At 34.6% G+C, this 64,416-nt stretch overlaps 3 protein-coding genes across 4 annotated transcripts; 1 reads left to right on the top strand and 2 right to left on the bottom strand.

The window, feature by feature from the left end:
• The first annotated feature begins 3,762 nt into the window (after positions 1-3,762).
• Positions 3,763-17,488, top strand: jtb (jumping translocation breakpoint). Its single transcript, XM_062990642.1, has 6 exons — positions 3,763-3,923; positions 10,844-10,944; positions 11,029-11,069; positions 11,790-11,875; positions 11,991-12,070; positions 14,959-17,488. Exons 2-6 carry the CDS (start codon positions 10,856-10,858, stop codon positions 15,113-15,115), a joined length of 453 nt encoding a protein of 150 aa, XP_062846712.1. The 5' UTR covers positions 3,763-3,923; positions 10,844-10,855; the 3' UTR covers positions 15,116-17,488.
• A 5,650-nt stretch (positions 17,489-23,138) lies between these two features.
• cart4 (cocaine- and amphetamine-regulated transcript 4) lies at positions 23,139-25,259 on the bottom strand. Its single transcript, XM_062990631.1, has 3 exons — positions 25,100-25,259; positions 24,853-24,930; positions 23,139-23,454 (listed from the first exon to the last, which is right to left on the bottom strand). Exons 1-3 carry the CDS (start codon positions 25,226-25,228, stop codon positions 23,347-23,349), a joined length of 315 nt encoding a protein of 104 aa, XP_062846701.1. The 5' UTR covers positions 25,229-25,259; the 3' UTR covers positions 23,139-23,346.
• Positions 25,260-40,062: 14,803 nt separating this feature from the next.
• si:ch211-191i18.2 (uncharacterized protein LOC564095 homolog) lies at positions 40,063-51,017 on the bottom strand. 2 transcript variants are annotated; one of them, XM_062990627.1, is made up of 5 exons: positions 50,962-51,017; positions 44,185-44,280; positions 43,941-44,044; positions 40,444-40,563; positions 40,063-40,151 (listed from the first exon to the last, which is right to left on the bottom strand). In XM_062990627.1, the coding sequence occupies exons 1-4, from the start codon at positions 50,975-50,977 to the stop codon at positions 40,489-40,491; spliced, it is 291 nt and encodes a 96-aa protein (XP_062846697.1). In that variant the 5' UTR covers positions 50,978-51,017; the 3' UTR covers positions 40,063-40,151; positions 40,444-40,488. The 2 variants fall into 2 exon arrangements, with proteins under 2 accessions (XP_062846697.1, XP_062846696.1); XM_062990626.1 differs by having other exon boundaries at positions 40,444-40,498.
• Between the last annotated feature and the right edge of the window lie 13,399 nt (positions 51,018-64,416).

The following is a 64,416-nucleotide window of genomic DNA, read 5'->3' as shown; positions in this document are numbered from 1 at the left end:
GGTGAATTGGAGATACAAAATTGACCATGACTGTGTTCGATATAACCTTGTGAACTGATGAACCTTGTGTAATGAGTAACTACCGTTCCTGTCATGAATGTAACCAAAGTGTAAAAACATGACGTTAAAATCCTAATAAACAAATAAACAAACAAACTGATAACATGCCCACAGAGGGAGGAACCAACCAAATCCATGTGTGATGTAGCACTCGTAGTATTATCACAGTTTTAAAATGTCATAGCTTGTAGTGACAGTTTCTACAAAGCACAGATTTGGGTACAACTTTCTGTCTTTGGCAGTTATCTCTAAAGAGGTGCACTGTGCAAAAATGAGGAAATAAAAGTAATTAAATTAGAAATGGAAATATAAATTCCTGTTTTAATAGGAGTGCATGTTAAAGGATAGCCAGGAAGACAATAAGAGAAAGCATACGCTTCTCTCATCTTCTCTGTAGATTCTTACATCTTCTCTCATCTTCTCTGTAGATTCTTACATTTTTGGATTGATACATATCCTGCATGTATTTTAAGCTTAATTAAATAGTTTAGTCTTGATAGGAATCTAATACAAAAACAACATATTCCTCTATATTACATGTATTTACTTTTCCCCAGTTTAAATGGCATGTAATAACATTAGTGAATTTAACACAAAATTATCTTTTTTTTTTTGCAAAGTGCTGACTAGGAATTCTGACATATCTTCCCTATATTGACTGTAAAGCTGTATTCAAACAAAAGTGAGCCTGAGAAATTGATTGATAAAAGACTTTGGTCTTTATGCATGAACTCCAAATCAGTATCTATGCATGTATTGTGGGGAGGGGGGTGTTCCAGCTTTATTTAAATAAAAGCTGCAATCATTTTGGTCAAACAACAGCATGGAAAAGTAGAGGAAACAGCACTACTATGCCTTATCTTTATAGTTAGAGCACACAGATGTGTTTACGATACAAATGTAGACCTAAGCAGTTGTTTGGGCTACTTATCATTGCATTAATTAATCATTTGAAATGGACTGAACTGGAGTACATCCAATCCAAAAGATGTTTTTTTACATAACCGTTTCTGCACCTGCACAGATGTATGAACAGTATATGCTCTTGGTAAAAGCAGTTCATCTTCCTCTCACAGCATACATTTTTCTTATCAGCATTTACTTTTTGTTCTGTTTTATAATTTTCTTTCTCTATACTTTCTATTTGATCTTTTTTTTTTTTGCTTGTTTTACGTTCTTTATCTCTTTATGTATCTCCTTTTTCTTTGTATTTTCCAGATTTGTACATATTTTTGTGTTAAACCAAGGTACCATTTATAATTTGTAATGATCATTCCTTTTTATTGAAATGATTAACTGCTGATGTGAGAGATGATTTGCTCTGCAATATGTATGTCTAATCTGGTATGACTGTAAAAAATAATAAAGCCAGTTTTTGTGTAAAAAAACACAGAACGACCAGTTTTTCTATGTGACAGAAGACTGTTCTACCTGCACTATATGGTCCAAAGTATGTGGACACCATCCTTATTATTACGTTTAGATTTTCGAATCATTTCCATTGCTAGGCATGTAAAATCAATTATATGAGTAATAAATGAGTTTGTGGCATTGGTTTGGAGAGGGATGTTTACTGTTTCAGCAAAATTACACAACACTTTGCACATCAAGTCATGGGTTGGCAAGTTCTGGTTTAGACTCTGTTGGCCTGCACACTGGTGAGCCCTGTCCACTCCATGATTAAAAATGTTTGAAATAAATTGGAATGTTGATTACAAGCCAGACCTTCTCATCTGACATTAACGTCTTACCTCTCAAATACTGTTTTGACTGAATGGACACAAATTTTCAGAGACACACTTCAAACTCTCATAAAAGAGGAAGGAGAGGCTTTAAAATGGAATGTCCAATAAGCTATTGTTCAGGTATCCACATACTTTTGGCTGTATATTGTTCATGGTAGGTACAACATTCTATTTATTAGGCTTTATTTTGTATCTTGTAGGACTTGTTTACACTTCACTTTTTAGTGTTAAGATGGGGAAAATTATTAGAAATAAAATGAGAATCCACCAAAGACCACTTGGACTTTGGAAAACCATTGTTACTTAACACAGTCTGCCACAGCAAAAATGCAAACTCTATTATACAAAGAGAAAGCTATACCTCAATTCTACGCATTCTCTAAGCCTAAGCTCATCTACAACAAAAAGACAGCAAAAACACATGCTGTGTCCAGATGAGTCCAGATTTCAGCTTGTTTTTTAGGAAAAATGGAGATTAAGTTCTCAGTGCTAAAAATGTAAAGCACCATTCAGACTGTAATCAGCAAAAGGTGCAAAAACAACATCTGTCGTGGTATGGGGGTTCAGCAGTGCCATGTGTAAAGGTACCATTGACACGGAGGCATTTATCAGGATTTTAAAGGCTTTTCTTTGTGTGTGCATCAGTTAAATAACAGTTTAATAGAACTAACAAGTCACAGATTCTTGTTTTTATTGCATTTGAATCCTTTTTTACCTTATTTTTTTACAGGATAATGTGCATGTTGAACTTTTTAAGTATAAACAAATAATCGATAGATGAAATACATACATTTCTCATTGATTATTTTTATTTTCAATTTATTTGAAAGATGTGCCTGTGATAAGTTTTAATTCCAACCAATTTAACAATGCTTCGATCTGATGCTTTTGTATCTGTATTAGTATGTGACCTGAAACATTGGTCATTACATGGTACAGCCACTAGGTGGAACTAAATGATTTCTTATCACACTGATGCGTCGCTGCATGGATGCACCACTAATGTAGCTAGCCTAGTATATTCGGTACTTTTGTAACTTTTACTGTATTGTAAAATGTAGAGTAATTCATTTAGATTCATTAAAAAGCAGGAAACACCCTGTACAGGTCACCAGTCTATCACAGGGCAGACACACACACAAACATCTATAACCTATAACAATACTTAATACTTAGTAATAATAACCGCTGAAAAACCAACGTGTTTCAGTCCATCAGCCCCTTCATTCATAGCCTTCTTTTTTGTGCCTCCTAATATTTACCCTGTGGAGAACCACCCCTACTGATGAACCATGTAAGAGAAAAAAGCTCATTTGCATGAACAGGTGGAGGCATGCTGAGGTCTGGAGGCCTCAACTTTAAATGCATTGGAAAACCAAACCTGAAGCACTGGGAGATCCCACTGGAGTGGACCTTTGGGACATTCTAGCCATTTGGCTGTCCAAGGCATGCCTCAGCTCAAGGTAGGATCAGCAGATATGGAGCTGCCCTGGGCTATGGTTCTTATACCAGAGCAAACTGCCTGCTGATAAACCCTGGTAAAGAAAACTCACCCCACACACACACAAAGAAGCCATTTGGGTACCACACCTAAACCTAGGGCAATATTAGTAGCTTTAATTGACCAAACTGCAAGTCTTTGAACTTGTGAGAGTAAAACAGAGCATGCAGGGGAAACACACACAAACACAGGGATAACTCCCCATAGAAAGAAACTAAACCCAGAAATTTATTATAACAGCACTACCCACAGTGCCACCCGACTTTTTGGCTATTAAATTTAATAAAATATTAAGTCTTTTTATTAAATATAATAACTTCTCCAAATCCTAGTATCACACCTAACGTTTGCGTGGAACACTCGGGAACTGATGTTGACGGTAAATGTGAGAGCACATAAAGGTAGCACAGCTCCACGTTGGAGTTGATGTGACGTCATATGAGGATTGATATTCAAGATGGCGGACAGTGGGGATTTCAGCTGTGTGTAAATAAAGCATCAGGTTTAAAATGAGTAGAACTATGAACTGTTAGACTGACTTATCGAAATGTTAGATGGATTTTTAGATGAAAATAAGTGATACTGCGAGTAATGACCGGCTATGAGAATACATTGAGGTGAGTGTACTGCTGCTCTTAACTTCTTCATGCTTCCTCTTCTGAATACAGGAATCTGTTTAGCTTTGTACAAAGCCCAGTCACAACAAACTCATAATAATTACATAACCAGCGAATTTGTAACAAATCGTTAAAAGTTGGCTTTCAAAGCTGTTTTGCCAGCTGGCTAAATGTCTTACGAAGCTACCTTAAGGTCACAGTGGTCCATACAGTTAAACTGTAATATTTCAGTGTATATCAAACAAATAAAAACACTGTCAAATGAGTCTCGTTGTATTAAAAAGAATAAAGACATCGCTTCTTTTCCTTTAAATTGTTCGTAAACCTTTAAATTGTTCGTTAACGTGCACGTTAGGGAGATTGTACGGAACACTGTGATTTACTGAATGTTGCCCTTATTATACAGTACGTTCTTAGCCAGAGTAAGGTAACGGTTTTCCGTACAACTCTCTTGCAACCCTTTAAATGTTAGTGTTAGTGTTTTTTAATCTTAGTGTTTTTTAATGTTAGTGTTTTTTTATTTTAGTGTTTTTTAATGTTAGTGTTTTTTTATGTTTGTTTTTTAATCTCAGTGTTTTTTAATCTTAGTGTTTTTTAATGTTAGTGTTTTTTAATGTTAGTGTTTTTTAATGTTAGTGTTTTTTAATCTTCGTGTTTTTTAATCTTAGTGTTTTTTAATGTTAGTGTTTTTTAATCTTAGTGTTTTTTAATGTTAGTGTTTTTTAATGTTAGTGTTTTTTAATCTTAGTGTTTTTTTATGTTAGTGTTTTTTAATCTTAGTGTTTTTTATGTTTGTTTTTTAATCTTAGTGTTTTTTTATGTTTGTTTTTTAATCTTAGTGTTTTTTAATGTTTGTTTTTTAATCTTAGTGTTTTTTTATGTTTGTTTTTTAATCTTAGTGTTTTTTATGTTTGTTTTTTAATCTTAGTGTTTTTTAATCTTAGTGTTTTTTTATGTTTGTTTTTTAATCTTAGTGTTTTTTTATGTTTGTTTTTTAATCTTAGTGTTTTTTTATGTTAGTGTTTTTTAATCTTAGTGTTTTTTTTATGTTAGTGTTTTTTATCTTAGTGTTTTTTAATGTTTGTTTTTTAATCTTAGTGTTTTTTTATGTTTGTTTTTTAATCTTAGTGTTTTTTTATGTTTGTTTTTTAATCTTAGTGTTTTTTTATGTTTGTTTTTTAATCTTAGTGTTTTTTTATGTTAGTGTTTTTTAATCTTAGTGTTTTTTAATCTTAGTGTTTTTTTATGTTTGTTTTTTAATCTTAGTGTTTTTTAATGTTTGTTTTTTAATCTTAGTGTTTTTTTATGTTTGTTTTTTAATCTTAGTGTTTTTTTATGTTTGTTTTTTAATCTTAGTGTTTTTTTATGTTAGTGTTTTTTTATGTTTGTTTTTTAATCTTAGTGTTTTTTTATGTTTGTTTTTTAATCTTAGTGTTTTTTAATGTTTGTTTTTTAATCTTAGTGTTTTTTTTATGTTAGTGTTTTTTAATCTTAGTGTTTTTTTATGTTTGTTTTTTAATCTTAGTGTTTTTTTATGTTTGTTTTTTAATCTTAGTGTTTTTATGTTTGTTTTTTATTCTTAGTGTTTTTTTATGTTAGTGTTTTTTAATCTTAGTGTTTTTTTATGTTTGTTTTTTAATCTTAGTGTTTTTTTATGTTTGTTTTTTTAATCTTAGTGTTTTTTTATGTTTGTTTTTTAATCTTAGTGTTTTTTTATGTTTGTGTTTTTTAATCTTAGTGTTTTTTAATCTTAGTGGTTTTTTATGTTTGTTTTTTAATGTTTGTTTTTTTATGTTTGTTTTTTAATCTTAGTGTTTTTTTATGTTAGTGTTTTTTAATCTTAGTGTTAAGATTAGTCTTAGTGTTTTTTTATGTTAGTGTTTTTTATGTTTGTTTTTTAATCTTAGTGTTTTTTAATCTTAGTGTTTTTTTATGTTAGTGTTTTTTAATCTTAGTGTTTTTTTATGTTTGTTTTTTAATCTTAGTGTTTTTTAATCTTAGTGTTTTTTAATCTTAGTGTTTTTTTATGTTAGTGTTTTTTAATCTTAGTGTTTTTTTATGTTTGTTTTTTAATCTTAGTGTTTTTTTATGTTTGTTTTTTAGTCTGTGTTTTTTTATGTTTGTTTTTTTATGTTAGTGTTTTTTAATCTTAGTGTTTTTTTATGTTAGTGTTTTTTAATCTGTGTTTTTTTATGTTTGTTTTTTAATCTTAGTGTTTTTTTATGTTAGTGTTTTTTAATCTTAGTGTTTTTTTATGTTTGTTTTTTAATCTTAGTGTTTTTTGGTCTTAGTGTTTTTTTATGTTTGTTTTTTAATCTGTGTTTTTTTATGTTTGTTTTTTAGTCTTAGTGTTTTTTTATGTTAGTGTTTTTTAATCTTAGTGTTTTTTTATGTTTGTTTTTTTATGTTTGTTTTTTAATCTTAGTGTTTTTTAATCTTAGTGTTTTTTTTATGTTAGTGTTTTTTAATCTTAGTGTTTTTTTATGTTTGTTTTTTAATCTTAGTGTTTTTTAATGTTTGTTTTTTAATCTTAGTGTTTTTTAATCTTAGTGTTTTTTTATGTTAGTGTTTTTTAATCTGTGTTTTTTTGTTTGTTTTTTAGTCTTAGTGTTTTTTTATGTTTGTTTTTTAATCTTAGTGTTTTTTTATGTTAGTGTTTTTTAATCTTAGTGTTTTTTAATCTTAGTGTTTATTAATCTTAGTGTTTTTTAATCTTAGTGTTTTTTTATGTTAGTGTTTTTTAATCTGTGTTTTTTTGTTTGTTTTTTAGTCTTAGTGTTTTTTTATGTTTGTTTTTTAATCTTAGTGTTTTTTTATGTTAGTGTTTTTTAATCTTAGTGTTTTTTAATCTTAGTGTTTTTTAATCTTAGTGTTTTTTTATGTTTGTTTTTTAATCTTAGTGTTTTTTTATGTTTGTTTTTTAATCTTAGTGTTTTTTTATGTTTGTTTTTTAGTCTTAGTGTTTTTTTATGTTTGTTTTTTAATCTTAGTGTTTTTTAATCTTAGTGTTTTTTTATGTTTGTTTTTTAATCTTAGTGTTTTTTTATGTTTGTGTTTTTTAATCTTAGTGTTTATTAATCTTAGTGTTTTTTTATGTTTGTTTTTTAATCTGTGTTTTTTTATGTTTGTTTTTTTTAATCTTAGTGTTTTTTTATGTTTGTTTTTTAGTCTTAGTGTTTTTTTATGTTAGTGTTTTTTAATCTTAGTGTTTTTTAATCTTAGTGTTTTTTTATGTTTGTTTTTTAGTCTTAGTGTTTTTTTATGTTAGTGTTTTTTAATCTTAGTGTTTTTTAATCTTAGTGTTTTTTTATGTTTGTTTTTTAGTCTTAGTGTTTTTTTATGTTAGTGTTTTTTAATCTTAGTGTTTTTTTATGTTTGTTTTTTAGTCTTAGTGTTTTTTAATCTTAGTGTTTTTTTATGTTTGTTTTTTAATCTTAGTGTTTTTTTATGTTTGTGTTTTTTAATCTTAGTGTTTTTTTATGTTTGTTTTTTAATCTTAGTGTTTTTTTATGTTTGTTTTTTAATCTTAGTGTTTTTTAATCTTAGTGTTTTTTTATGTTAGTGTTTTTTAATCTTAGTGTTTTTTTATGTTTGTGTTTTTTAATCTTAGTGTTTATTAATCTTAGTGTTTTTTTATGTTTGTTTTTTAATCTGTGTTTTTTTATGTTTGTTTTTTTTAATCTTAGTGTTTTTTTATGTTTGTTTTTTAGTCTTAGTGTTTTTTTATGTTAGTGTTTTTTAATCTTAGTGTTTTTTTATGTTTGTTTTTTAATCTTAGTGTTTTTTAATCTTAGTGTTTTTTTATGTTTGTTTTTTAATCTTAGTGTTTTTTTATGTTTGTGTTTTTTAATCTTAGTGTTTTTTTATGTTTGTTTTTTAATCTTAGTGTTTTTTTATGTTTGTTTTTTAATCTTAGTGTTTTTTAATCTTAGTGTTTTTTTATGTTAGTGTTTTTTAATCTTAGTGTTTTTTTATGTTTGTGTTTTTTAATCTTAGTGTTTTTTTATGTTTGTTTTTTAATCTTAGTGTTTTTTTATGTTTGTTTTTTAATCTTAGTGTTTTTTTATGTTTGTTTTTTAATCTTAGTGTTTTTTTATGTTTGTTTTTTAATCTTAGTGTTTTTTTATGTTTGTGTTTTTTAATCTTAGTGTTTATTAATCTTAGTGTTTTTTTATGTTTGTTTTTTAATCTGTGTTTTTTTATGTTTGTTTTTTTTAATCTTAGTGTTTTTTTATGTTTGTTTTTTAGTCTTAGTGTTTTTTTATGTTAGTGTTTTTTAATCTTAGTGTTTTTTAATCTTAGTGTTTTTTTATGTTTGTTTTTTAGTCTTAGTGTTTTTTAATCTTAGTGTTTTTTTATGTTTGTTTTTTAATCTTAGTGTTTTTTTATGTTTGTTTTTTAATCTTAGTGTTTTTTTGTTAGTTTTTTAGTCTTAGTGTTTTTTTATGTTAGTGTTTTTTAATCTTAGTGTTTTTTTATGTTTGTTTTTTAATCTTAGTGTTTTTTTTATGTTTGTGTTTTTTAATCTTAGTGTTTTTTTATGTTTGTTTTTTAATCTTAGTGTTTTTTAATCTTAGTGTTTTTTTATGTTTGTTTTTTAATCTTAGTGTTTTTTTATGTTAGTGTTTTTTAATCTTAGTGTTTTTTAATCTTAGTGTTTTTTTATGTTTGTTTTTTAATCTTAGTGTTTTTTTATGTTAGTGTTTTTTAATCTTAGTGTTTTTTTATGTTTGTTTTTTAATCTTAGTGTTTTTTTATGTTTGTTTTTTAATCTTAGTGTTTTTTTATGTTAGTGTTTTTTAATCTTAGTGTTTTTTTATGTTTTTTTATGTTTGTGTTTTTTAATCTTAGTGTTTTTTAGTCTTAGTGTTTTTTTATGTTAGTGTTTTTTAATCTGTGTTTTTTAATCTTAGTGTTTTTTTATGTTTGTTTTTTAGTCTTAGTGTTTTTTTATGTTAGTGTTTTTTAATCTTAGTGTTTTTTTATGTTTGTTTTTTAGTCTTAGTGTTTTTTTATGTTAGTGTTTTTTAATCTTAGTGTTTTTTTATGTTTGTTTTTTAATCTTAGTTTTTTTATGTTTGTGTTTTTTAATCTTAGTGTTTTTTTATGTTTGTTTTTTAATCTTAGTGTTTTTTAATCTTAGTGTTTTTTTATGTTTGTTTTTTAATCTTAGTGTTTTTTTATGTTTGTTTTTTAATCTTAGTGTTTTTTTATGTTTGTTTTTTAATCTTAGTGTTTTTTAATCTTAGTGTTTTTTTATGTTAGTGTTTTTTAATCTTAGTGTTTTTTTATGTTTTTTTATGTTTGTGTTTTTTAATCTTAGTGTTTTTTAATCTTAGTGTTTTTTTATGTTTGTTTTTTAATCTTAGTGTTTTTTTATGTTTGTTTTTTAATCTTAGTGTTTTTTAATCTTAGTGTTAAGATTAGTCTTAGTGTTTTTTTATGTTAGCGTTTTTTATGTTTGTTTTTTAATCTTAGTGTTTTTTTATGTTAGTTTTTTAATCTTAGTGTTTTTTTATGTTTTTTTATGTTTGTGTTTTTTAATCTTAGTGTTTTTTAATTTTAGTGTTTTTTTATGTTTGTTTTGTAATCTGTGTTTTTTTATGTTTGTTTTTTAATCTTAGTGTTTTTTTATGTTTTTTAGTCTTAGTGTTTTTTTATGTTAGTGTTTTTTAATCTTAGTGTTTTTTAATCTTAGTGTTTTTTAATCTTAGTGTTTTTTAATCTTAGTGTTTTTTTATGTTTGTTTTTTAGTCTTAGTGTTTTTTTATGTTAGTGTTTTTTAATCTTAGTGTTTTTTTTATGTTTGTTTTTTAATCTTAGTGTTTTTTTATGTTAGTGTTTTTTAATCTTAGTGTTTTTTTATGTTAGTGTTTTTTAATCTTAGTGTTTTTTTATGTTTGTTTTTTAATCTTAGTGTTTTTTAATCTTAGTGTTTTTTTATGTTAGTGTTTTTTAATCTTTGTTTTTTAATGTTTGTTTTTTAATGTTTGTTTTTTAATCTTAGTGTTTTTTAATCTTAGTGTTTTTTAATGTTAGTGTTTTTTTTAGTGTTAGTGTTTTTTTATGTTAGTGTTTTTTAATCTTAGTGTTTTTTTATGTTTGTTTTTTAATCTTAGTGTTTTTTTATGTTAGTGTTTTTTAATCTTAGTGTTTTTTTATGTTTGTTTTTTAATCTTAGTGTTTTTTAATCTTAGTGTTTTTTTATGTTAGTGTTTTTTAATCTTTGTTTTTTAATGTTTGTTTTTTAATGTTTGTTTTTTAATCTTAGTGTTTTTTAATCTTAGTGTTTTTTAATGTTAGTGTTTTTTTTAGTGTTAGTGTTTTTTTAATGTTAGTGTTTTTTTAATGTTAGTGTTTTTTTTATTGTTATACCAACACACTCATACCAACACAACACACACTAACACACCACCACCATGTCAGTGTCACTGCAGTGCTGAGAATGATCCACCACTCAAATAATACCTGCTCTGTAGTGGTCCTGGGAGAGTCCTGACCATTGAAGAACAGCATGAAAGGGGGCTAACAAAGCATGCAGAGAAACAGATGGACTACAGTCAGTAATTGTAGAACTACAAAGCTGTGGTAGCAGCACAACTGTCAAGTAAACATTCAAAGTAGGGAGATGTTAAAACCTGCGCATGGTTAATATGATTATACCTCACCTAAAAGATTCTGGACTTTCTAATTCTGTACACCTTAACATGAACTACTTAATATAACCTGTAACCTTTGTTGCAGATTTTTTTTTTTTTGTGCTGTAAACATGTGAATGCCATGTATATGTTAAGGTGGCAATAAACGACTTGAAGTGACTGGTTAATCTGAATAATAATGTTTTCTCTGTGCACAGTACACAGTACCTCAGACTGTTAGGTTATATTAACATATGTATTGGTACTTTTTTTCTCCTACAGCTAAGCTGAGGGATGGAGAGTGACTGCAGGATTCCCATGTCATGTTTAAGACCCAGAGTCCTGGTTCTGCATGCACTGTTTTGGGGCTTGGTGTCTCTCAGGTATGATGATGAGTCAGATTAATCACAAAGTTCCAGAGAAATACAGAATAAGCTAAATTTAAATGTTCCGAAATGTATTTTCAGAGTGTTTGGGGCAGCATTTCTTGGTGAAGAGAAAACCCCAGGTATGCATATTTATATTCATGATACTTTCTGTGCATCATAAATATTTATTTTTGATGAAAGATGATCTACTGTATAGTAAAAACTACAGCCAGTATTTTTAGTTGACTGGTGTTAATAAACCTTTGTTTACACTGGCATCAATGTTTGTCAGATATTCTTACTGTTGGGTACTGGTTCTTATGGACTAATTGAAACACATTTGGGATTTATGCTGCTTTAAAAGTGTTTTCTTATGCAATATTTTGTGTGTTATGGTGTATTTAAAGCAGTCGCTAGTAATCTATTTCTAATCCATTGGAATGTGAATAAATGATAGGAACCAAAAATACAGACAATGCTTCATAGTGTGGGAAAACAAAGCAGCTTCAAAACAAAGCTGTGCTCAATTCCCCCTGTTTTTCACCACATTATCTCTAGTTTGCTTACAATTGAACTAGCTTTTTTGCATCGCTTTACCTCCTGTCATTTTAAATTGCCAATTCTTATTGCAACTGAATGAATTAAATCATGATGTTGATGATTTTGCTGCTGGTGTTACATAGGGTTAGTATTAGGAATGTAATAGAATTTGTACAGTCACAATGTTGGATTTGTACTTAGCAGTATCAACGTTGTGATGCCAATCAAACTACAAAAAGCCAAAAGTACAAGAGAAACTACAGTGATATATATGTGACAAATGCTAATCAAGCTTTTATGTTTCTATTTCTGAATTGCAGCAATAAAGGCCGCGTCTATGCCATGTTGGCAAGTAGAAGAGTTTGTAGTTGCAACAGAATGCACCGCGTGTTATGGTATTGAAATGGTAAGAACCCTATTAATACAAGTTTATGTACGTCCAGCAGAAGCTAATGAAACATCCTGAAACAATCCAGTAACTCTTTTGACTTGTATTAATTCCTCCCTCATAATCTCTGCAGAAGTCACTAGCTGCCTGTAGCCAGACAGGATATGTGGAGAAGATTAACTGTACAAAGTCTAACAAAGAAGAGTACAAGAGGTAAGGACTGTGTTGCAGTCTAATCTCGTCCTTATCTCTGCTTTTGTCTGAAAGTGGGCTTACCCCATAGTTTCCATTTAACACTTTCTCCAAAATGTAGGCTGAACAGTTAGCAATACAAAGGACAAAGTTTTTGATGTTTGTTTTAGCTACTGTTAAATGAATAATCTGAACATGCACTGAACATTAACAGGCTTTGTCCAAATAATCAAAAGGAAAGTAGTGTTAAAGCCCTTTAACTGTGTTAGTTAACTAAATAAGCATATATTAGCCCTCTGCTTTCATGTGTGAATAATTAATACGCTTGAGGTAAAATACAATGCTGCATATGCAGAACAATCAATTAGTTGAATGATACAACAATTGAACAAAGAAGTAGAGTAGCAGGATATTTATATTATTGTTAATATTGCTGTGTCAAATTTCAACCCCTACATAATATCTGCTGATTTTAAAATCTACTGTATAAGTGGCAACCATAAGGTCACTTAACAACCAACAAGGACTTTATGTCTGGACTCCCGATGCATAAAACTCCTGACCTGACCAAGAAGCACAGAAATGGTCGACTGGAATACGCCAGAAGGAATTTCTGAGTCACGGTTCTATGAAGTGATGACATAGCGACATAGCGCCATGTGAATCAGTCAGTTTGTTTGGCCCCAGAAAGGCAAGGCAGTACCTTATTGATTTAGAAATGTCATAGGACACAACATGGCGATACAGCATTGCAAAGAACATGCACATAATGGGATTTAGAGGCTGTCTGCCCCCTTTCATAAACACCCTCTTAATAGACAATTTAAAGTAGGCACCACATTGCCAAGAGCTTATATACATGAACTAGGGTGCCACTGGGATTCGCTCAGTCACCTTTTTCAGCCTTAAAACTGACATAATTACTAAAGTAGTCGACCCCAGTGTCATGTGCATCCCTAATGTAAATAATATATGTATATTCCTCAGGGGAAGAAATACGGAAAAAATAGAATAGAATTTACATTTTCCAAACAAACATGCATGCACTTATATCAGTTACAAACCCTCCACCTGGAGCCAGAGCTATCCTTAGATGGAGCCCCTATAAAAGTAGTGAAAGAGACAATATTTATTCTCTTGATGCTGTCTGTGGTCACACACATAAGATTCAGAAAGAATGATATGTAAGTGTTAATGAGTCAAACAGATCCTGATCCAGTCTTAACTAGATTATGGATTCATCATCTACAGCTCGGCCAGAAAATCTCATACATTACATTACGTACAACATTAGATTCATTGCACCACCAAGGACTACAATTTGCCCTAAATACCTTCAGAACATCCCTAATCCAAAGTTTATATGTGGAAGTGAACAAACCACCACTGAGACTGGCTTTGCAGTATATTTCTAAACTTGGAGTAAACAAGCAAAACCCAGCTTACACTGCAGTGTTCCACCCACAGTACATACCAAGGTACAAAGCAAAGCCCAGAGACATCCAACCACTCAGTCTCCGAATAAAACCGCACTTAGAAAACTTGGAAGTTAACCTGAACCACATTACCTAAGTACATGCCAGCCCCATCCTACTATAGGAACTCAGAAAAGTGAGAATAATCCTGGATATTGTAACCAACAAAAAAGCAGCGACTTACCTGAACACATACTACAAGCACTGTTTAGAAACACAAAGCAAATATCCCCAGTCACATCCCAATTTACATAGATCAAAGTGCAACAAACAGCTAGCATGCTAATTGACTTCAACGAAAAGAGCAAGCTGATGTGGCTGCAAAAAACGACTCTCGAAACGAGAAATAGGGAATGTCCCATCTCAGCAACAGACATAAGAGCAACAATAAGAATATACATAAAGAAGAAATGGCTAGATAAGTGGGACCAGTGCAGACACAAGAAATTACATGACATCAACCCAACCATAGGAAAACAACCAACGCTACCAGGAAACAGAGACTCGGAGACAAAATAATTTCGAAGTGGTGCCGTGTAAGGCATACAAGGCTCACCCACAAGTTCTTGTTGGAAGGTGAGGTCCCTTCCTATGCCAAGCCTGTCAAACCACACTAACACTAAAGCATATTCTCTTACAGTGGCCACTTTGAGTGAAATAAGGAAACACTTCTATTCAGCAGACCAAATGAGAGACAATTTTGAAGAAGTTGCACCCAAGAAAGTACTGAAATACCCATTTTGCTGACATTAAATATGTAAATGGAGACTGAACACTAGACAGGCACACTCCGCAAGACAGAAAAAAAAAGAAATAGTTTCTTATATGCTATGAGCTATAAATAGACCTTTATAGAGCAATTAAGAACCGAATAAATAGTCATAGATGCTAACATGGTGTTAAAAACAAACAAGGGTGGCACGGTGGCTAAGTGGGTAGCACTGTCGCCTCACAGCAAGAAGGTCCTGGGTTCGATCCCCAGGTGGGACGGTCCGGGTCCTTTCTGTGTGGAGTTTGCATGTTCTCCCCGTGTCTGCGTGGGTTCCCACCGGGTGCTTCGGTTTCCTCCCACAGTCCAAAAACATTGGAGAATTGGAGACACTAAATTGTCCATGACTGTGTTCGATATAACCTTGTGAAGTGATGAATCTTGTGTAATGAGTAACTACCGTTTCTGTCATGAATGTAACCAAAAGTGTAAAACATGACGTTAAAATCCTAATAAACAAACAAAGAAATGAACAAAAGCATTTTAAAGAGTAATATTCTGTTATTTGTTGTGAAATTTAAACCTTTCACCATTTGATACAAACACAATGATTTAACTGGTTTAAGTTTGATGATAAATTATTTGAAGCCGTCCTTAAAAGTGTTACATTCTACTGAATAATTAAAATGTCATGTGATCATCTGCTTTTTTCTTTTGCTTTGTAGTTGCCGCTCTGCAGTGATGGAGGAAAACCTCTTTTGGAAATTTGTGGGCACCATGTTGGGCTTGACTGTTTTCTTTGCACTTGTAGTGATTGCACGGCAGCGAACCTTAGATCGGCAAGCCTCAGATAAGGTTCGCCGGCAAATTGAATCCATTTAATAGTCTGAGCTGTATACAGAATTATGATGTACACATGTGAGGACACGATCCAGAGTGCTCCATGGTTACAGCATATTGTCAGTGTTATAGCACATCTTTAGTTACCATTTCACTGGACATTAATGCACAAGCTTTGTTTGGAAAAGCTACATGCATGGACAAAATGTTCTTTTGCATTTATGACACCTTGTTGCTTTTATGCAAAAATTGTACAGTGAATTTGTTGGAACTGTGAACTTAAGGATTTAATCAGGGAGTCGACATCCGAATCAACAGACATCATATAAGAAGCAACTGACAGTTGCTTACAGATGAAACTGGAAACTTTCTGTTCCTCAGCAGGCAACATACTGTTGTTGATGCACATCATGAACACTGTGCCGGTTGTATAAAAATGTTTTTGGTTTTGTTTCATGCATTGCTTAGAGCAGGAGCTCTTAAACCAGCCCTCAACAAAATAAAGGGAAGGTGCAGCCCACACTCCTATGCTATGAATGGATTTGTGTCCTTTTGCAGCCCAGCTGATAAAGTTTACATTTTCGGCATTTAGCAGACACTTTTTATCCAAAGCGACTTACAGTTGTAACTGAACACAATGCAAGCAATTGAGCGTTAAGGGCCTTGCTCAGGGGCCTAACAGTGGCAATTTGGCAGTGATGGGGCTTGAACCAGCAACCTTCTTATTACTAGTCCAGTACCAGTACTGATTTAGAGAATAAGGCTTGGTCAGGTATATATCCCTTTAGGATTGATAAGTTATTTGCTGTGAAGGTGTCTGAATCCTAAATATTTTAATCAAAAAAACTTTCACTAAACATATTTCACTAAATCTAATCATAAACACTAACATTCAGACTGTATGTGTTTTTAATTGTATTACATATCACTATAAAGTCTTAGGGTATGTTCACACTGCAGGTAAAAGTGGCCCACGTTCAATGTTGGTAGTTTGTTTCTTTGTTCATTTCGTCATCAGCAAAAATCACGTTAAATGGACCACAGCAATTCAAATCATTTTGCTATATTATCCAAACACAGAACATTTGAATTCTAATTCACCAACAAATTTGTACTGCCTCAGCCAAAAATAACATTAGCAGTGGCACTACATTATGGTTTCGCACCTAGCAAGTACAGTATATAACCAATCAAAGAGAATAATTAATGATCATAAACCCTTTAATGTTTCACATTAGTAATAGGGATTTATTTAGTAATGCATTTTTATGCTGGTATTTGGCTAAATGTCATTAGACTTGCTGTCCACATAAGTTCATCCACATGGTTTCCTTCACTTCAAATGCAGGTTGATTGATGTTGATGACTAATTAGGACGTGGCATCTTAATGTATGATATGTCAGTATTATAAAAATTACAATTTGGACTCTGGCAGCACTATAGTGAATTAATCTCATTTGAAGGATTATCCAGCTAGTATGGTTTTCTTAACTAGTGTTGAGTTAAGGACAAGTTAAGACTATTTTTAATTTCATTGTCATCAACTGCTTTATCCTGGTCAGAGTTGCAGCATGTTCGGTTTTACTGGGTAACACTGGGCGCAGTGCAGGAATACCCTGGACAGGGCAGGTAACAATGTCTGTGTAGACGCCTGGATGGCCCGATAGCATTACTGACGTTCGAACGCGGATCTTAGTGGTGGGCCAATATAATAGACCATTTCTACATCTGAGCACATTAGGATAATAATGATCCAAAATTAAAATAAAAAAATGGAATCAGCGAATCAGAATTGAGCGAATAACCTTGCAGTGTGAATATACCTTAATAGTGTATTAAAATCTATTTTAATTGTCCTTCAAATGTGTTGCTTATTTTTAAAAACAGGCATTTTGTTTAAGTATGTGGTTTTTAGCCAGTGTGACTTCTCCCGTTTTGCATTACATTATTAGTTTGAAAACCATTGTGGTTTTGTACTGCCTTGTGTATAGTTTTTAATTCTAGTCTGATGTATTTTTTACCCAGTATGCCTGGAACTGCATGCATCGTTATTCTTACAGTAGCCCTCTCTTTTATTTTCCAGTCTGATTGTTGTAATTTAACAGGGCTGCATTATGTTGATTAACTTGTTTGTAAATGATGTAATTAATTATCAATAGAGACATAAATGTTTTGGTACTTTTTCTCCATCCTCCATCCTCTGTACCATGGCTTTTTGGATGTGTTTGTTCTGGCAGTGTAAAGCAAGAGTGTTAAATCATGTCATCCCTTTCTCTCTTACATTGCTTGCAAGTTTGGAAAAAGGCTGCATGCTGTTTTCTCTTTGGTCAGCATTTTACTGACCTACCCATCTGTAGATAATGTATTTTTGTATATGATGTGAGACATTTTCAATTCTTGAAAATAAACCTATTGTGGGAAAAGAAATCTGACACGTAGCTTTGTAAATACTAGTTTAAGCTATGTTTTCCTTTAAATTCAAAAGTAATTGACACTTTTTTGGCTTTCTTAAGTAAAGTAATTTAATTTTTAGAACATAAAGACAAAATATTTTTAACAAAAATATTGGCACCACTATAAATTATTCTAAAAATGTAACTATAGCACCTTTTTTATTTGTATTATTTGTTTATTTACACCCGAGTTTTTTGTAAGTAATCCATGATTTCCTGTTGACCAAATTCCCTTAGTGATTTATTAACCTGCTGAAGATTTTTATATGCAAAAAACAATACTGCTCCAATACCAACATACTCAAATAATCCTTACAAACAACTGTTACCAAACAGGTGAAATGTTAACGGTCAGCTGGCAGTGGCGAGTGTGATCTGATATTGATCCAGCATTTCAGGCCAGAATTGACATAGTTACTGGGACCTTACTAATTGAATAATAATAATAATAAGTTGTACTTATATAGCACCTTTCTCAAACCCAAGGTCGCTTTACATTAAATATAACAAAACACACCGGAAAATAAACCGGAGATGAGTACAATGCAGAAATTGAACATTATAAAAAAATAAAATATAATAGAAAATAATCAAACACACAAAATTGAACAGAAAGTTAATAGACAATCACACAAAATTGAACAGAAAATAAAACAATCACACAGAAATAGCAGAAGAAGAAGTGAGAAAGTACTAAGAGAAAAAGGTGAGTCTTTAGGAGTGAGAAAGTACTAAGAGAAAAGGTGAGTCTTGAGAATTTTAAATTCAGAAAGAGAGGAAGTGGAACGTAAAGAGGAAGGGAGTTCCAGAGTGAGGGGGCAGACCACTTATTGAATTGAAGACTACTTATAGTAGTGAGTACACTGATCTTCGGAGACAGGGGACAGATGTGACCATGCTTTTAGTGAAGAACAGTACTTTTCTGTGTTGCACTGTGGATTGAAAAAGGATTTTAAAAATAATTAAAAAGGAAATGACAAACACTGGGTATATTCTTTCATTTTTACTTACTTTATACTGGCCAGGGCTGCAGTGCAACCACTGGGTGCATAACATGACTGTGGCAATTTACTTTAATCAACTCACCTTCTGTTTGTTTTTGGGAGAAAATAAACCCACATGAACAAAGAAAGAAGATACAGGTTTCTCACAGACAGTATCCAGAGACAAGGATCAAACCCAGGTCCCAAGTACCCACGTTACTGTATTGCAACTACACTCGCTATGCCAGCCATATTGTCTGTATTTTTTTAATACAATGCAATGATGCATACCTGCACCAGGGGTCTTCATAAAACGTTTTCTCTCCTGAATTGAGCCATACAGTGGCACAACTGGTAGAGTAAATGCTCAACAGCATCATGGGTCCATGGAGCCTAGGTTCTATCCTTGCCTTCTATGTTTATTTTTGTGTTTGCATAGCTTTCTTCTAGGTGCTGTTTTCTACCACCTCCTAAAATATGCAGAAGGTGGATTGGCTACTCTAAATGATTTTTAAGTAATAATGAGTGAAATAGTTAATGTGTGATGACCTGAAGAATTAACATTCCAGGTTGTATTTTTTCTACTGTCCTGGTGGCACAAGATTAAACCAGGATAAAGCTTAATGCCAATTAATAATAATAAGTATTAAATATTTGTAAAGTAGCTACATGTCATTTGGCATAGTTGCCTAATAGTTTAGTTTATTTTATTTTTAAAATAACTATCAGATGTGTGCTAATGGTTCTTAGACACAAATTAGGGTTGTGTATTAAAATCCACTGGTTAAAATATGTGAATTAATAAATTATTTTTTCATCATTACAGTCTTGATTTAGACTGGTGGAGTGTTTAAAATATAAGTGTTTAATGTAGCATGACTTCATGCATACAAAGTGCTACACAAACACTGAAGCATTGGAACACTATAACATAATTCTTATTTTAGTCCCACGTGTGCTGTAGGTGGTTAGGGTTGTGTTTGTGTGTGCTTCTATGTGTATTTACTTAGGCTCTGCAAGCGTCTGAATGGTAAGACAAGCTGTGACTTGGTGTCTTTTATTAACCAGAAATACCAGATTTTATTGTTGTTGTTATTCCCTTTCCTTGTCTCTTCAGACACCTGCACACTCCTGGAAGACAGCTACATTTCTTCCTTTCATGCCTTTTGTGTGAACCTTCCCATGTCTTGATTGCCTCTATAAAGATATAAGATTACAACCTCTAAATCCTTATCAAATAAAATTTTAGGAACATGATGGGTGAACTCAGATAACTGAAAGCAGATAGCTGTTTAAGTCACAAAGAGATGCTGGATTTGTTGGTTTGTTTTTCTTGTTCTTATGTTTTACTCACCGGTTCTCTCTTGGTATCAGAAGTCTCCAGTGGTAACTTCTCAGGTGGCCTCACACAGATTATGATACATACAGCTTTAAAAACATTATAAAAAATATGGTAAAATTTGGCATTATATGGCTTAGTAAAAAATTATCAAATTATTTAGTAAAGATTTATGTTGTTAAGAGTTTAATTGTTTTTATAGAAGCTGTCGTCTTTACCTCCTGCATCATTCAGCACAGCTCTTTGACCTGAGTAAGTAACCAGTAGCAATAACATTGAATGAGCATAACATAAACCCAGAGAACTCAGCAGCTTTCCTGCATAAAATGGATTAATGGCTCGTCTTTGTATAATAGAGTTCTAGGCTGCATTTCTTGATCCAGTAGGGGGACTGTGTTAAGTGGCAATGGTTTTACGAAGTACTCTCAAGCCCACATGGCTATTTATTTTATAAGAGTAGCCTGATGGTTTATCATGTAAGCCTGTAAAAAGGACTCGAAGGTCACACACATTTAGCAGTGGTTTTCAATCTTAATCTCAATCTTAAGGCATTATTATGTACATTACATGGTAAAAGACCTAAACTCTTTGCAATCTTGTGTTGAATGTTCTTTCTGAAGTGATTGGCAATTCCAACAAAGTGGAACCCCTGACCCATCTTACCATGCAAAGACTCTGGTGGATCCTCCATTCATACCCAATCATGATACACTCCCCAGTTACCAATTTACCTTTTTACTGTGTAGAGTTAGCTAAATGTTGTTATAGTGGCACAGGTGGCAAAGTCATTACCATGGTTATATTTTAATGCCTTTAAAAGATTTAAAAGCCCATATAGAATTAGCCCTTTACACTAAAGGGAAGAATCTTTAAGATGGCTTTTACTTTTGTAAAATGGTTAAAAACCACAATGTTTAACAACAAAACAAAAATTATATGTAGACATGTAAACTAAATAAATTACTAATGCCATCATGGGTTGCATTGGGTTGCATCTGTGTACTCTATCTGCCTTTGTTTATAAACAGGTCTAAATGTCTTGAGGTGAGCAAAGTGTGTAATACCCTGCACTGAACCGGAACCCTGTCCAAGGTGTATTTCCACTTTATGCCGAGTGTTTCTTAATAGCTACTACTTTTTTTTTAAATCATTTTTGTGAAGTCTACTCACAGCTAAATGTGCGGGAAGGGGGCTACTGGGGCTGCAGATCCACTTGTGAGAAAAATTGAGAATGGGAATTTAAGGAGCATCAGAGTACACATACTATAAAGTATAAAACTTAAATCAGGCAGCACATGGAACAAAACAGAGTTGTGTTCCAAATACCATCCCATTAACTAAATAGTTTGCTAAATTGAATTTTGACCAATAGTGAGGCTACTATTTTGGAACTCACTATATAGATTTTTTTTTTAGAAAGCATATGATTTAAACAGTATATCGGCCAATCAATGAAGGTTTACATTTAAAATGACCAAGATGTTGCCATATTTCTGGTAGCAGACTTTGCTGGACTGTTTACAGAGGTTCAGACGGTGCAAAAGCACTGTGACCCAAAAAGACATTGTCACACCTAACTATAATGTGAATGCACTGTAAACATTCACATATAACATCTCTTTTTGGAATCTATAGCACAGCAAAATGCCAAAATCACAAATAGGATATGAGGTAACTCATGATAACACTGCTGACATACAGTGAGGGTTTGATTACACCTGAAACAATAGATACAATAAAGGTGATAGTTTTGATGGTATAGTCTGTTTATGCTATTTGTAACAGTCTCTTCAGTGTTTGTGTATGTGTCTGAGGGTGTGTGTGCTTCTTTGTGTTTGTGTGTTGTGCAGTTAGGCTAATTTCACCGGCAGTGACATTCTTGAATTACGTTGCTAAAATTGTCTGAGTAATATTACAAAAAGATTGCTATGTTTAGTGTCATTTTATTCTGATGCAGACCATTTGGTGTTTTATTGAAACAAATGTCAGGACACTAATGAACTGACACATTTTTCCTGATTATCTTGGCAATGTACCTATTATCTTACATTTCAATGTGCAAAGGTTAAATTCCACATTAGTTAGCTGGGGATTTTGCTGGCATTGAAAAGGGCACCCTGTTATTAATCCTCAGTATGCAGTGATTTACTGAATGTATTTATGAAGCACAGTTGCTGGTCTGGAAAGTTCATCACTGACTCAAAACCCTTTGTGGAAAACATCAGATGCCAACCTATTACATCCGTCAGATACATGGCCATTGGTCAGTAATAGCTGGATCCACATTAATCACTGGCCAGTAATAGAAAACTCAATTGACTTCATTAAATTATTTATTTATGGCCTTTAATGTTTATCTTCTTATAACTTATTTGCAGCCATAATATTACTTCAAAGAATAAGTAATATACATGCCCAGAAATTAATACATGTCCACAAAAGCCTTTCATGTTGCCATAACCTTAACTGTTTATAGGGAGTTTGAAAACATGGAAGCATCTCATAGTACTGTTATTATGGTTGCAGGGGAAGAAAACACATTTTGCTATTATAGTCTGTCTAGCTTGTAACCACTCGAGTTGAAATACTTGCATATGCATGTAAAATCTATAGATTTTCATTCATTTATTATTCTTCCCATAAGAGCTGGATGCATGGCAGAAGACCCCCTGGCATCAATCTATTGCAACATACACACAAATAATCAAACCACTCATTCATGTTTGGAAGGCGAGAGAAAAATGTAGTCAGGGAAAATCTGTGTGAACACCCATGTGGAAAAGATATAGCCTTATATGACACAAGGTTTATGTATTGATTTATTATATGTGGACACCTGACCATGAGCTTGATGTACAAACCAATGCTAAACCTTAAATATTATGAATCCCCCTCCTCCCTTGCATCTATAACAGCTTTTTACTCTTCTGAAAATGCTTTGTGAAAATGTATGAGGTCAGCCACTATGTTTAATAAGATGGCCAGATTTTCAGTTAATGTTCCAATTCATCTCAAAGGTGTTTAAACAAAAAGGCTGGCATTGGGTCTGTGGAGGCCACTGAATTTCCTCCACATCAAACTTGTCAAACTACAGAGACATTGTCATGCAAGAGCATTTCCCAGACTATTGACACATTGAAAGCATGTAAATAATTGTATATAATAGGATGTCTACATACTTTTGGCCTTATAGTGTGTGTAAAATATGTAGCCTATACAGTAGACTAAATAAACGTATCAATAGCTTTGTACATTAGACACTATTAAAATAGAATCAATGGACTTCCAAGACATTTAAATATATTTTATTTCACAAAAATGATTCAGTTTAAACTGGTGTCCTAACAGGTAACAAGTTAACAAGCAAAACAGCAATTTCATGATGACAGTGTACGTTTACACGTATGTACAATCTATTTACAGACGTATTGTTGACCATGATCCCAGCTGAGCTAGTGGGGCAGTGCCTTATTGTTATTGTAGTTCCAGATGGTGGGTTAGTAGCATCGCAGGAAGAAGGTGTTGCAGGCACTCCCTCTCATACAATCACACAGCCGGCCAATGCGTGGCCCATGTTTCAGGGCACATCGCTCACCCACATCACACTGAACACACATTTACAATCAGAAATGGGTCAATCAAAAAATGTGCTTCATTTTATTTTTTTTCCTTACACTATATGAGAGAGGTTTAAAATGCCAACTTTTTAGCATCATCTGTGAGGATCTTAGGGTTTTGGTAAGAGCTGTTAAAACATTTTATTATGCAAAAAATCTAATACTTTAGTGAGAGATCTGTTTAACACCATTAACCACCCAACAAATTGTTTTTGAATTTTTAAAAGTTTTCATTAATTCAAAATAGACTTATGTAGACAGATAGTTTAGTCCAATTAGTTTAATATAATTTGTAAAATAAAAGACCAGCTGAACACTCTACACATACACTACTGACGTGAATACACAAAATCAAAATCAGATAAGAATGTTTTTAGACTTTTCGATTTTTAGAACTGTTCTATTGATTCACTATACAACGTGAAAGTATACAGATTAACATTTTATGTGAATGTCCAAAATCCATACAATTTCTGTTTAACATACCAAAGATATGGTTGGCACAGATTTCTCTGTGTTGTATATCATTAAGATAACCCAGCTCGGAACAAATGAAAGTTTAAGTTAATAGGTGCTTAGCTAAAATCTTCTTGTCAGTCTTATGTTGGGTTGGCCCAACATTACAAGAATATAGATAAAATAAAGCAACTTATAAAAATAGTTAAATATTTTAATTGAATCCAAAGCTGTAATGTTAGGGTTCAACAACAAAGATGTTTAGCCAGTTAAAGGTCAATTTTATTATTAACTTTTATAAGAAGCATTATAATTTTTTTACTGAAATTAAAATACGATTTTTAAAATATATTTAATTACATTGAAGTCATTGTTTGTGTTTCTTTACTCATCTATGTTTCTTTTTAGCTTTTGGGATAGTATTATCATTATTCTTGCCAGAGAATGAGTCATTGAGATTTCCCCAAAATTTACATAAACAGACACTAAATATATAATATAATATATTATATTATGTTATATTGTATAATATTATAGTATACATTTGTTAAAATATGCAGTCACATAATACAGAAAACCAACCCGATATCAATACTCAAGTACTTTCTTTAATTTATGCTACCCAGCTTACATTACCTATTAATATTAAAGTACAATTAATTGTTGTTACATTTTTGTAAAAGTATTTTAATCCCATTTTAACTATTCTTTAATGTAATTACTTTAGGATCACTTTTATGTTTAAGATATACAAAACAAAGTGCAGCACTTCAGCAGAGAGTAACTTAAAGGTTCCTAATAAAATGTAGTTAACTATGAGGAAACTCATACACAGTATTTAACTGCTTCCCAAAATACCCTGATAATACCACTGTTCAAACAAATCTCTTTTCTCTGTTGTGCTAATTGAACTGTTTAAATGTGTTTTACCCGCGGAATGATACTGGCTCTTTTCTCTGGTGATAACCGATTGTCCTCGTCATTTAAAAGATCTTCGATCGCTTCAGCCTGAGAAAATAAACAGAGCATTTAGTGCTTTAAAAATATACAACTCTTTTTGTATGGATGATCAAATAACCAGGGCATTTGTGAAACGGGCGCAACAAATGAATCCAAACGTGATTTTAAATTGTTAATAGCAATGGTTTTAGACCAGTTTTAACAGGCGTGTTCTTACCAGATGTGTGGTGAGCAGCTGTTCCTCAGACCCTGCCAGTCGGTTATCCAGTGCAGTGTGAGGCTGACACATCACACTGAGCACTGAGATACACAGAGAGAAATACAGCGCGGTCCTGATTCTGTTCATACTGATGCTATTAATGCTGCTAACGCAGGAGGATGCGGTCAGAACAGCAGCTTATATTCTGTAGTTCCTCACTTACGGTTTCTTCACTTTTCCACTCTATCGAAGCTTTAAAACTTTCTCTATTTATACCTCCGGAGTGCAGAGATTAATGTATTCAGGTGACGCCATCACATCCACCCCCGAACCTTTCTCCTACAGGTGTGAGAAGTCTCTTGGTGTGAGAAGGTCAGTTGCTAATGCCAAATCATAAAAAGCAGAAATGATTTAACATCAACCAACTATTATAATCGATTCAAAATGAAAGATAAAGGATTTGCTTTTCTTTTCGAATTGGCTTGATTCTTTATAATAAATTATTCATGGTTGCTGCCTAATTTAATGAAAAATAATGGACAAAACCAAAGAACAAGGGAGAAACCCAACGATAATCAAACCTGATTTGCTTTCAAAATAGTAATTCAAGCGAATTCATTGAAGAAACAGAAATGTATGACTTGTTTAAAAACTGCAAAAACAAATTTAGCATACCCCCAACTAGTGGGACTTCATGTGCTGTACTGGTACAACACACTACTATGAGTCACTGCTGCACTTAACAGGTCCACCATCAAATCATTACCTGCTCAAGGGTGGTCATATGGTGTTACTTTTTCATTTTACAGACAGGCTGGGTAACAGTCAGATGAGCTACAATAATTAATTATACACCAATCAGCCATAACATTAAAACCACCTCCTTGGTTCTACAAACACTGTCTATGTTAACAGCTTCACTAACTATAAAGGAGCACTTTGCAGTTCTACAATTACTGACTGTAGTCCATCTATTTCTCTGCATGCTTTGTTAGCCCCCTTTCATGCTGTTCTTCAATGGTCAGGACCCCCACAGGACCACTACAGAGTAGGTATTATTTTGGTGGTGGGTCATTCTCAGACACTGGCATGGTGGTGGTGTGTTAGTGTGTGTTGTGCTGGTATGAGTGAATAAGACACAGCAATGCTGATGGAGTTTTTAAACACCTCACTGTCACTGCTGGACTGAGAATAGTCTACCAACCAAACACATATCCAGCCAACAGCGCCCTGTGGGCAGCGTCCTGTGACCACTGATGAAGGTCTAGAAGATGAACAACTCAAACAGCAGCAACAGATGAGCGATCGTCTTTGACTTTACATCTACAATGTGGACCAACTAGGTAGGAGTGTCTAATAGAGTGGACAGTGAGTGGACATTTAAAAACTCCAGCAACGCTGCTGTGTCTGATCCACTCATACCAGCACAACATAATCCACAACATAATCCAATCTCCCAAAATGAACTAACTGTGTTGATTAAATCATCGAAGTCATCATCGTGTATACTCGATCCTGTTCCAACTCGTTTACTTAAAGATTTACTCCCAGCTATTGTAGAGCCCCTGCTTACATTAATCAATGCATCCCTTAGCCTTGGATATGTACCTAAATTGTTTAAAAGTGCTGTTATTAAACCCCTGATTAAAAAACCTAATCTTGATCCACATGTTTTATCTAATTATAGGCCAATTTCAAACCTTCCTTTTGTCTCAAAGATATTAGAAAAAGTCGTTTCCAAACAGCTATGTTCTTATTTGAATGAAAATTGTATTCATGAAAAATTTCAATCAGGATTTAGACCCAACCATAGTACCGAAACCGCATTAATTAGAGTAGTTAACGAGTTGTTAATGTCTTCTGATAATGGATGTGTCTCTTTTCTTGTTCTATTAGATCTTAGCGCAGCGTTTGATACGGTCGATCATAACATTTTACTGGAGAGGCTAGAAAATACAGTAGGTGTTAAAGGACTCGCACTCTCTTGGTTCAAATCATATTTTATATTTTATGCTCTCAATTCGTTTATGTAAATAATAAATGCTCGGAAACTACAAAAGTAAAGTATGGTGTTCCACAGGGGTCGGTACTGGGACCGCTATTATTTACACTCTATATGCTTCCACTAGGTGAAATTATTCATAAACATGGCATAAACTTTCACTGCTATGCAGATGACACACAGCTGTATATATCAGCCAAACCAAATGATACTGACACAATCAGTAAGATAGAAGATTGTGTAAACGACATAAAAAACTGGATGTCGTGTAATTTTCTTTTACTTAATTCAGATAAAACTGAGGTTTTACTTGTTGGCTCTAAAGCTGCAAGAGACAAGTTGTCTAACCTGGTGCTAAACCTAAACACTTTCTCTGTTACTCCCAGCCCAGATGTAAAAAACTTGGGTGTCACAATAGATTCAGATCTCTCATTTGATACACACGTTAATAATATTACTAGAGTTGCTTTCTATCATTTGCGTAACATTTCTAAAATAAGAAATATACTATCTGTTAATGACGCCGAAAAACTGATCCATGCGTTTATAACTTCTCGGTTAGATTATTGTAATGCTCTTCTAACTGGATGCTCTGGTAGATCCATAAACAAACTCCAGTTAGTTCAAAATGCAGCAGCTCGAGTGCTAACTAGAACTAAAAAATTTGACCATATTACTCCTGTTCTATCGTCTCTACACTGGCTGCCAGTTAAATTTCGCATTGATTACAAAATACTTTTACTAACTTATAAAGCGCTACATGGTCTGGCTCCACAGTATCTGAGTGAGTTTATTAATTACTACAACCCAGCACGTCCACTTCGTTCACAAGATGCAGGGTTACTTATAGTTCCTAGAATTAAAAAGATCACGGCTGGTGGAAGAGCGTTTTCTTACAAAGTTCCACAACTTTGGAATAATCTTCCTGCCTCTGTTCGGGATTCGGACACAGTCTCAATGTTTAAGTCTAGACTGAAAACATATTTATTTTCTCAGGCTCTTGATTAGTATAGACAAAGGCGCAGAGCATGGGGGCTTTTGGTCATAGAAACTTGTGGTGATCAGGGATGTTGGGTTGCTGTCGTCCTGCCTCTCTTGTCCGATCACTCAGGTTTGATGACGGTGGGGAGATGGGCGCTGATGTCCTGTGAAAGCCTTCATGACCTTGTTACCTGCTTGCTCTCCCTTTTAGTTATGCTGTAATAATTAGGGCTGCCGGAGTCTAAAACTCTCTGTAAAACTGTTTGTCAACTAGCATTGTACATTATTAACTACATTCTCTGTTGTTTTACCCCGAGGGCATTCTGATGGAAACCTGTTTACCCGCCGAGGCTAAGGATTAAAGTCGAGACTGCCGGGACAACGATGCTGCTCCTGTCAGATGTGACGGGTCTGGAGTAATTGCAACGACAAGAAATCACTACAGACTTTATTGAAGACTAGAGCGGATAACAACTCTATTATTATTTAATTGTTTATTTATCTATTTATTACCAGTTATGACTTTTAGATCATTTAATTCTGTGTTTGTATGATTTGTGTAAATCGTGTATTTATTTAAAGTATCATCCAGGCCACCCAAGAAGGATGGGCTCTGCTGAGTCTGGTTCCTCTCAAGGTTTCTTCCTGTAATTTTCAGGGAGTTTTTCCTTGCCACAGTCGCCCTCGGCTTGCTCAACAGGGGTTTTTGTATCTGTTGGTCCTGGATTTTGTAAAGTTGCTTTGAGACAATGTATATTGTAAAAAGCGCTATATAAATAAAGTTGACTTGACTTGACAACACACACTAACACACCACCACCATGTCATTGTCACTGCAGTGCTGAGAATCATCCACCACCTAAATAATACCTGCTCTGTAGTGGTCCTGTGGGGGTCCTGACCATTGAAGAACAGGGTGAAAGCAGGTTAAAAAGATATGTAGAGAAACAACAGTCAGTAATTGTAGAAATACAAAGGTAAATGGTATATGATAAGTGGAGCTGATAAAATGAACAGTGAGTGAAGAAACAAGGAGGTGGTTTTAATGTTATGGCTAATCAGTGTATATAAGTGCACTTCTTCAGTGCAGCTGATAAAATAATCAATGTGTGTAGGTACATACAGCCGGTGTAAAATAAATAAGCAATAGTGTCTATAAAAGTAATGTACGTAGTTGTACACTATATCACCAGTTCAATGCATGAGGACATCTATCCTAATTATTTAGTTCATGTGTATTAGCTACACTTATTGTTAATGTGTATAAAAACGATTAGTCTACATAAATTAATTGAATCCAAGTCACATGATCAGCCTCACTTTTAGTCTTGTTTACTAAGCGTCATTTGTACATGTTGTGAAATGTTGTGTTATGTTATTGATTTTCATTGAAAACAAGCATAATTATGGGTCCAAAATATTAGTATTTCAAAATTGGGATATGGTAAGATCAGACCTCAACCCCTAACGCTGATTGTAAGCAAGGCCTGCTTGTCCAACATCACTATAAATGCTATGTGTCTTTTATTAGTGGACACATTCTGACAGAACACTGCTGGCTTTATATTTTGGTTGAGGCAATGTTCTTCTTTTTTAGACACTGACATTAAGTTGTTTAAAATCCCAACAGGTAGGTTACACCTGGTACACTCATACCGGAACAAAACACACTACCATGTCATTACTGCAGTGTCACTAATTCACCACCCAAACATCATCTAGTCTTTGGGGGTCCTATGAGGTACAGCAGGGTGAAAAGGTGTACAGTTGATCAGATAGGCTGTACTTGGTACTTGAGTACTCAAAAAGTTATTTGTATATAAGTGTAGCTTATAAATTAATCAATGATGATGTATAAGTTACATGTGCCTACCAGTGAACATATGTACCAGTTACCAGTACCAGTTCTTTTAAAAATAGATTTGTAGAATTATCATAGGTATTCTCTGTGCCAAAAAATCTTTTAAGTGTTGTGAGAAGGAATGGCAATATTCCAAAGTGGTAAATGCTTTACTGGCCAAACTTTTTTGGAATGTGTTGCAACCCTAAAATGCAGGAATAAATGTATATCAAAAGATGAAATGAAGTTGATCAGACAAAAATTTTTTTTATTCATACTGTCTGAAATGAAATAAAAGTCAAAGTAAATGTAAGAAACACTTTATTTATTTATTTTCCTTACTGTTCCAGTTTTTTTTGTGATTTGGAGTTGGAAATTCAAGATTTTTTCTTCTGGTACTATGGTTTCTGGCTAGTTTAAAGCAGATAAAGACGATGAATGACAGTTGTATTTGCAAGTGCAGATCCCTGACATTCTCACTAGAGCAACCTGTCTCATTACTAGACTCACATTTCCTCAAGCGGAGACATAATTGAACCACATTTCATCCTATAGGTTACAAGCCTAGCACCTTTCACATGATAGCTCTGAAAGGTGTGAAAACAAATGGTGGACAGGTAGATGATGGGTTGTTCTAGTACATTTGCTAAAAAAATACTGGGTATTATTATTATTATAGATTGGGGTTACTTATGGCTCTTAATGGCATCTATTAAAGGTTCACATATGTTATAAATGATCATTATTATTATGACTATCTCAATAACTCTGCAAAGAAATCTCACTTTACAAATTGTTAAAATGTTTTATGAAAATTTAATATATAAGCAATAACAAACTAGTTTAAATTTGTGGATATTAATTGCAGCGTGGAAAATAACTGGAGGAGAAGAAAGAAATAACAAGAATAGACATAACTTGTCATATAACTTGACAATAACATATTGTCCATGTCTAACTGAAGCACTTAGATTGGTTGGCAACACGCATTGTGGTCGGTGAACTGGGCGCAATAAGGGAATGCATCCTTTGGGCAATACACACATTTACTCATTTACACCTATGGGGTATTTAGGATAGCCAGCTCACCCTCTGCACAGTAAAACAAGGGAAGATGTTTTGGCTGGTGGGTAAAGTTTATTTGCATGCTTCTTGCATTATTCAGTGTTTCAGTATCTTCAGTCTGTGTCTTTCTCTCTCTTTGCGTCTTTTCACAGTCAGGCCATTAATCACCTCCTTAACCGGCCACTACATTAACCTTGTAGCATGCAAAGAAGAAGGACAAGCAGACTTATTAAATATGTATGACCTAATGTGTCATGATACAGTCAAATGGAAAATATTTAGTTTTAAAAGGTCACGGTTCTTTGTAAAAAGTTTAGAATATAGAAATGCAATAGTGTGTTTAGTTAATATGTAAGTTCCAAAGCAGTGTGAAAGACAGATTGTTTGTCCCAACACTAGAATTCATATCTAGAATTCATATGTACCAAAGATTCATTTGGTTCTGCATAGTTTGTGGTAGGATTTTCAGCCATTCTTCAAGAAGAAACACTTCAGGAAAATGTGTCTGCACCATAGATTGCATTTGGTCCTTTAGCACAGCCTAATATATGAGGTCTATTACAGCGTATACTTTTATACTGTTGCACCATGCACAACAATAATTAGATTTTATTTTTTAAGAGATGGCTGACCACATCATTCCCCTGCCATGATTTACAGCTTTGTATTAATGGAGAAGATATCAAAGACTTGGACAGCATTTGCCCACTTGAATCAATTATTAACAGCAAAGGATCCTGCAGTCAGGAAATATGACACAGACTGGCACTTGGCAGAACAATGAATGAATGAATGAACAGAAAAAAAAAGATTTTTTGTCTCTCCAAAAAAAGATCAGAATTGTCCAGACTGTGGGTTTCTTTGTGAAAGCAGGTTATTAAAAATGCAGAAAAGTAAGAATATTGATGCCTTAGCAAAATAGACAAAATATAGATCTTCAGTTAAATCAAACCCAGTGACCTGAAGCCCAGATATCCAAACTGAAGCTTTTATTCTGGGCACATAAAAGAACTTATTCATTGGAAAAGTCAGTTATGTTTAAGGATTTGAAGGTAAAAGAGAAAGAGGACAGACAGCAACAAGATGGATGAACGTAATAAGATAAACAATGAACAAACCATTAGGAGGCCTGAGGACCCAAACCAATGACAGAATGTTCTGGAGAAACACTGTCCATATGGTCACCAGGAGTCAGCATTGACTTGATGGCACTTGACATCTTTTATATCAGAACTTCTTTACAGCTGATACATTATGTTCTAAATCAACCTAATATACCTGTGCAGATGGTTGCCATTTTAATTTAGTCACTTTAACATCAAGCTCCTTTTTATTTGTTTTGTTTTTGGGGTTTTCTACTGCCTTTATAGGTTTGTGGGTCTAAACTCAATGTGACAAAAGTCTAAACAGCTGTGTTTTACATCACATTTTGTGGAACCTAGAACCCTGGCATGCAGACAATGGCAGTAATCATGCTACATGAGGTTGTGAGTCATATATTCTAACAGGTACACTCTGATCTTGACAGTTGTATTAGTGATGAGCTGAGCCTGACTTTGATGTGTTGAAACTAATTATAATTCTTACTGAGTATTCAAAGCATGTGTTTATGTACAGTAGCATAAAAAGGTATTCATCCCTTTCTGATTTCTTTTATTTATGCATATTTGCCACACTAAACAGTTCACCTGCAAAATGTGATATAAAATGGGAACAAAAAACACAGTTTTTAAATGACCATTTTATTTATTAAAAGAAAAAGGTCATGTGACAAATTTTACCCATGTAAAAAATACAAACCTGACTTGGGGTCATTTTGTAAAAAGATAATAAAACAAGAATCTGTGATTTGTGAATTCTCTTGAACTGTTAATTAACTAACAACAGAAATTATTTTAATCATTTGATTGACCTACTTAATTAGAATTTGTAAATATAAATAAATTCTAAGCTTGATGCCTAGAACACACTTAAAAAAGTTGGGACATAAGCAACATAAAAATTTTATTTAATTTCACAATAAGCAGGTGAACTGGTGACAGGTGAGGGTATCAGACAACAGCAACCTCAGACTGTTAAGCAGCTGAAATCTCACTAATTTCTAAACAGAGGTTAAAGAGAATTAAGAAATCACAAAGTCTTGCTTTTAACTGCCTTGTACAAAACTTCTTTAACTGCTTCTATTCTACAGAGAGGAATTATTGCCAAACTGAAATGTAATCACTACAGTGAAAAATGTGAAATGCAATACACACATCATTGCTTTTCCATAGTAACATGCAGAATATGTGCCAAAATGAAAAACAAAACCTTTACTGAAAAACAATTCACACTCACAGATGTACTACATTTCACTGTGTGGTGCTTTGAATGTACCAGAAGAAAATGCAGTACATTCATTGTATTTCAGTTCAAGCAAGCAGTGCTGTGCTGTATTTATGCCATGATAAAAAGTAATCACTGTCCAATCGCAATCCTCTACCAAATTCTTTAATTTCCTTCATGATCAAAACTTTATTTTGTGTGACTTAGGTTGTTAATTTCATTTGATTTTCATTAAACGTTTTATCCAGGTCGAGTTCCCATAGAAAACGCTGGATGCAAGGCAGGAATACTTTAGACAAGGCGCTTATCCATTGCAGAGCTCCGGCTAAACCCCCTTAATCAGACATAGCCTAACCAATGTCTGTGTAGATGCACAGCTGGCTGATCTACTTAAGCTGTGTTTTGAAACAACTACGAACTATGAAACATATAAGTGTGACAAATATCCAATATTAGAAGAAAACGGGCAGAAGCAAACATCATAACGTCACTGCTGGTTTTACATTATGATTATCCCTTTAAAAATTTTAAAGGCCAAAAGGTTATACAATACAGGCTTATTACATCCGAATACACAGAACATTCGTTCCCCTGTCTTACCCAGTGCTTTTTATTTATTCTCTGCATGCTACTGATTTATTATCTACGTGTGTATTGAGTTACGTGTGCATAGTGCTTAAAGGCACAAAATGATACTAATGTATTCACTGTGTTGTCTTGGTGTCCTTTTGCTCATCAAAGTAAATCGGAGCCACAGGATACAAATATCTGTGTCTTTGCTATTAGTGTGATTTTTCATGTTTTTTCTTTTACTCTACCTATTACTCTGCTAATCCATTTCTGCACCATCATGATTGAAGTGTTTTTTTTTACATTGAAATGCATATAAATGCACATACAATTTTAATAAGACAAATATAAGCAATTTCATAATGGGACTCCCCACCATCACCAGATTAACACTTTTTACATGTTCCAGATTTCTTTTTTTGATCAGTATACCCGCTCATGGGCTGTGACACTTTTTGCAGTTAAAATAGGTCTGTTTTCACCATGCAGAATTTTAAGCTGGTTTCTTCTACTTGTCTAAAGTACAGATAGCTATTATCTGCTCTGCAGTATTATCTACAGCATTGTTGTTTCATATGTTTTATTTTCAGATTTCTTCATCTTATATGAGAGCTTTATTATATGCATGTCAACAAGTCCCTTATACTCTGTCTTTATAATACTGGAACAGTTAATAAATGCATGAATGAATTATTTATTATTTTTTTATTTAGAATGGAGCACTCAGTGGCATAGAGGTCTATTATACCAGACCAGTGTTTCTCAACCTTTTTTCAGTCATGGCACCCTTTAAAAGTTTTCAAAATCTCAAGTCACCCCAGTCTAAAATGTATTAAAAAACCTTACACTCTGCATCCCTCGTACTGCTAACACACAAAAACACTACAGAAAAGAGACGTACTGTGGTTGCATTGCATTAAGTTTCAGAAAAATTCTCTCTTGTGCAGAGATGTACCTGTGTTTGTTTCTGCTTTAAAACATACGCGCCATGAACCAATCAGATTTAACATCATTAAACAAGTTTAAAATTATAATATTTACATTAATGAGGTAATGAGCTCTCTCTCTCTCTCTCTGTGTGTGTGTGTGTGTGTGTGTGTGTGTGTGTGTGTCGCTTGCTCTCTCCGCGATACTGAAAGTGATTTGAATTTAGACAATAAACAGCTCTTATTATGACTGATTAATTTCCTCTACTGATGAAAGCGGAATGGATGAATTACAGCCAATAAGAACAGCACAGAAATATAAATATATATTATAACGGCTCCCAGAGGCGTGACTCGGTTCCTTTTGTTCATTTTAAAGAGTCGTTCAATAGAATCGGATCGTTCGCGAACGACTCCTCACTATAGGCAACGCACGCAACCCGCGTTGACGTTGTAGCATGGGGAAAGGGGCGTGTGAGACAAGTTTTGATGTTTGAGGTGGCTAATGGTCTACAGTTTCATGATAAGTTGACTGTATTTTAAATTTATTTCATTTTCAATATCAGTAACGTCAGAATATTTTTGACGGCACCCCTGATGAAGCCAGACGGCACCACTGCTAACATCTGTTAACATCTGCTAACATCTGCTGACATGCTAACATCTGCTGGCCTAACGTCTAAACAGACATAATGCACTATGACTGTGGATGGCCAAAGCCCTGAATTGGATTGGTGCATTTTTGGCTCTAAAGCTCTGTCAGACTGTGTCTATACACATGAAATTTACCCCTTCCTCATTTCTTCACATCCGTCTGTGAAAAAGCAAACTGAATCATGAAGTAAAAACAAGTCAGAAATGACTCCTTTCTGGCCGCTCAGGTGGTGCAGCAGTAAAAACACATGCTGGAACGAGAGCTGGGATCTCTAATACATCGTATCGAATCTCAGCTCTGCCTACCGGCTAAGGCTGCGTGGCCACATGAACAACAATTGGCCTGTTGTTCAGATTTGAGCAGGTCTAAGCCGGACCGGGTCTCTCTCCTATGACTGGTGCAATTACGACCTCTGCTGGCTGATTGATGGTGCCTGCACAGAGATGAGAAAAGAGTGCTCTCAGGGTGTGTCTCTCTGTACACAACGCTGAGCTGCACAGCACTCGTCAAAAGTGCAGGTGATAAATGCATACGGCATGCTGCCCACGTGTCGGAGGGGGCGTGGGTTAGCTTTGTTCTCCTCAATCAGAGCAGGGATCGGCATTGGTGGGGAAGAAGCATGACGCAATCGGGCAATTGGATGTGCTAAAAGGGAGAAAAAGGGGAGAAAATATTAACAAAATATTTAAAAAAAGAAAAAAAGAAACGACTTTTCAAACAAGTTATTCATTGGAATGGAATCAGGGAGCTGTGCTCTTATCTTTGGTAAAGATTCATTCATTGTGCTCACTCTATTTCATTATGGTGTCGAGCATAAACAACTCTATGAATCAGTGCGTATTTGTGCCAAAGATTTAGTCATGGTTCAGGCCTTGAAAAACTTGAAAATCAATCAGAGCTTCCGAATTCAGATTTTGGGCGGAACTTATAATTATCTTATAAAATAAGAATAAATTATCCGACTAAGACGGTTTTCGTTAGTTAGGTGGACAAACACAGTTGGGTATGAATTTTAACATTCTAGAAATATTCTGGAAACATACAAGATGGCCCCCAAGAATAAAAACAAGTGGATTTTATTCCTAATGGAACAACACATGGATAAAGATTTGAATTTGAAGAAGAGAAGCTCAGGTAAGCAGTGGTAATGATTTTATGCTGCTGTGTGGTTGATCTGGGTCGCGGTGCTGCTGTTTACTGTGTGCTTTTAGTTTTGCAAAGCTTTATTAAATATTGAACTTTTTTGGGATTTTTTATGCTCATTTATTTGAAGTAAAACAGACAGACAATAAATGTGATTTTGAGATTCTGCTGGTTTGTGTGATATAAATATTGTCAATATTAATACTTTGATGATGTTTTACCGCACACCGAACAAAGTATATTTAAATATATTTATATATTTTTTGATTGTTCAGTGGATGTATATACATATTAGGGCTGGGTATCGCCACTAATTTCCTGGATCGATTCGATTCCGATTCACAAGGTCCTGATTCGATTCGATGTTTGATTTTCGATGTTCGATTTTCGATTCGATTTTCGATTCGATTTTCGATTCGATTTTCGATTCGATTTTCGATTCAACACATTTAGGCATATTTGAGTTACATTAACAGGTTTTGTTTAAATATGTACAGATGTACAGAGAACGAATGTGATAATTGTACAAAGAACACTCATTATTAAAAATATTTGTTTTTACATAAATAAGTAATCCACAACAAAAAACAGTAACATTAAATTTTTTTTTAATTATTATTTTATATGTCTGACACGCTACAACAGTGTATGTGTAATGTAAACATACACCTGGCTGTTGCACAGCTTATGCCAAGTTCACACTACACAACTTTCTGATTTGCCGAGTGGCTGTACAGTTCACACTGCACGACTGATGGGTGATGGGGGGGTTTCACATCTACACCATCTATCACCAGGAGGAATCGCAGATGAGTCTCCCAAACTACGTTTTGTCACAAAAACACACGTGAGAAGTGACGAGGGGTTTAATGAAACCACGTCCTAAAATACACTCCAACAAGTAGCGAGCGATCAAAGTTTGTGCGATGATGAGCAGCGTAATATCAAAGAGAAAAAAATAAAGGAATCTGAGTGGATTTGGCAACACGACCAACAGGGATTGTTCTGAAGTTGGAGGTTAATAAATATTTTGTTTTGTAGAGAACGATAACTATATTACGCCCCTGCTCCACTTGTTTACAACCTCTCCCGTGTGTTTCCCCTCGCTGTTTCACATTGATTAAGAGCCGAGTTGCTCCCGAGCTGGCAAATCTAGCGCAGACCAGTCGCAGAAAATCAGGGCAGAAATCATGTAGTGTGAACCAGGCATTACTGGAGCTTCTGCCATGCTGAACTGATGTGCAGGTTGCACGAAAAAACAGCGGCTGGTCACGCAAGATTAAAGAAGGTAACAGATTTCCGTGTACACCGTAAAAAGGGGCTCATTTAAAAGATCGATCTCGCGTTTATATTAATCGATATCGGATCATTAAAATAAAGATCGATTCGAAATATCGATTTTATAAACTCACCCCTAATACATATACAGGTGTACAGTAGGCTACATTAAACTTTTTTCACATATTCCAGCTTGTTTGGAATATTGCTCTGGATGCACCTGGAGCAGACAGGGTTAAGGGCCTTGCTCAAGGGCCCAACAGTAGCTTTATGGCAGAGCTGGGATTCAAACTCTCAACCTTTTGATTGAAGGCCCAAAGCTCTACCCACTAGGCTACCACAGTGGACTAGCATAATAGACCAGTGTGCCATAAATATTCATATTTAGTCATAATAACTTTCAAGCCAAAAAAATTCATATTAAACTGCAATATAAGCTAAAGGGATTTTCCTCAGGTTTTTGTACATTTAATAACAACATTATAGTCAGATAACCAGTGTCATTGTTAACTCTTGACCACTAACAAAAGCATGTACAGTGGAGATGCAGGCTTCAGAACCGGACATAGGAGCAATGTAAGAAGGTCGGTTGGTGCAACAAATCTTGTTTTCTCTAAGTTTATGTGGACGTCTGGCACATGCACACCATTTATTCATGCAAGAGATGGTACCAAATACCACAAGGCTCACATAATAATTACAACTCTTTCAAGTCGGTCACTCAGGTTGCAGCACTGATTCAGATTCATTCATTCGTTCCTGCATTATTGCTGATCACAGTCCCAGTGTATTAGCACAAAACTTGCGAACACTTTTCAAAATGCAATTTTTACCATGTTTAAAATAAAATATGCAGAAAGAAGTGTTGTTGTATTGAATATTTATTTAATATTTATTCAGAAGTATTAACACCACATACATTAGCTCACAAAATTGTGTCTATTTATTGCTTAAATGATAAATGCATTAAAAAAAAGCTCAAAACATGAATAGGGATTTTCAAGCAGGAACATTGAGAAAGTGTTTCTAAAGCAGGGATGCACAACTTTGGTCCTGAAGAGCTGGAGCCGATAACATTTTGTTGATTTTTCTGCTTCAATACACCTGATTTAACTCATTAGTTAGTGAGCAGGTTTTGAGCAAGAGGAATTATTGCACTTGATGTTGTGCATCTGTGCGCTAATAGAAGAAGTGCATTTGCTTAGGAAAGTGCTTGTGTGTACACCATGTTTTGTTTAATACTCCATCAAACTGTTTCTGCACCTACATTCATAATGTGTCAGAAATGTTTCCAAAATAATACCATAATCATTTCAACCAGTTTACTTAATACTACAGATTTAGAGTTTGTATGCATATTATTATGAGTCTGATGTTTTTATTATTGCTGAATCTGCGTGCAGCTTTTTGTGAAACAGTTTTAATTAATAAGTGGTAACGAAATGTCATTGTTACAAATCAGACAAATCAACTGTGACCTGTTAATATTGTTTAATTATCAGGTGACCCACGTGAAACAGCAGATTTAGAAGATTTGCTGCTGTGTACAGGATGATCTGTTAAAAACAAAGTTGGAGTAAATAAGTGCACACACAGACACAGTTCAGCATTGATATACAGCAAAGCCTGGATGGTCTTTTCACTCTTTGCAGCATTTTGCTAATTTTATTACAGTAGGTAATACTGTATAGCAGTGGTTCTCAATCTGTGTTAAACACCAGTGGTAAACACATGAAAATATGTCCACACTGTTTAACTTTAGGCCTTTTATGAAAAAGCATTCATTACTATGTGGGGCCTGAATGATGTTCTGCTGGGAATTGTTGCAGGCCAGTGGACAAACAATGCTGTATATAAAATTACTTTTGAATTATCATTACAAATCCCACAACAAGTCAATTAAAATAGCACACAATAGATTCATATAAAATATTCTATGTTATAATTTTTACATTTATAAAACCCTGATGGCATTATGTACTGGGTCTGTGATATTGAGGCAGTTTTTCCTCACTTTTCTTTTAACAATAAAATAAAAAAAATCTTTTGCTTAAATATCATTTTTTTTACATTGCTTGTGCTGTTTAATTAGTCCATCGTTATGGCTTTATAGTGGAAAAAAACTGTGTTTAATTACAGCAGTGAAGATTAAAATAGGAATTATAATAAATTCCTTTGTAGTAGAATGTTTGTATTTATGAGTATATTGTCTCAGTTTGCCTCTTGTTTCTTGCCTCAGTTTGCCAAGACTCTTGTTGTCCCCCATGTCTGTCTTCTTTGGGTTCCTGGGAAAATTCAAACAGTCAAACAACAACTCAATGTATTAGAATGTAACAAATATACTGTTACAAATATATCTGTGAACCATTTGGAATTACCTGGATTCCATGAGTTAATATGGACATATAAAATTGCTATGTGATATGAAATTATTTTTTTAATGGGTTCACAAACATTGTATTAACCTTAGAATCAACACTCAAAATGCTATGTAAAATAACATGTCTAGGCCTTCATCGCCCTCTCTTGGTAACATGAAGAATTGTATGGATAAAATTGTGTGCCCATTGTACTCACCATGCGTACGTGCGTGATAGTGACCTGTTTGATGAACATTGTGTCCTATAGTATTCTAAACAGATGATGAACAGTCAGTACCACAGTGAGCAGTAAACTTGGATATGTTGTCTTCCCGGCCTGTGATAATCAAAGAAATTCAACAGATATCTTACTGTCAACATCACATATACAGATGAGCAAGGACGGATTAAGGATAGTCTGGGCCCCTGGGCAAAGAGTTTAAAGTGAGCTCACTGTTGGACATATTGTCAGGCATGAAAAAAACATCAAATAGCTCAGTTAAGTGTGTGTATGCATTCAAACTGCTTGAAATTGCTTGTCTCAAATTTAAATAATTGCAAAATTGCTAAATTAATTTGTGTCTCTGCGCTTAAGAGAAATTGAACATAATAATTTTGAAACAATACAAATTCAGAAACATTAAGTAAGGGCCTGAATCGCATATTTGCAACAAAAAAACGTCTGTTATGAAATATGGTAGCTTGCCTGGCAATTTGTAGGTCCCTAGAAAGTCAAGGAGCCATGGTAAACGACTTCTATGGAAGTCAAGGGCCCCATAGCAGGGGCCCTCGTGATCAAGGGCCCTCTAATGGTATGCCCTGCTCTTCTCTAGGGCCCCCTGGTAGGGGCTCTCATAACCAGGGCCCTCTAAAAATATGCCCCCCTCTTTCCTAGGACCCCTAATAGCCAGAAGTCGAAGTCAGAGCAGTGCCACAATGCCTCATCCATTTTCATAAGGGGCCCAAAAGCATGGCTAGGGGCCCCAAAAGCATGGCTAGGGCCCCCAAGAGGCCCTGGGGTCAAAGTCCCTAATAGTCAGAGGATTCTTAAAATGGAGGGCCCTCGGAAATAAAAATATATTGTATCATAAATGTTGATAGGCATCGCAAAATGTTTTGGGCCAGGGCCCCTGGGCGCTGGCCCCACTGGCCCGGTCAGTAATCCAGCCATGCAGATGAGTAAACGACATAAGGATAATAATGTAAAGCAAATAGAATGCGTTTGTCATATATACACATACATGTGTACAGTATTATTAAATGTTTTTTGTGCATGTCCCAGTTTCTTTTTTGAGACATGCACTGCAGATGATTCCTCTATAAATATAGACTTCATAATGCATTTTCTTACTTAACTAATGACTTCTCTTTTTCATTTTTCAGTTTATGTATACCTTTAAAATCTGGGCAAAAGTTGAGGCATAACCTAGACAGGGTACCAGTCAATTTCAGGGACACACACCCACACACTCATTTACTCACTTAGATTTATTTTAGTGTAAATCATTGTGTATTTTTTTTTACATATTTCAGAGCATTGCTGAAATCATGAATGCCATAAAGATGAAAATATCAGGACAATTCTAATGCCCCTAATATATAAGCAGTAGTTATGTACACCCAATTTTACAACAGGAGGTGGTAGACATGGTGGCGTTGCAGGTAGTGTGGGTACCAGACAGTCCAATAGTCTTAAGGACATGGGTTTGGAAACATAGTGTTGGTAAAATTAAACCATAACCACAACACTGAAAAACAAAGGGGACTATTTAGGGAAACTTTTCAACCATTATTGTTTTTGTTGTTTTATTTACTTTATTTACTTCCAAATGTATTATTACTGATTTCACTAAATAGCAGTGAAAGTTTTTGGCAAGTCTAAAAATAAAGGTAACTGCAGTGTACAAATACATTTTTAATGTTTTATTTGCAGCAATAATACCCACACACAATTTTATGTAACCTTCACATATGTAAATTTTTTCATCTATTAATTTCTTTTTTTAAAACATCGTTTATGCTTATAAATAAGTTTTTGCTCTGCAAAAAAAAGTAATCAGAGTACTGGTTTTCCCTCTTTGTAAGTTCAGTAGACTTTTGTTAAGGGGGTGTTTACTTTGGGAAAAGAGAAAGATTACCTGATCCTTTTTGTTACAGTTTATACTCATGTACTTCTCTGCATGCTGGGTCAAATACAGACAGAAGGATATGAGAGACAAAACCAAGTACTTGCTGCATGGATCTCAAAACTGTTGTTTTAACTCCTGCTGTATTCAGGGATCTTATAATGAGTTAAAATGCACTGGATTTTGTCATATTACACTTTATGAACATGATCCATACACAATTCTTTTGTGACCTTTAGTTTGTCTACATTGTGCTGGGAACTTTACCCTGTCGAGAAGTGAGCATGGATCTTCCTGCAGGGATCCTTTGTTCCCACTTTAATCCAAAGGTATCTGATAGATTACCAGGCTTCTTATTTCAGGAACCTGTCATACTTTAGAGGAGTAGTTCAGCTTTCAAGTATAAACATGGGATATAAAACAAATAGGGCATTGATATAGACTTGAAGACATGCAGTTATGCATGTGATTTGTTTATTTTAAGGTTACTTTTAGTAATGTTTAAAACATTGACAGCAGGGCTGTCTACTCCAGTAACAATTCTTTTATGTCAAAATGTAAAAATAAGCTAATTTACATTAGCCGCATTCATTATCATCTTAAAGAATTTTGTTTTTATTTGTATAACTTTTGTAACTAAGTTTAATATTCAAATTTGTATCCGTGTAGAATTTTTTTTTAAATAATTTTAGTTTCTGAGACTAAATAAAAGTAAAGCAATCCTGATTAAAGCAGCATGGTGGTGTACAGAACAAGGTTTGCCTCCAGTCACTGTTTATAAACAGTTTTGGTATGTTTTCTTGTCAAAACTTGTAAAGTGTGACTTGGCTACTGTGTTATACATGCACACAAGTAACAACATAAGTTTAATAGTCCTGTTATACACTGGTACTCTGTACAGGGTGTATTTCTGACTTTTCCTTTATTTAAAATGTCATTTGTCAGTGCATTTGGACATGGTCTGGCTATCTTCAAACATAATAGGGTTCATATGATGAATATATGAAATAAACAGATTTTTTAAATGAAAACACATTATTATAAGGCTATTTTGCATACTATCCACAGTGCTTTTTCTGTTGTTCTGAAAGTGCAATCACTATATTAAACAGGTTTTTGCTCTGCGTTGAGTATACCTTTGAGATTACCCAGCTATTTTGTGAATTTTAAACATTCCAAAACGTTGCAACATTTGTTATTATGTGGTTTATACATAAACATTCTCCCAAGCCAGGACTATTTTGATAGGAACAAGCCAAGTGTTTGTTTAAGATGACTCTGCTCATTGTAAGCTAAACTCAGCATGTAAAAGTTCAAGATGGGCTGTTTTCTGCATAGCTTTGGCAAAGTTTTAGCAAAGTTTACTCCACTCACATACATTCTAAAACTACTCCTTCTGACATCCCGTTTGTGAGAACAAAAGGTTGTGTTAGGTTCTGGCAGAGATATAATATTCACTATTCTTACATAGGTTTCACAATCTCATGAGGAAGGAAAACAGCATAGTCAGCAAATTGTATTTCTTACACAAAGTGATAAAATGTAGTATTAAAGTAATCAAATGTAAATCAGAGGAACGCTTTTCTACCTGATTATTGTTGGACACAGTAGGTTCTATATCCAGTTCTCCTGTCTCAGTTTCTGATTCCTTTTCCCTTATAAATATATCCCAGTCTTCGCTGCTGCCATTGCCTGGTAACACACATTTTATTTAGTCATGCTGTGCATTGCATCGAATAGCACACACATTTAAACTTTTAAAATACATGTCATTAGCAAACATGGTTAATGTGAAATTATACAGTATTGCACTGTTACCAAACAATACATACTGAAGAAACTGTAAAGAAATGTGGAATTGTAGTCATAATCTGGTGCTGCAGTAGAATCGTAGTAAGAGTCATATTCAGAAACAACTTCAATAACATCTGGAAGATGAAAAAAAAAGCATGAATCAGAAATTGTTTTAATCAAAATGTATTAATATTAATTTATAAATAACATTTTTCTTTTATACTAAATGCATGACATATAACTTTCATACAATTCCTTCTTTATTTGAATATGGTTTAAATGCATTAAAATACAAATTATTTTAGAAATGTAAATTTTTTTGGACAAAGTGTTTGGACATTTTGGAAGACTTAAGTGTCCAAACAAAGTGCAGTTGCTTGGCTCACCTTAACAGTGCATCACAAATAAGCATTAAAATGAATCAAGGATACATCTTTTGTACTTTTATGTACCTTTTAATTTGAAAAGTACATAAATGTCATGTCAGATACAACTTTGTATTTGTATGTATACCATGTATACAATGTTACTACTTCAATGATACCAAAAATCTTAAAGTATCATAAAAAAGTATTATATTTCTATTTTTATCCAATAATATAATCTTACCATCTACTTTACTTCCTTCACTTTTTTGGTTTGTAACATTACATTCAACAGTGGAGAATGGTGTAAAGAAAAAGGGCATAATCTGAAACATTTTTGTGAGTATTTATATTACCACCATTTGTGAGTTATGTAAGACAGCTATATACTGAAGTACTATGTGCTGGTGTGAAATTACCTGACACCATTATGTTAAAGAATAAAGGGGCAACAATGCTAAAGAATGAGAAGTCAACAGTACTAAGTGTAAAGGTGTCTCTTTTGCAGCTTACAATAAGAAAGACTCTTATACCCTATATTTCGACACCTGACCATGAGCTTGTTGGACATCCCATTTCAAAAACAAGTGCTATTAAAATAGAGGGATCTCTATGTGATATTTTAACTGTAAAACTACTCTTTTGAAAAGGTTTTTTACAAGACTTTGAAGTCTTTTTGTATGATGTATGTAAAATGTGCACATTCAGTCAAAAGAGCATTTGTATGGCTGGGCACTGATGTTGGTCAAGAAAACTTCAATTGATGATCTAGTTCATTCCAAAGCTGTTCAGTGGGACTAAGGTCAGGGCTCTGTACAGGCCACTGGAGTTTCTTTAATGCAAGCTTTTCTTCATGTCTTTATAGACATTGCTTTGTACACAGGACCACAGTAATGCCAGAAAAGAAAGGGCCTTCCTGTTGTGGCTGAAACACATGAATTCAAAATTTAGAAGCGGTGTCCAAAATTTTTCTATGTAATATATCTCATAAAACAAAAAAATTCCTTAATATGTTTATACACACATGTTTATGCAAGGTTATAGCAGCAATATAGCTGGGTGTTTAGGCTCTACAGCAAATTGTAGACAAACTTTTGTAACAACACATCCGGTCAGTTTGGTATTCTTGCCATAATTATTATGCAATGTGATTTGTATCTGCTTAAATGTGAAAAACATGTGATAAGAGTAGATGCATAAAACCTAATTTTACAGCAGCATACCAAAGCTGAAAGTAATTTAACATTAAAATTAAACTTAGGAATGACAGGTGTAATCTGTTGTCCCATTTTGTGGTATGACTGTAAAAACAAGTTCAAGACAGATCACAAAAATGAATTTCTGTAACCACAAACATGGCAATATAATGCATTACACCCACAGACAGCTGTGAATACTAACAGAACATGTTTTCCTCATTTTTTAGTAAATTGTCATCTACTTAATTATTCAAACACAGAGCATTTGCAAGTTCAGTACTGTCTGTGCCATCAATGTACAACAATTAAACTTATACTTGGAAACGAGGAGCAAGTTAAAGACAAAATCTAACAATTTATTTGTTTATTACTGTTATGGCACAGAAGGGTGACACAGTGGTAGAGTGGGTAACAAAGAAAAATGTTTCTTGGCATACTGGATTGGATTCTTGCTTCAGTCTTGAGTTTTAAATGTCTGCATTTTTTGTGTATTCTGGTTTTATCTCACTTCCCAAAAATATGCAGAAGTAAGATGTAAGCAAAAAATAAAATGTAAGCAAAATATCTTAATTGAACAAAGGAGTGACTATGTGAGTAAATGCAATCGAGTGTCTCTCCTTTCTGGATGTTTCCCTGACTATATATTATAAGGACCACTCAAGGACCTTTTCTCAATCCTTACTTCTATAATATACAGTATATACAGTATATATACTGTATATGTTGTGGATATGTTCCATATGTGTTCCATAAATGTGTAGCCCTCTTTTAAGGGCCTCTTAGTGTTTCTAAGCTTTGTTAATGTATTCGTTGTTCTGTAACTCTTCTGAGTAACTGTTCTGTAACTGTTGTTTAGTAGTGGTAAAAGTATTTACATTACATTAATAAAGGCTTCTCTCTTATCAGTTCTCTCAAATGCATAGCCTGCTATTTCTGCTTTTATCATCCACTGACACCTAAAAGTAATTGGGGTTCTGGCTGGAATTTGCTGTAACACAGTAAAGCACTAGTGCCTAAACACTGAAGACATGCCATATATCCAGCTTTAGATGAGTGGCCTGCAGTAAAGACTGTGGTATGCATGTTTTACCAGATTTAGTCTTACAACAGATGGACTTTACATTCAATTCCCAGGACTTTGTTCTGTCCTGTTGAAGTTAAGATATAGCCTATACATTTTGTTTGATGGCAGGATGCCAGAAGCTTCTTCTCAGCCTGAACTAGCTGTCTCATTAAAAAGAAAAAACCAACAGAACATGGGATGAATGGGAGGCTCTGAATGACCTCATTGCTTGTGTTAAGGTATTTTAGCTGTGTGATGAAGGCTAGGGGGTTTAGTAAAGCAAAAAGATTTGATGTGAGACAAGACATTAAAAGCTAAGATGAGTGGTAGTAATCGACACGTCTTTTACATTTTATTCATGTAACCTAAATCAATTCTAAGGTCAGTTTAAATTGTGGTTTCATTTTTAAAAAATCTGACTCACTGTATCTTTTTGTACTTTCACTCTATTACTGTGAGCCGTGTCCTTAATGTAGTACTGTAGCTTAAATTCATTGGTAGCTCAGCGAATAAGGTACTGGACTAGTAATATGAGGGTTGTTGGTTCAAGCCCACCACTGCCAAGTTGCCAATGTTGGGCACCGTTGAGCAAGGCCCTCAAACTAAATGTCATGAATGTAAATTAATTTGGCCTTATATTGACCTTCTAATGCACTAGCATATGTAGTGATTTGAGCCTGTAAGACAGTTCAAGGGACAGATGTGTCAAAGCTAACAGCTTATGGTGCATGAGTAAATGTGACAACCTATTTTCATTTAGTCATTTTACCTTATTTATTTATTTAATTTTTACTTAAGAAAGTATCAGATTTCATCCTGTTTGGGTATCAGTTTGGTAAAACTGAGGTTGATTGTTGCTAAAATAAAAAAAAACTAACTTTTCCAGATCACTACTTTTTATTTACTTGAGTGCATTTAAGTAACCATATTTTTTACTTGAGTAATGTTTTTTTTTCTACTCAACTTTGGCTTGGATACCACCCTTTCAATTGTAGTTTGTCTGAGGAACTCCATGGCATGACCTAACATCTTCTATCCTAGCATGAGAGCTAAGGGTGAGAGGGCTGAGAGCTATTATCTGGATCAACACCAATAAACAAGTAGGACCATAAATAGTAGGACCTGAATGCTATAAGCTGTGTGAGCTGAGTGTCTTTAAGTATGTGCTGTTTATTTTAGACTACCAGCTACAGGGGTAAGACAGCCACCTGTTATTAATTTCTGTTTCACATGTACGAGACAACACTGGGAATCAGGCCACATGCTTTCTCTGTCAACCAATTCAGTAATTCTACACAGTTGTCCAGATCCAACCAATGTAATTGCTAACTTCATTATACCCATTCAAGGTAAGGGTGTGAGAAAGCAATAACACATTTTTGTCTCTGCTGAATTAATGGATTGATCTGTACCACCAAGGAGGTCCTGAGGCTGAGCTCTGCCCCGTGCTTCAGTCACAACAATGTTCAATCCTTGCATAGGTTATAATGACAATACTCGTACCCATGTGAATCTATTTTTACGGCATTCATTTATTTTCCTCATTTTTTGTGCATCATTAGTGCCGAGATAATGAGAGAAAATTCCAAAGCCTACATGTTTCACAGATTGTTTTGCTTTTGAATGTTGGACCTCATGCAGGGTAAATAAATCAGACAAAAGACATTCACGGTCACTCAAAAAAGAACTAAAGCATGGTGAAATCTAAAAAGAAAAAGAAAACCCAGGAAACACGTATAAGCTCAAAGGAAATGATGTTTATCTCTTTAACACTTTTCCTAAGGCTTTAGATGTTTTTGCCACAGAAGACCTGCTGGGCTGGGCAGAAACAATTAGAAATATTAATGGCAGAATACTGAATGCACTCCTTTAAGGGTATTAAGAGACAAATTCTGTTGAAATGCATAATTAATAAATGAATTAATTAATATTAATTAAAATCCCAAACATTAAATATCCAAGATCTAGAAGTGTTCTGCAAGTGGTATAGAGGGTAAATTGTTACAACTAAAATAAAATGTTATCTAGCTGGCTGAAATAAGGGTTTTACTGAGTAGTGTACTGACTAGAGTAGAGTGTCCAAACCTTTGTAAACACCTTAATTACAATTCTTTTTGAAAGTTTATGTAAAATTAGGTAATTGCATTAACATATGTTAAATAACCATAATCTGAATATTGCCTTTAATGTATTTTGGATTAAAAACAAATATTAGATTTTTATATTATAAATATGTAATTCATAACTGCCTGACCCTGGACCAAGGCCAACTACTCAGCTCATGTAATCTACAATCTCTGATCAGGTTTCACTCAGCTATCTACTCAACATGTCAAATCAAGAAAAATGGGTTATAAGCATTATGATAGATGTCATAAGATAACAAGATTTTTTGGCAGGAATTGGTCTTTATCACTATGAGAACCTTGGGAGGTACACCAAATAGCCAAAAGTGTGTGGACATTAATTAATTCAGTTTAGTTGTTTGACCTGATGACCACACCCATTGTCTACAAAATTAATTATATAAACCAAAGTATATGGTAATGCTAATTCCATATTATGTCCAGAAAATGTTCTGTAAAAGTGGAAATTAAATGAAAATGTTTATAGCATTTCTTCATTAAACTTGCTGATACTAATTTTTGGTACTCAATGAATCAAATCATCCACATTATGGCACAATCACAATCTGACAATGATGCAGCTGAAAACATGTCCAGTCTGCTGACTAAAATAACTGTTTAAACTTAGTGATGGATTAGTCTTAAGGCTTGAAGATACATTAGACTTTACATAAAACCCAATAACGTGAAGCATAAATCAACCTTACAACTAAAAAAATAAGGCTGGGTCTTCAACCCAATCTGAATTAGTTTTCATCTATTGGTAGGCCACCTAAAACCTTTTCTCATGACACCCTACATGCTGACAGTAGAGCAGAGGGCACATGAACCTGAATGAGAATAAAAAGACCTACTAGAACTACACACAACAGACATTCTACAAAAAACAGCTGTGGAATGGGATTATGTAGTGTCGGTGATTGTTTAGACCCTGGGGGCCAACTTTCATGCCCGAGAAACCGCATTGCACAGACAGACAACACACTAAGTTTCAGTTTCTGTCAGGATGTTGGGGTTTGTGTCATTTCCCAGGATATTTCCACAACTAAAGACCATTCAAAGTGATTTGTATGGCCCAAATAATAGGAAACAATTACTCATCATCTTCATCTTAAACCCAAAACTTTACAATGTGGAAATCATTTACACTATGGTTTAAAAGTTCAAAAAGTATCATATGACATAGGAAAGCCACATTGCTACTAAAGGTGTTGCCAGATTTCTTGTTCCAAACAAATTTTCAGCAATCATTATTATCGGCATCCAATTTTTTTTTTTTTAAACAAGTGTTTCAGTTAAATGTTAGTATGTTGTTGCACTCGTGCTACATTTAAATGTTTCAAGGTGTATAAAAGGATGTTGAAAGTAAAGTCTGTAATGTCCCTGATGAAAAAAGTAATTCAAATATTTCTGTGGAGGTGAATCTAAATCGTGGACTCCACAGCCCCTGTAATTCTCTCGCAGTCTTCTACACATGTCAAAACAAGCAAGAGAGGTCACAAGCATGAGCAGAAAAGTACATTTTTGTCTTTCTTTAACAGTAAACTCCTTTATACGGCTGCTTTTAGAAATTTTTCTCCACAATTTGCCCTAAAGCAACAACCAGCTTAAAATAATTAAAAGTTTAAAAAGCTGTCTGTCCTTAGCTCTTTCCATTGTGCATTTTTTTAAACGTATGCCAAGACAAATGTCCATAGTCTTGCTAAAATAGCTGTCTTAATAGAGCTCAAATACTAAATGTTCTCACCTTGAACACTGGGCATGTGTGTCTCCGTTTATAAATGCAGTATCTCGCTAATTATTTCCACCTGCCTAACAGCTCTATTCTTAAACGAAACATGTGCAAACACTTGGCACTTACTGTTAAGCCCATACATTGCCCAATTCCAAATTTGCCCTCAAATGTGCACCCACAAGTACCTACTGTATGCATATGTGATTACCATGGCAAGTCTTTTATACCACTTGCACCTACATGTTTTACAATTATGTACATTCTTTTGCTTTCTTATTTATGTTCTACAAAAATATATAGTTAGAATCATGTTTTCTTGGCACTTACCACAGCAGAGTGGCATAAGTAGTAGAGATCCTGTCAGACACACAGCTACAAAGCAGTGATGAGATAACCTGGACATGTTGCTCCTCCTGGAGAGTGTGTGTCTATATGTGTGCAGACTCCACACTGTGCCTCTGGCTCTCTGTGATAGTAGTGATACATAGTTCTGTGATAGTAAGTGGAGAGAAAACCACCAACAGAAGGGGGTGGGTGTAAGATCAGGAGGGAGGGAACTCTTCAAGCTAGCCTGGATGAAACTAACTGCCAGAAAATGGCAATGATCCAGAAAGCAAACTCTTGAAAAATTTGCGGATAGCATTGTTGCAGAAGACATTTCTTTTGTCTGCATACTACAAACCCAATTTCCAGAGAAGTTGGGACACTTTCCAAAAATGCAATAAAAACTGAAATCTATCTGAGTAATTTTTTGATTCACTTGAACCTTTATTTCACAGACAAAAGGACACACATTTTCAGCGTTTTTAAATGATTAACTTAATTATATTTGTTAAATATAAACAAACTTAGAAATTGATGCAATGCTGGCATGTTTACCACTGGGTCACATCACCTTTTTTTAATTATACTTTTAAATCATTTGGGAATTAAATACACTAACTGTTGCAGTTTTCGAAGTGGAATTTATTCTTGCTGTATACAAGACTTGAGCAGCTCAACAGTTCGTGGTCGCCATTGTCTGATTCTCTTCATGATGCTCCATACATTTTCAATAGGAAAATCTTTTCATTATATTATGAATTGTAAATGGTGAAAACCCTACATGATTTGCACTCTTCCACCAAGAAACATTGTCTTTGAACTGATTGACAATTCTCTCACAAAGTTTGCCACAGAGTGATAAGCCATGAACCATCCTTGCTTGCAAAGACTAAGCTTTTAACAAATTTTAGTTTTAGTTTTTATTGCATCTTTGGAAAGTGTCCTAACTTTTCTGGTAATGGGGTTTGTAAAACGTTACCTAGCCTGCCAGAGTTATGGTAGGTGTTGTTTGCATGTGTGCACATGTGCATATATGTAAGTAATAATACGACTCATAAATAGCACTGTTTATAACTGGGTAGATGATAAGAAATAATGGGCATTGCAGTTGAACTTGGAGAAACACAACATGTGAAGTATAATACCTCCTAGCTTTAAAGGTTAGAGCTGGAGAAAAGTTAAGTAAACACTTAAGGAGAAACATATGCACATTAAAGCTGCAGCACATACAGTAAAATTGGGAATTTGGTAGACATAGGTTACTGCATGTAATTCATGACAGAACATTTAGAACTTTTTTGTGATGCATAACATATTGGAGCTAAAACATATTTAAAAGCTTTAAAATTAAACAGATGTTCTGTTATTAAAAATAGCCAAATGTGTTTTACCTTCTTAATACAAGGCTATGCTACAGTGTGGCTCTTATTTCATATTTTTGGCTTTAATCTGATAGTGCTGTCAGATAGTGTTATTTAAAACATTGTGACAAAACCATGTTTTGGAGTCTTCATAATTGTTTTAGCTTTACTCAAAAAGCGTTAAACCACAAAACCAGTATTTTTTTTACATTCTCATGTTCCCACAAAGTCCAAAAGACTTACTGACCAAGTACCAGATGTTTTTGGTTCTGGAAGGGAGAGGTGGGTGCTTTGCACTTCCCATCCTTTCTACTCCACATGGGGCTACAGGAGAAGTTAAAGGCATTAAGATGTATTTCAACAGCAGGACACAACAGCAAACTGTGGGTGTGAGAGAAGGGAAATGAATAAAATAAATGAATATTCCTCCCCCCTTGGCTTAGCCTTTTTCAGCAATTCTGCAGCAGTGACCTGGCTTATTTCCTGCTCCCTGCTCTGAGTCAGTGGGGCTTTGCTGAGTTCCCCTCCTCCATAGCCCCCAGCTGTGTGAACTGAACTGTGGGAGTGTGTGGGTGACTGACAAAGATAGTGCACACTTATGAGCATGTGCCTTGTAGAACTGTGTCTCTTGACCTACTACTGATAGTTCCTTACTACTCCCTTGACTCACATTGAAATTAGAAATGCTTTCCCAAATCAGTCAGTACTTAAAACTTTAAAAAAGCAACAAACCATCACTGCAGCCCACAAGGGTCAGTGAGAGGAAAGTAGGCATGTCAACAGTGTCCGCAGTAGCACTGCCAACACAAATAAATACACAAAGTATATAATTCATCTAGTTCAGTAAACTGAGACACATTGAGAAGTTTGGAGCTACATGAAATGCTCTAATGTCATCATTAATCATAATCCGCACTTGCCTTCCTCTGAGTCTGTATTGTCTGTTAGCAGAATACACCTTAGCCTCAGGGATTAGATGTGACTGTGGATTTGTCTTGAAAGAGGGTAAAACTTGGCTGAATTCATAAAAAAAGCATGAGGTTTTATATGTTAAGGTATCTTAGAGTCGATATTCAAGCTCTGTATAAGACAGAATAATCCACCAAATAAAAACATACATTCACTGCCCAACCAACTGTCTGGGAACAGTAAATGTGTGCTCATTACTCATTGTGTTTAGAGTCTTATTGGATTATACTGTAATACTGGGAATACGTTTATGGCAAATGTAAGTCACTATTTTGCATTTAACTTTTAGTGTGTTTTATATGGCTTTTAGTTCCAGCACTGCCATCCCTGGCTGACTTAAAAACTAAACTGAAATTGCAGGTCTGTCACCCACCTGCCTGCTAATTTGATAAGTGAACAGAAGGTACCTATTTAGGACAGAGCCTCTGCTAAAGCAGGAGGTGGAAAGACATAATTTGCCATGCTTAACTAGTCCTTTCTTAACCTGCATTTATCTTAACAGACCTAATAATCTTTTCCTCCTTTCTTTTTCCACATTTCTTTTAAACTTTATGTGCAGAAAAACATTGTAAATGTAGCTTTTCTGCATCACAGCCAATTCGACACATTTAAAATGAAGTCAACTCTGCAACATTATACCAACATTATACCAAAAAGATACATTTATTAAACTATTAGACTTTTTAGAATTGTGTTTATGTTTTATTAGCAGGGGCTCCTGTCTAATTATGCTTTAAAGTATGCTTAAAGGAATGTGGGTTTTTGGACAGCTAATACCCATGGCTGGATTACTGACCGGGCCAATGGGGCCAGCGCCCAGGGGCCCTTGAGGTCAGGGGGCCCCTGGCCCAAAACATTTTGCGATGCCTATCAACATTTATGATACAATATATTTTTATTTTCGAGGGCCCTCCATTTTAAGGATCCTCTGACTATTAGGGACTTTGACCCCAGGGCCTCTTGGGGGCCCTAGCCATGCTTTTGGGGCCCCTAGCCATGCTTTTGGGCCCTAGCCATGCTTTTGGGGGCCCTAGCCATGCTTTTGGGCCCTAGCCATGCTTTTGGGCCCCTTATGAAAATGGATGAGGCGTTGTGGCACTGCTCTGACTTCGACTTCTGGCTATTAGGGGTCCTAGGAAAGAGGGGGGCATATTTTTAGAGGGCCCTGGTTATGAGAGCCCCTACCAGGGGGCCCTAGTGAAGAGCAGGGCATACCATTAGAAGGCCCTTGATCACGAGGGCCCCTGCTATGGGGCCCTTGACTTCCATAGAAGTCATTTACCATGGCTCCTTGACTTTCTAGGGACCTACAGATTGCCAGGCAAGCTACCATATTTCATAACAGACATTTTGTTGCAAATATGCGATTCAGGCCCTTACTTAATGTTTCTGAATTTGTATTGTTTCAAAATTATTATGTTCAATTTCTCTTAAGCGCAGAGACACAAATTAATTTAGCAATTTTGCAATTATTTAAATTTAAGACAAGCAATTTCAAGCAGTTTGAATGCATACACACACTTAACTGAGCTATTTGATGTTCTTTTCATGCCTGACAATATGTCCAACAGTGAGCTCACTTTAAAGGCTAACTCACTCGCTGCAGCATATCCTTCAGATCTGAACATGAGCCTGGCAGATGAATTGATACAATACAAATCATTCATAACAGAAAAAGAAAAATGTCCTAGTAAAATGCTCAAAACCATGATAAATTTGAATTTACAGTCAACCTTTCCAAATGTCTACATAGCACTTAGACTTTTTTTGACTGTGCCTATCACAAATTGTGAAGGGGAGCGTTCATTCTCCAAACTGGCTCGTATTAAAAATGAACTCAGGATTAGGATGCGCCAAAACCGCCTGAACTCACTGTCACTTCTGGCCATTGAATCAGATTTGGTCAGACAGCTTAATTTTGATGAATTAGTGGATGACTTTGCAAGAAAGAAGAGTAGAAAGAAACTTATATAAAATAGATTCTTGTGTTAGGGTTAGTTATTGACAGGTTGTTTAATGTATTAATTTATTTATGTTTTTGGAAGGGGGGTGGGCGCGAGGTGGGGGTGGGGGTGGGTTCCCTGGGCAACTCTTTGCCCAGGGGCCCAGACTATCCTTAATCCGTCCTTGCTAATACCATTTTAGGTCAACATATTGTAAGTCCAGTCCTTGGTGGAGCTATTGGGCTTCATAGTCCAAGCTAGGTGACCAGCTCTGTTTTCCTCTTTTCAAATGTGTAATATGAGAGACTTAGAATTCCCCTAACCAACATGAATGCAACAAAAATTGCAATTTCTGCTTGTCTGCAGAAACCACATGTGAATGTGCCAAACAGTCTGAGGCTGATAGACGTAGTTCAGAGACTGCATTTTGACAGTTGAACTGAGAGACAATTAGGTGGGTCCCAGATCATATACAGTCATACACACATGAACCTATTCTTGATTTGCAAATTGTGAACATGTAGGAAAGAGGCTTGTTGCGCATAGGAACTCCTAATGTTATCACTCCCATTATCCATAGACATTGAGGTTAGTAGTTATTTGTATTTAATAATTAAGAATAGGCTATGGTTGTGGTAACACATTTGTAAAGTAAAAAAACCAAAGTTTATGGATCATGTGGCTTATTCCAGTGATTTAAAATTGTTTTCTTAGACACAAATACAATAGAGAAATACAAGAAATACACGTTACCATTTACTAGTTGTGAGCAATAAACAGAGTGACTTAGAGCAAATTTACTTTAATTAAAATGTTAATGTAATCACAGAACAATGACACAAATTATGATTTTCTAAATATGTTTATGTACCAAAAGCCCCTGACAACACAGGTTGAGTGGTGGTTGTGTGGTGTGATATTATGGTATCTTACACTGATCTAGTATGTTAATGCTACCATGAGGGCTCACTATTTCCTGTATTTCATAAATCTGCCATTTAACCGTATAACCCGCATGTCAGTGCTAGTACAAACTGAAAAGGAGTTTATTGATGCAGGGGCAAATCATAAGGGTGTTTGTCAGTTGCATAAATGAAGCAATAATGTGTCCAGTGCATACTTTTTTGGCAAAAACTAATTTGTCCTTTGATCTTTTGGCATTTGCTTTTTCACAGCACATGCCTATACATTTAAGGTTTTAAGATCTGCAAAAAGGAAGTAGGGACAATAGGAATCCCACAGCATGTTGGAACAGCTTCCAGTGTGCGTAGAGAATAAGCCATTCTCTTTAGAGTTGCATTTACGTAGGATGTGAGCAAAGCTCCAACTCAAGCCTTATATAATATAGTTGCACACGCGGATGTGGGAAAGGGGACAGGATGAGCCCTGAAGTTCCCATAAGGCTGTTGGGGTACCCAAGAGGGAAGGGACAATGAACCTGAACATAATAACAGTATTATTATTATTATTATGCATTTAATGCTATATGTGTACATACTCATATAATGCTACAAATAAAGCATATACAGTCAATCCTTCAAGTGGGAATATAATGCTACACACACACACACACACATATTTTCGCAAGTGATAATATTATTAACCTAAAATAACAGTTTAGTGGCAAAGGCAACCACAAAACAGCACAGATTTAATTGGCACAGCTGGGAAATACTAAACCCACTGCCAGGAAATCTCTGAGTAATGAAACACTGTAAGGATAGAGTCTGTGGAGGATTTTACATATTATTCCACATTCTACTCAGCCAATCATATACAGTTGCATCAAAATTCTAAACTATTTAACTACCATTGCAAATTAGATTTATTAAAAAAGTAACAAACTATCGGCTGTTTGCAATACACCAATCAAATCAGAACAATTTTTATAGCTCAACACAAATTATTAACAAGTGGTTTCTTTAAATTCTACAGAAAATGCCAATTTTAATGACTAAAATCTCAGAATTATTTAATTACTTCATGACAAGTGTCTTTAATACTTAGTTCTGTTGTCTGTTCTGTTGTCTGTTCTGTGGCCAGTGATAGCTCAGTGGTTAAGGTACTGGACTAGTAAACAGAAGGTTGCCGGTTCAAGCCTTACCACCACCAAGTTGCCACTGTTGGGTCCCTGAGCAAGGCCCTTAACCCTCAATTGCTCATCGTGTTCAGCTCATTGTGTAAGTCGCTTTGGATAAAAGCGTCTGCTAAATGCTGAAAATGTAAATGTAAATGTTGTTATGACCGGCTGCAAACGTGATGCAAAGCCAGACACCAGCTGGCAACTGGCAGTGTTTTTGAGGAATCTTAGCCCATTGTTCATGGGCTAATATTATTGGGTTTGTGTGCTGCAATTTCTTCAAATCCCACCAAAGAATCCAGAATTTTCCAGGACGACTTCAAACCAAGCCAGTTTGTGTTGCCAACGTTCGTTTAACTTTGAACTTGCAAACTATGCTTCCAGCTGTATCTCTAGGAACATTCAGTGCCTTTGTTATATTTTGCATCCTTTCCTTGTTTAAACAAGGCAATTCTCTCTTTTTTTTTATTTTTTGGACAGCTCTTTTTCCTTACCCATATTTCTACCATGCAAACAAACATCAGTTAACAAACCCCTAACCAGTCCAGGTATTTGATGTGTGTTATCTCAAGCACACCTGGTGCACGTAAACTTTTTCCTATTTTTTCCTATTCCTATTGTAGACAGTAGATAATCATCCCCTATTAAGTTTACAAAACTGTAATGTAAAAGTTAATTTGTTAGCTAATAGTCTTGTTGAATTGTTGGGATCCAATCCAATGCTTCAGGAAAGCAGAGGTCCAATGAACAACAGAGAAAGTAAAGCTGTGTCCCACACCTATAGTACATTTACATTTACATTTTCAGAATTTAGCAGACGCTTTTATCCAAAGCGACTTACACAATGAGCAATTGAGGGTTAAGGGCCTTGCTCAGGGACCCAACAGTGGCAACTTGGTGGTAGCGGGGCTTGAACCGGCAACCTTCTGTTTACTAGTCCAGTACCTTAACCACTGAGCTATAATAAATATTGTGTATATATACTGTATATATATATATATATATATACAGTATATATAAATAACCAATGGCATTGTTACATACTATTTAGTACATTTACATGCTTTTCAGTACATATTGTGTGTATTGTAAGCCAGCTAAATAGGGAACTGCTGATATTGTATGACTGAAAACAAAGCCTGTTGTTAATATGAAAGATACCAAGTAAGCATAAAGCTATGTCAAGTATACAAAAAACACATGACATGTTTCAAGTGATGTGTAACATTGGACTGAACTGTAGCATTAAAATAAATCTTTGGACTAAAGTAAATGATTACCACCCAGTTTGTGTATCAAACATACGTAGTTGTTATGCTTGTGTTAGGAATTCTTTTCTTTAAGATATTAAACATGCATGCATTACAATAAACAGCTGACAAGTTTTCTAGGGAAAGGCTGTGGGCATATGGTGGGCTTGATTTTGTCACATTTCACAACAAACATCCGTACAGAAGATCTCCAGATATGTATTTTGTTTAAGATATTTGGGTTCAGCAAGATATTATAGTATTGCAACATTAGCTATGTGGTTGACATGATTGGGCTGTATTTTGAGAGTAACTTGTTTAACTGATTCCATATTATGATAGTATTATTCTCTAAGTTTATTGTGAATTTAGAAAAAGTGTAGGAGAACCCAAATATCAGGGTTCGAATTCATCCACCTGACAAGCCTTTGGTTCCCACCACTTCCCAATATAGCTCTAAAAGGAAATGAGTTCACTAAGATAATTTTCATTCATGTTGAGGCCTGTGACACTGCTCACAGCTGCCTGTTATGGTAAACTTTATTTTGGTTCATACCCATGTTAAGCATGTGTATGAGAAATGTTCATACTATTGCCTCATTCATTCATTGTCTGTTTTACAATCGCTTTATCCTGGTCAGGGTCCGAGTGGGTCCATACACTGGACGAAAGGCAGGAAACTCCTCAGATGGATTGCCTGTCCAACATAGGGCAGACATTCAAACACTCACATTAACACAAACACACAAAGGGCAATTTTAAGGAGCTCCTATTGGTCTGACTGCATGTCTTTGGACTTGTGGAAGGAAACCTGTGCACCCAAAGGAACCTACTCTCACACAGAGAGAACATGCACATTTCACACAGAAAGGACCCTGGCCGGTCAGTCCCTTCTTGCTGTGAGATGACAGAACTACCCACTACACCACTGTACCCCCTCCGCCATTATTACAATATATAAAACATATCTAAAAAAAATCTCTTTATAAGAGGAATACTGAAAGCTGGGTGGAAATGTACCCTGGGCATAATGCTTACCTACACCAAGAGACGATGTACAGCAGCAAGTTCACCTACCTGCATGTTTTTGAAAGAAAATAAAAATTTAACTATTCTATTAACAGGAAATACACATGGATCAAACCTTTGCCTACATAGAAAATTAGACAGAATGGTTCTTCTGCTGGTAAAGAAGAAAACTATATCAAAAATATAAAAATTCTAGTATGCAATATTAAAGCTATGATTATCTGCTGATCCAGAACCATAATTCACAGATTCCAATTTATGTTTTAGGCCATCATCTAGCCGGTTACCCATACTCAGTATAATACCAGTAAATACCTAATGAATGCTCTTTTAGCTCATGGGTGCTTCTGGAAAACAACAAAAGATACAGAGGTCCTTCTCACTAACTTATTTATCCTGGTCAGGGTCAGGTAGATCCAGAGATGCATGGACAACAACACACAAGGATGAAATACCAATACTTTACAGGGCATATCATATGGTGCAAACACACTTAATGATGATTCCAGGATGGTTAAGCCCCCATAATTGATGTTTAAAGTATTTAAGAGTAGTTAGATGAACCCCAGAATTAAAACAAGTTCCTTTAAACAAGCTAAAACAAGCTTCTTTATTTTTTTTTAAGTTTTAAGTTTTTTAAGTCCTCCATAATGTTAAAGCAATTAAAATCAAATAAAAAAATTTGAATTTGATAAAAAAATTTGAACTCAGGTAACCTGTGGCTCCTCTTACTCTGACTGGACTCACAGGATGCTCGTTGTTATACGTAGTAACATGTAAACTAAGTGGTACTCTATACATTTACGTTGTTTTAAATCGGATTACTTTTACCACGAAAGTGAACAGAGATTTTCATTAGACTGTTAAGTGGAGTGTACATATAAACACCTCTGTAATCTAATCTATAATCAGAATGAATTTAATTTAATTAAATTACATGCAATCTTTGCATGTAAACATATTCAGTGGCACCCACAGACTGTTAAGCAGCTGGTATTGTATCAAGCAAAAATGGGCCAAAGTTTCCACTTGCAAAATTGCAACAATTAGTCTTGCAAACCATTAGAAAGTGGAATTATTTGGAAACATGGTGTAACACAGTGGTAAACACGTCTCTGTCCCAGTTTTTGAGTGTGTTGCAGGCATCAAATTCTACATTTGTTTAGATTCACAAAATACAATTAAGTTAGTAAGTACCATACTGGAAACATTTTATTTCTACTTCTGTCTGTTAAAAAAATGTTCAAGAGAATTATCAAATTACAAATTCTTTTTATTGCATTTTACAAAATTTACTTTTTTAATTTACTATTTACTTTCAGCAGATATGTTTACATTTTCAGAAGGTTTGCCTAACTAAAAAGTAACTGGAAAAGTAACAAAAAATTAAGCTTGTGAATTTTATAAAAAATGATCTAACTTTTCGATCTGAAAATATTTTTTTATTATGTAGAATTTACCATATTGGTTGGAACGTTTGGAACAGTGCACATTCCTGTTGTCCCCTCAGGACCTGTTGTGGGGCCCCTAGCATGCGCTTGACGGCTGTGATCTTGCTAGATGGTCCTTTGGTATTTATAAATTAAGATCCATTATTAGTACACTCATCCTGAGAATTCTAAAGATGGGGTCTTCTGAGACTGCTTTATACATGACCTTGTGTCTTTACTCCCAGAGCATGTCCTCACTGCTAGAGTAATGTAAAAAAAAAAAAAAAAAAGTAGGGATAGCCAGAGCAGCAGGAAGGATATTTGGAAATAAAAAATTTTTTTTAGAGTTAGTAAGTTAACAATTATTAACAAATGTTATTGTGTTAACAATTCCAATTGAATTAATACTTAAATCGAATTCACTTAAACTGGTCACTTTTAATGCTACCCATCCATTTCATACAAGTAAGCATTTACATTTTCAGCATTTAGCAGACGCTTTTATCCAAAGCGACTTACACGATGAGCAATTGAGGGTTAAGGGCCTTGCTCAGGGACCCAACAGTGGCAACTTGGTGGTAGCGGGGCTTGAACCAGGAACCTTCTGTTCACTAGTCCAGTACCTTAACCACTGAGCTATCACTGGCCACAACTGGCTGCAACTGGCACTTTTCTCTTTCCCTGGCTACACAAAAAGCGAATATAGAATGGTCTCCTTGCCATACTGATCTTTAACATGGCTCAGTATTTTTAAGAAATAATAATGTTAAGAAATTATTTCATTTATCTTCAGAAGTATTCTAATTAGGGTGGGTCCGAAGCTCTAACCTCCAGGTTTAGGGTGAGAAAACTCCCTGGACAGGCCACCAGTCTATTCGCTCATTTACTCACACCTAGGATCAATTGTTATTGTACTTGAACATTGTTTAATTGTTATTGTACCTTGTAAGAGAATCAGGATCTGATGAATCAGAATCTAGTTTTGTCAGGTAAATTCTTTCGCACCACCATACAATCATCACCTCATTACAATCCTAAAGAATCTGTTTACATTTTCTGAAGCATTTTCATCTAGCTCTCGTGTAAGCATGATTTAAATAGAGGCTGTGTGGGTTTAATCCTCAAGTGGAAAGATTATGATCTTTCAGTCCCGTCACACCCATCTAAGCCTCAATGAATGATTCCTGCTGGATGATAATCAAAGCTTTCCATGCAAGTTTAGACATCCAACACTAAAATCAGTTGCTTTTCTACTGCTTTCAGTGGCACTCTGATGTGTGGAGGATCAGATACATTATGTGTTGTCAACCAATCTTAATGCAATAAATGTTGCTTTTCTAAATACACACCTATGAAATAGAAGCTGTGTCTAGTACTTATTTGCACTGTTTGGCCCCAGTTACATATTAGATCTTACATAATGGTGCATCATTCTAAAACTATATCCTGTTTCTCTTTGATGGTTATGTACTTACTGTACACATACTTGACTTATGATAAATAGCTGTATTTTAAAATATGTACACATATTAATTGCCATGAGTGATCATTCATACATTCATTCATTGTCTGTTTATCCTGGTCAGGTCTGATTTATTGGGCAAAAGGTAGGAAACTCCGCAAACAGGTTGCCAGACCATCAAAGTGCAGACACACACACACACTGATACTAGGTGATTTCTAGTAGCTCAGGTTAGCCTGGCTGCATGTCTTTAGATTTGTGAGAGGACATCAGAGCACACTGGAGAGACTCCACACAGAAACAACCCTGGCTGTCTGGCCGAGAAGTAAATCTCCTTCTTGCTGTGAGATGACATCGCTACCCACTGTGCCACCATGCAAACAGATCAATCAACAAACAGATAGTTTAAAAGGCAGGTCTATCCAAAAACTGTGCCCGGCCTTAGTCCTGTTCTAAGATATATAAAGTGTTTATTTATAGTCTGCAGTGCTACAAGCACAAAGGCATCCCTGGATAGGTTCCACCAAAATAAAAACAAGTCTTATTTATTGGTTGTATCATCTGTGGGAAAATGAATGAATGAATTAATTAATTAATTAATGTATGGTCAGTCCTCTTGCCACTAAGCTTAAACTGCTTAAAAATAAATCTACCCCAAAGAGCAGGTAATAATTACACAGATAATTCTCATTAAAAGGTTCATATTTGATATGTAATAAAAAGCTGACAAACGTATACCTATATAGATTTTAAAACACATTTATTTTAAATGAGGCTTGTGTAAATACACATCACTGCATGTTTGTGAGTGTTGGGAGGAGTCTAAGCATCTTATCTTATCTTATCTTATCTTTCTTATCTTATCTTATCTTATCTTATCTTATCTTATCTTATCTTATCTTATCTTATCTTATCTTATCTTATCTAATAAATTTGGTATCTAAAGATTGCCAGGTCAGTTAACACCTAACCCAGTGTTAACTTTGCCACTAAGTTTCATTCTGGACAAACCACTGTTGTGCCGTTTTAATTAGGCTAGGCTATGTTTTAGCTAAAAAATTCCCACAGGTGATAAATGAACAGCTCTTTGGCCAATGTGCTGCAAAAATCATTGCAGTGTAAATACAGGGTAGGGAACAAGTCGACTTAATCCATACCTGCAGTATGCCCTCTATATCACAATAGCGCCACAAAACAAGGAAAGTATAGGGATCTACCATTCAGGTTAGTACAGGTCTCTTTAATTATGCTCACATGCACATACCCACTAATCAAAATATGGTGATGGATGTTCCATTTCCCAAATAACTTATTTCTATTCTGTAGACCAGTACCTATATTTTCTGTACAACTAAATTTTTAAATGTGCACTTGTCTTAGTGATGAGGGACCCCAACCCAATTATATTATCCCACTCTATGTACTCAATGGACAAGTCCTGCTTTAAAACAGTTGGTTTTATTTTTTCTTATATATTACAGTGAACAGTGGCTCAGCAGTTAAGGTACTGCACTAATCAAAAGGTCAAGGGTGCAAGCCCTAACTTTACCAAGCCACCATTTTCTTGTCCTTAACCATCAGCTGCTTGGATTGTATTTTGCTTAAATTTTAAGTTACCTGCCAAAATGTCAATTTAAAATGTAACTATGGTCAGGAAAAATGGCTTTAAGCAATGTCCACTGCTAATTACTAATGTCTTTCCCATAATCCCAATGCACACACCATGTCAAAGCAGAGCAGTCAGTATATCTGTACTTTAGGAAAACTGCATATGAGTCTATTGTGGTCGTTTATATTGTACATACTGTGTTTTACTGATAAATTATGCACATCTTACTTATGCTGCCGTGATAGTTATCATTATTTTCATTACAAAGCTAGACTAATGATATAAAAAAATCACCTATTACACATAATGAATCATGCACATACTA

This window comes from Trichomycterus rosablanca, chromosome 2, assembly GCF_030014385.1.
Source record: "Trichomycterus rosablanca isolate fTriRos1 chromosome 2, fTriRos1.hap1, whole genome shotgun sequence".
In the NCBI taxonomy this organism is placed as follows: Eukaryota; Metazoa; Chordata; class Actinopteri; order Siluriformes; family Trichomycteridae; genus Trichomycterus; species Trichomycterus rosablanca.
This window is presented reverse-complemented; position numbering and strand designations above follow the sequence as displayed.

Excerpts from the sequence above, each read along its gene's own strand:
- jtb (XM_062990642.1), top strand. The coding sequence starts at position 10,856 with ATGGAGAGTGACTGCAGGATTCCCATGTCATGTTTAAGACCCAGAGTC. Across the intron at positions 10,945-11,028 it reads TGGGGCTTGGTGTCTCTCAG|AGTGTTTGGGGCAGCATTTC; the intron begins GTATGATGATGA and ends ATGTATTTTCAG. Across the intron at positions 12,071-14,958 it reads AACAAAGAAGAGTACAAGAG|TTGCCGCTCTGCAGTGATGG; the intron begins GTAAGGACTGTG and ends TTTGCTTTGTAG.
- cart4 (XM_062990631.1), bottom strand. The coding sequence starts at position 25,228 with ATGAACAGAATCAGGACCGCGCTGTATTTCTCTCTGTGTATCTCAGTG. Across the intron at positions 24,931-25,099 it reads AGCTGCTCACCACACATCTG|GCTGAAGCGATCGAAGATCT; the intron begins GTAAGAACACGC and ends TTATTTTCTCAG. Across the intron at positions 23,455-24,852 it reads GAGCCAGTATCATTCCGCGG|TGTGATGTGGGTGAGCGATG; the intron begins GTAAAACACATT and ends ATGTGTGTTCAG.
- si:ch211-191i18.2 (XM_062990626.1), bottom strand. Across the intron at positions 44,045-44,184 it reads ATTTCTTTACAGTTTCTTCA|GCAATGGCAGCAGCGAAGAC; the intron begins GTATGTATTGTT and ends GTGTGTTACCAG. Across the intron at positions 40,152-40,443 it reads CTATCACGCACGTACGCATG|GAACCCAAAGAAGACAGACA; the intron begins GTGAGTACAATG and ends GAATTTTCCCAG.